Below are 51,056 nucleotides of genomic sequence, written 5' to 3'. Positions count from 1 at the left end.
CTAGCTGTTCAAGTCAGCTAGTTAAGTCAGCTGGCTAGACTGCTGGCTACGTAGGTAGCTATCTAGATAAGTGAGCTGGCTATTCAGCTTGCTAGCTCAAGTCAGCTAGGTAAGTCAGCTGGCTAGCCAACTGGCTAGATAGGTAGCCAGCTAGTTGGGTCACCTGGCAAGACAGCTGACTAGCTTCTAAGTCAGCTAGTTAAATTAGCTGGCAACCAGCTGGTTAACTAGTTAGGTCAACTCATTAAGTCAGTCCAGCTGGTTAGCTAGTTAAAAATCTAGTTAAGTTGGATGGTTATTCATCTGGCTAGCTAGTTATTTCAGTTTGTTAAATTAGATGGCTAGTTAGGAAGCTAGCTATATAAGTCAGCAAGTTACGTCAGCTAGCTAGCTAGTTGTCAGCTTGTTAAGTCAGCTGGCCAGCTAGGTAGCTAGCTAGATATCTAGCTAAATAGGCCAGCTAGTTAAGCCAGCTGGCTAGCGAGGTAGCTAGCTGGTAAATCATCTAGTTAAGTCAGCCTGATAAGTAGTCAAGACAGCGAGTTAAGTCAGCTAGCTAGCCAGCTGCATAGAAGAAATAGTTAGGTAGATAAGTCAGTGGGCAATCCAAATGCTAGCTAGTTAAATCACATCTTAAGTCAGGTCACTAGCCAGCCGCTTAACTAGGTAGTTGAGAAATTAAGTCAGCTGGCAAGCCACAGAACTATGTAGCTATTTAGTTATCTAAGAAAGCCGGATATCCACCTGGCGGGGTAGGTAGGTTGGCAGGTATGTCAGCGTGCTACCCAGTAGGATAGCCAGTGAATTCGGAGGGTTCACTCAGGTAGCAAGAAAGGTGGGTCTCTATGTAGATATATAGCAAAATCAAAAGTCTAGCCCGTGGGGTAGAGTAGTCAGTCCATTTACATACTATCCCTACCCCCCCCCCCCACTTTTTTACACACTGGAGTCACAGTTATAAATGTCAACGTATTTATAGAAATGATAATGATGATGAAAGTAACTAAGATGTATGAGGGTGAGGTTAAGAGCACCCTTTGATGACACGTTCAAAGAAGGTTCCTCTAAGAGAACTGAGACTTGGCCAAAGAGAAGAAACCAGTGATGAATAAGGTTGAGAGAAAAGTACACCAGGAAGAAGAAATAGCCCAGGCAAAGGCCTTGAATTATTATTGGAATGATGTGGCTCACAAAAGAAGACCAGTGGGACTGGAGCCTAGAAAGTTAGGAGTGGTGTGACTGAGGATGAGGAAGGAGAGGTAGGAGAGACCAGGTCATGCAGGGCCTGGAAGGTCACAATAGGGAGGTCTGGGCTTTGTATTTAATCCCATGGCATCCATGAAAGAACTTTAAGGACAAGTATAATGTCATTTAATTCATGTTTTTAAGTGATCAGTGTGCCCTATTGAGTAGAAAATAGAAACAAGGAGAAAGAGGTTATTGCAGTGAGTAATAGGTGGATTTAAGGGGGTGGATTCAGGATACAATTTGGAGTTAAAACTACCAGAACTTAACAGATTGACTCTGAGAAAGAGGGAAAATGAAAAATTGGTGATACTTCCAAATGTTTTGACTTGAAAAAAATCAGTGGTGGTGGTTGGGAGAGTGGGGGTGATGATAAAGGTAGAAAGGCTTGGGCAGAAAAGTCTGGTTTGGGTTGGGATTGCCAATTCCATTGCTAATGCATAGTTACTTACTGATCTCCCGATTGATTAGAAAGAACATGGATCTGCCAAACAGTAGCTCCCTTTCAAACATTGAAAATGATAATGCATACAATATAGCTGATATAAAGTCATGTTCAAGGCTATGTGCTTCCAGTATAATGTGTGTATTTAGTTGGTAATTTATTAATGGCACTGTTTACATTTGCACTTGGTTGCCTTGCTATAATTAAAATAACTCCTGAATTTATCAACTAAGTCCAAATTAAAAACCCTCAAAAGACTCTACATGGTAGAAAAAATCTTCATATTCTGTTCTTTTAGATATAGACAACCATATGCAATTTTTTTGCCACATGTAATGTTTGACATCAGTCAAAAAATTACAACAGAAATATTCCATGTTTAAAGCAGAGCTGGAAAAAAAAGTTCCCGAAATTTCATATTGCATAAAAGAAAGATTAAGACTGTCACCAAAGTGAAAGGAAATCAATAGGACGACTTTGGAGACCTGTTTCAATCTGTTGTTGACATTGTTTTCTGGTAGTAATTTTCTCAAAATGTTAACAGTATTGAGTTTGCTTATTGATTCTATTATTTTTGACCTTGCATTAGTGTGGGCTAATCTTTCATGCCATAATTTTTTTTTCATAGCAAAAATTATTGTATGACTCTGGAGGGAACCTCCAATCGGGTCAGACACCCTCCTCAGGGTTTTGATGAGTGTACAAGTGGCAATTATGAGTTATCTTGACTTCCAATACACTTTTGTGTTGTTTACATTTTATTAAATGGTTTAAGCAGGGTCATCATACAAATGATCAACATATTGACCGAAGCATTCAAGCCTGGGAGAATTGAAGGCCACAGACAGCCAACCAGATTGGTCAGCTTGAATTTGAGTCAATAGCATAAATATATATTTGGCTACAGAATCGAAGTCAACTTCATTATTCTGAAAACCCTGTTATATAAACAGCTCCAAAGTGTCCCATTGGAAGACGTCCATTCAACTTACTTAGTAACCCCTCAGCTATGCCCCTTCCAAAAGCATATAATCCAAGCTGAATAAATTCAGTAAAATTGAGGGAAGTTGATGAGGACAAAGTGAATGAGAAACCAAAAGCTCTTGATTTCCTGGGAACAGATTTATGGCTGGCTCTAGGTAGGGGAAATTTGGCAGCTGTATTTTCAAAGCATGTATCAGATACAATCACAACATACCATTAGCATCTCAACTGTTCCCCACCCTAACGCCTGATATATCTCCATAGTAGGTCAAATCACCTGTGCACCACACTCCCCCCATCTCACCCCCCCCACACGTGATGCTATAGTTAGTCTGCATGCAAAGGAATTTCAGAATTTACTGGCACAATGCTAATGGGTTTGCCCACAAATACTTAGAAGAGTATTGCTAGAGGAGTTAATTTGCCTCTTAATGATTTAATTATATGCTACAGCTCTGCTGTACAAGAATAACAATGTTCCTTGCTTTCCTGCTGCTGCTGGGGCTGCTGATTTTGGAGACTGGAAAAGAATGCCGTTTGCGCTCTTGTAGTGAGCGGGGAATTGAGTAATGGGGAAGTAAGGAGCATTTCCCCCATGCCACAAATAACCATCCCCACTTCTCTATAATGGAGTGAGGAAATCTGTCGGGATGACAGTGATGAGCATTATAAAATGCTCTGTAATTTTTATTTGCATTGTCTTGGTTGGTTCCAAGAAGTAATATTAGTCCTAATGTTCATATAAAGTTCAGTGAGGTTATCTGGATTGCTCAAACAGAGATGGAAAGTGGATGAACTCGGAGTTCAATCGAGGTCTTTTGATTCCAAAACCCAGCTTTTGTTTGTCACCAACTGCTGTTGACTTAAAAGGTCTGAACTCCCTGGGACCATTGAATGGGAGTGATTGTAGTTTTAAGATCAGAAAGGGTCTGTGCCTCACTTTGTAGCATAGTTTGAGTTCTTTGGAAGCAGACCCTTCTTTGGAGACAGAATTGGGGGTTTAATATATTTATTGGGATTAACGTCTATATAAAGGGGGGCAGGAAGAAAGCAAGACTGGGAAAGGCAGAAGATAAACTGATGTGCAGCCCTGATAGAGCCCCTACCAACTCTTCATGCTCTGCATCTGATATTGTCCATTTGAGTGTCCTACACTGGGAAGAGATGGCTGGACCTTTATGCCCCTGCCTCACTCTGCCATTATGGGAGCTGTCTGAGGATGTAACCTGGGCCCAGTTGGCAGTTCCTGCATTCAAGAGTGTACAGGAGTGTTGTATGCTCTTGACCATACACCCTCAGCTGGGCAGCAAGGCCTTCCCTGGAGGGAGATCTGAGCTGAACAGCACATCTCTGAGTCTACAACCCACTGTTTTCAGGTATCTATAGAAACACTAATCACTCATGAAAGACACAGAGGGGAGAGTGAAAAGATTATAGGGTTCAGAACCAGGATGTCTGTATCTATATTCTAAATCCAACTCTTCCCAGGTAGGACACTGTGGTCAATGAACCTTGAGATCAACCCAATCTGTAGAATGGGGATTAATGGCACCATTTGATTGACTTATGATGAGGACTAGGAATAACTTTTTTTTTTCTTCTTTTCTGAATTTTGTTTTTTATTGGGGCGCAGGACATGGAATGAGAAATTGTCACCCTATGGTAAGCCCCCCTCCAAGGGAATGTTCATTTTAATCTTCCTGGGGTTGTTTGTGGAATTTTTCTTCTTCTTGGAGCTCTCTTGCTGGTAGCAGCCTCTTCTGGTTCACTGCTGACTGGCTCTTCCTTGGAAGAGAATTTCCTCTTTTTCTTGGAGACATTCCTGTTGCCTGCCTCTTCAGGATCACTAGCTATTTCCTCCTTGGGTGAGGATTTCTTCCTCTTGGGAAGTCTTGTGTTGCCATTGGTGTCTTCAAGATCATTATTAACCAATTCCCCCTTGGAAAAAGATTTCTTTTTCTTGTGTTTGGAGAAAGAGATAGATGGGTCTTCCATTCCATTCTCTTGAGAAGCCTCCTGGGGCTTTTGCTTTTTCTTCTTTTGGGGTTTTTCAGCAATCTCCTCACATTCCTGTGGAGTACTACTGCTGTTTTCTGGAGATGCAAGGGCAAGCACAGCCAGTTGTTTCTTTTCCTTCTTCAAGCATTTCTTCTCCTGTTTCTCCAGTTTCCTAGTAATCTAGCAGCAGCTTCCTCTGCCTGAACCATTGCTTCCTTCAGGACATCCAGATTCTTTTGTGGAATCTCCCCAGTCTCATAGAAGGACAGCCGCTCCTTGTTTTCAAAGGTTTTCCCCCAATACACTCATAGGCACCTCAGAGAAGCAGTCGATTCATGAGGCAATACTGCATTTCTTTGCCAGGTATTGGGAGATGTAACCTTTGTTCTTGGCAGCTGCTTGGCCAGTGAAGGTGAAATGGAAAATGAATCCATATTTTGGTGTGTTACTCCTTGTCTTCAGGGCTCTGGAGACTTGATCCCTTTGCTGGGACCTGGGAATCACTCAGGAAATAATTTCTTTAAAGCATCTTCTGTCAATAGGGAATATTTTTATGAACTTCTGAAGAAAGAGTCCATGTTCTAGGCCACCCATCAGGCTCCCTAATACCCACCTGTACATGCCTTCTCCTGATTATAAGCATTTTCTTTCTGCTCAGTGGAACACAAAGCACCATAAGAATCTGTGTACCCACAACTGGATCATTCTCTAGGCCCCTCATTCTCTAAGATCCCATCCCCAGAAGGACTGGGAATGAAAGCAGGCCCTCCCCTAACCTTGGGTCCTGTAGATGGTTGTATCACCAGCGCAAGAGTCTCCTCCCACCCCCTGAACTCAATACAGAGGTCAATTCACCTAATCAAGTTTTCTCCATTGCTATGGACTGTAAGAAAAGACAAAGACAAAGGCAGCTAGATAGTTCTTAAGGCCAGAGCTGTTTGTGTCACTTGCCCAGCACTCCCAGGGTCAGGTGAGGGCAAAAGGATATCATGGATATTTATCAAGTGCTAGTAATATACTGGTCACCACATCACAGTTTTAAAAATTAATTAATTAATTTTTAAATTGTATTATAAAGAAGTGGGGTATAATTCAGGGTTAGGTATACAAATGTTGATTGTGCGGGTACCCTTGTTGATGAAGTGTGCCCCTCTCACCCCTGGCAGTTTCCCTCAACAGCCAATCCCACCCCCCTACTCTGACAGTTTCCCACTCTGCCAATTCCTTTCTTATAGTATTATAATTGTTCAAGATCTGCTTATGAAAAAGAACATATGGTACTTTGTTCTTTGTTTCTGTGATAGATCAGAGTATGATTGAATCTATATCCATCCAAGTTGCTGTGAAATCCATATGTTTGTCCTTTTATCTGGCTGTATAATATTCCATTGTGTATATGTACCACTTTTTTTTAAAATCCAGGCCAGTTTTGAAGGGTAGCGTGGTTGGTTCCATGTTTTTGTTATTGTGAATAGAGCAGCAACAAACATATGTGTACAGGTATCTTTTTTGTAGAATAATTTGAGTTCCTCCGGGTATATTTCCAAAAGGGGAATTGCTGGGTCATATGGAGGGTGAATTTCTAGTTCTATCAGAAATCACCACACTGTCTTTCAAAGAAGCTGCACTAGTTTGCATTCCCACCAGCAGTGTAGAAGCATTCCTTTCTCTCTGTGTCTTTGCCAGCATCTGTTTTTGTTTGTTTTATTAATGATGGCCATTCTTACCAGGGTTAGGTGGTATCTCAATGTGGTTTTGTTTTGCATTTCTCTGATGATTAGTGAAGCTGAGCACTTTTTCATGTGTCCATTGGCTGCCCATATATCTTCTTTTGAGAAGTATCTATTCATGTCTTTTACCCACTTTCTAATGGAGCTGTTTGTTTTTTCTTTTCAGCGAGTTTGAGTCCTAGATGTTAGGCCTTTGTCAGATATTCAGTTGGCAAATATTTTTTCCCATTTTGTGGGCTGTCTCCCTGCTCTCTTGATGGTTCCTTTTGTTTTGCAGAAGCTTATCAGTTTGATGAGGTCCCACCCTAACCCTAACCCTAACCCTAGCACTAGCACTAACTTTAATAATAAGATATTATTTATATCTTAATAAGAATAACCCTAACTTTAAAGATATTGGTTACCAGTTCCAATTTCCATAAGTGTATCTCCTGCATTCTCTAAGATTTTTATAGTTTGAGGTTTTACATTTAGGTCTTTGGTCTATTTAGAGTTAATTTTTGTGTATGGTGATAGGTAGGGATCCTGTTTCAATCTTCTGTATGTGAGCAGCCAGTTTTCTCAGCATCATTTACTCAATAAGTTCTTCTCTCCCCAATGGTTGTTGTTGGAGGCTTTGTCAAAGAGGAGTTGGTTGAGAAATTTAGTCTTTGCTTCTGGAATCTCTATCTTGTTCCATTGGTCGCCATGCCTGTTCTTGTACCAATAATAGGCGGTTTTGATTACTGTAGACTTATAGTAAAGTTTGAAGTCTGGAAGTGTGATACCTCCTGCTTTGTTTCTTTTACTAAGGATTGTTTTGGCTATTCGTGGTCATTTATGTTTCCAGATAAATTTCTGTATTGTCATTTCCAGGTCTGAGAAGAATAATGCTAGTAACTTAATGGGTATTGTGTTGAACCTGTGGATTGTCTTTGGTAGGATGGACTTTTAAACAATATTGATTCTTCCTATTCGTGAGCATGGATATTTTTCCATTTGTTTGTGTCCTCTTGGATTTCTATGAGCAGTGTTTTGTAGTTTTCATTGTAAAGGTCTTTCACTTCTCTGGTTAGGAATATGCCGAGGTATTTCAATTTTTTTGTGGCTACTGTGAATGGGATTGTGCTTTTTATTTGGGTCTCTGCCTGCTTGTTGGTGTATAGGAATGCAACTGTCTTTTGCACATTTATTTTGTACCCTGAAACTTTGCCAAAGTGCAAGCAGGTTTTTGACAGATTCTTTGGGATTTTCAAGGTATAGGATCACATCATCAGTAAAGAGGGATAATTTGACTTCCTCTTTTCCTATTTGGATACCCCTGATTTCCTTCTCTTGTCTAATTGTCCTAGCGAGGACTTCCAACACAATGTTGAACAAGAGGGGTAAAAGTGGGCAGGGTTGCCTTGCTCTAGTTTTCAGGGGAAATGTTTCTAGTTTCTGTCCATTTAGCAGTATGTTAGCTGTGAGTTTATCATAAATGGCACTAACTATTTTGAAGTATGTTCCTTCTATACCTAGGTGTTTTAGGGTTTTTATCAAGAAGGGATGCTGGATTCTTTCAAAAGCTTTTTCTGCATCTAATGATACAACCATGTGGTTCTTATTTTCACATCTGTTGATGTTTTTAATTACATTTATGGTCTTGTGAATGTTGAACCAGCCCTGCATCCTGGGAATGAAGTGTACTTGGTCATGGTGGATGATTTTTGAGATGTGTTTTTGGATCCAATTTGCTAGAATCTTGTTGAGAAATTTGGTGTCTATGTTCCGAAAGGATATTGGTCTGTAGTTCTCTTTTTTTATTGGATCTATACCTGGTTTGGGTATCAGTGTGATGTTAGCTTCATAAAATGATTTGAGGAGAATTCCATCTTTCTCAATTGCCTGGAATACTTTCAACAGGATTGGTATCAGTCCTCTTTGTACATTTTGTGGAATTATGCTGGAAAGTCATCCGGTCAAGGACTTTTTTTTGTAGGTAGTTTTCTTATGACAGAGTCAATTTCCTGGGTTTTTATTGGTCTATTTAGTGTCTTAATGTCTTCTTGTTTCAACCTGAGAAGGTTGTGTGATGTCAGAAAGTCCTTCATTTCATTTAGGTTATCAACTTTGTTTCCATGTAGGTGTACGTAGTAACCTCTGATAATATTTTATATTTCTTTGGGGTCCGTTGTGATTTGATCTTTTGTATTTCTGATTGTGTTTATTTGGGCTTTCTCTCTCTTTTTCTTGGTCATTCTGGCTAGGGAAGGGGTCTATCAATCTTGTTAATTCTTTCAAAGAATCAGCCTTTTGTTTTCTGATGTTTTCTATGATATTTTTGTCTTCTGTGTCCCATATTTGGGCTCTTATTTTGGTGATTTGGATTCTTCTGCTAATGTTGGGGTTTTGGTGGTCTTTTCTTTCCGGCTCCCTTAGGTGATTGGTTAGGCTCTCAACTTGTGATCTTTCCATTTTCTTGGTGTGTGCCCATAGAGATATAAATTCTCCTCTTAGAACTGTTTTCATGACATTTCAGAGGTTTTGGTAAGATGTTTCTTCATTTTCATTTGTTTCCAGGAATCTTTTAATTTCTGTTTGATTTCAGTGTTGACCCAGTAATTGGTCAGAGTCATGCTGTTTAGTGTCCATGTCTTTACAGGCTTTGGGGAAATTTTGTTGGTGTGATATTTATTTTTATTACACTGTGGTATGAGAAAGTGCATGGCAATATTTCAACCTTATGGAATTTGTTTATTCTTGATTTATGGTCAAGATTGTGATCAATCTTGAAGTACGTTCCATGTAGTGATAAGTAGAAAGTATATTCTGTGGTTGTTGGGTAGAATGATCTGTAGATATCTATTAAGTCCATTTGGTTGAATGTCAAGTTTAGGTTCTGGATCCTTGTTGATTTTTGGCCTTGATGATCTATCTAGGGCTGTTAGTAGGGTATTCAGGTCCCATGCTATAATAGTTTTAGAGTCAATATCTTTTTTTAGTTTACATAGCAGTTGCTTTATATATACTGGTGCTTCTGTGTTGGGAGCATATATCTTTAGGATGGATATTTCTTGTTGATGGATTGAGGTTTTTACCATTATGTAGTGTCCATTTGCATCTTTTTAAATGTTTGATAGCTTAAAGGTTGTTTTGTCTGATATTAAGATCATGACTCTTGCCTTCTTTAGTGATCCATTTGCCTGGAAACTCATTTTCCATCCTTTAGCTTTGAGTCTGTGTACTTCCATTGTGTTGATATGAGTCCTGGATGCAGCAGATAATTGGGTCATGGTTTCTTATCCAGTGTGCCATTCTGTGTCTTTTCAGTGGTGCATTTAGTCCATTCATATTCAGGTTGATTATTGAAATGTGATTGTTTATCCCTGTCATGAGGTTCTTATAAAGTTTTTTCTTTATTTGTTTGTTTTCTTTCAGTTTTGGGGTTGATGTATATGAGTGTTTTCCAGTTTCTTGTTATACTGTATTCTCTGTTGATTCTGTGCCTGTTGTTTTCTTGGGAAGTGTGTGATCATTCTTTTTTTTGCTTCTGTGCTTAATAGTTTTTTAGTAGCTCTCGTAGAGCTAGTCTGAAAGCTGCAAAATCTCTTAGGGATTGGATGTCTGGGAAGGATTTTAATTCTCCATCACTGATGAAGCTGAGCTTGACTGGGTAAGAAATTGTTTATCTTTAAGGACTTTGAATATTGGACTTCAGTTCCTTGTAGCTCGTAGTGTTTCTGTCAGTGGGTCTACTGCTATTTGATTGGTTTTCCCTGGTAGGTAGTCTGACCTTTCTCTCTTGCTGCCTTTAGTATTTTTTCTTTTGTGCCTACTTTGTGTAGGTGAATTACTATGTGTCTAGGGGTTGGTCTTCTCATCTGATGTCTTGTGGGGGTTCTCTGTATCTCTTGTGCTTGACTGGTCACATTTCTGAGGAGATGGGGAAATTTTTCTTGGATTACCTCCTGGAATACTTGCTCTAAGTTGTTCTCCATTTCTCTTTCTTCTTCTGGGATACCAATCAGGCATAGGTTCGGCCTCTTGATATAATCACACATCTCTTGTAGGCTTTGTTCTTTCTTTCTGTGTCTTCTTTCTATGTTTTTTACAGATCGAGTTAATTCCATTTTCTGGTCTTCAAGTTCTGAGATTCTTTCTTCAGCTAGATTAATTCTGCTCTCCATGCTTGTCATCTTGCTATTTATTTCCTGGATGAAATTTTTATTGCCAAAATCTCTGTTATAAGTTCTTTCAGTTTTGCATCTTGTCTTTCTTGAGTCTTATTCACTCTTTCCATCCATTCCCTAATCCCAGGGAATCTGGCACCAGTTGTTGGTTACTTCCATTGTTTGGGCACCAAGGTCTAATTTTTCAGGAGTTTTCTCTGTTTTTTTTTTTTTGAGTTGGAGTCTCACTCTGTCGCCCAGACTGGAGTGCAGTGGCTGCTCCCGGCCACTGCAGCCTCGACCTGCTGGGCTCCAGCGATCCTTCCACCTCAGCCTTCCAAGTAGCTGGAATTATAGTCATGCGCTACCACGCCCGGCTGATTTTTTGATTTATTGTAGAGATGAGGTCTCGCTGCCCAGGTGGGTCTCGAACCCACAGGCTCAGGCAATCCACTCACCTCAGCCTCCCAAAGGCGCGGGATTACAGGCTGAGCCACCGAGCCTGGCTGAGTTTTCTCTTTGTTAAACTTAAAATTGCCTGTGGTCTTCCTTTGTTTCTGCCTCATTTGTGACAGATCTCTTGTTTTTCTCTTTAGTTCTGTTATTCATTGTCAGTGAGAGAGGCTCTCCCTTCTGATGTTCGCTCAGCCCTCTATTCTTTCCTGATCTGGGCTCTGGATTTTTTCTATTTTGAAATAAGATGATGGGTGGGAAGCTTTGTTGTCTCTTGTAGTTTTTAAAGTCAAATAAAGTCGAGGATGGGCTGCTAGGATTCAGAAACTACTTGCAAGTTGCAATGTTCTCTCATTGTGGTATGTGTTCCCTGAGACCCACTCCCCACCTCACTCTATATGATGATACAAAGCAGAAATCAATGCAAAAAACAATTGAACACACACACACAGACATACACACACTCCCCAAAACAAACTGGAATAACAACAAAGTTAAACAAAACAGTCAATGACAACAACAAAAAAAGAAGATTGAACACATACACACGCTTAGCCCAAAGTGAATGAAGAAGAAAAACAGAAAGAATGGGGGAAAAAAGTAATTCAGATTGAACCCTCCCACATATATTGACACACACCTTAAACTAGAAAAAATAAATATAAAAAACCAGAAGAACAAAAGAGCAAAAATAGACCAACAACAGCAACAAAATTGAAAGATGAACACTCAATTATTCACATATACACATAAACAGAAAACAACAAACAAAAGAAGAAAGAAATAGAAAAAGAAAGAGAAAAAGAAAAAAATTGGGGGGATGCAGATCAAACCCTCACATACACATTCATACACAAAGAAAAAATATTTTAAAAATAGATGAACTAACAAACAGGAAATTTTTTTTTAAAAATTAAAAAAATTAAAAAAAGCCTGCCCTGTTGTGGCAAGCTCCATAATTGTTCCTCTAATCTGGTCTCTTCTGCAGAGCTGCCACCTCTTCCATTCTCTTCCCAGTGTCCGGAGCAGGGAAGGAGGAGGGGCAGTGGAGGTAGGTGGGGCTTCAGTCCTCCCCTCACACTCTTGTATGGTCAGGGAGATCTCCAGTGGGGAGGTGTGGGATTGTCTCTTCTTCAGATATGTACTCTCAGGGGATGCCCCAGCCAGGCCTATCCTGAAGTGGAATTCTCCTACTGGGACTGATATCCAGGCTCCACCTGGGTTTGTCCCTCTCAATCTGGCCCAGCTGTGTAGGTCTGATGTTCAGAGGATTGCTGGGGAGGAGGGTGTTTGGGTCAGCCCTGGACTCATCACTGATCTCTTTGGAGTTCTTCCTTGTTCTTTTCTGGTTGCACCCTTGTCCTGTGTCTGGATCAGGGTTGGGGGTGGGGCACCTGGGACTCAGCACTCATCAGGTCCCTCTGAAGCTTGTGGTTTCAGAATATTCCCTCTGGGTCACGATCAACCCCTGAGTAGGTGATCTGCCAGTCACAGAGATTTGGTCTGTTGCTCCATGGTTAGCAAGTCAGCGCACTTTCCTGCCCCACCTTCAAGATGGTGGTGGGGTGTCCCTCTTCTCCTCTTCCATGAGACTCTGCCTGTGGACTCCCTCCATAGCTCCTGCTGCCAGTGCACAGTCAGGCGCCGAAGTGGTGAGGCAAAGCCTGGGGCCAGCAGTCTCTTCTGCTGCAGTGGTGAGGCAGAGCCTGGGGCAGTCACTCCCTGCTGCTTCTTCACAGGAAAGCTTTTGTCCATTAAAAAAATGGCACTCAGCTTCTATGACCTGGGAAGAGTCAGGGACCAAGCAGAAAATCTTGGTACCAGCTGTTGTACCAGGGTCCTGGCCACTAGCTCATGAGCCCCACTTAGTCAATCCCTCCCAACATTTTCTTCCCAGAAAGGGTTTTGCTGATTTAAAAAAAAAATGGTGCTCGGCCTTGGCATCCTGGGAATCACTAGGTTCCAAGCCCAGCAGCTGTGGCACCAGCCGCTGCACCAGGGCTCTCCCTGGCTGTAAGCTCCCTAGCTCTCACTCAGTCAGCCACTCACATGCCCACTCACTCACCAGCACCTGCACAAAATTTGCCATACACTCACTCATTCACATAGGGACTTGTATAGTTTGACTGACTCAGCTGCCATCTTCCCCACATCACACTTTTTGCATGCATTCCTCACTTAATCTTCACAAAACTCTTTGAGGAAGGTATCCCTGACCATATTCTAGGGAGAAAACAGAGGCTCACAAAAGATGAGGGAATTTCTCATATCCTTAAAGCTATCGAGTGTTGGAGCTCAGAGTTGAGCCAGGGCAGTCTGACACCAGGCTCAAGAGTGTGAGGCAGACAAGGAATGTGAGGAGAGTTTAACACATTCACTTCTGAGGAAGCTGGGAGGTTTTATATTTGTACTGGTTTCAGTGTAGTGGGACATGGGTCTCTTTTCCTCACTTTCTTTAGTGAGGGTAAATTCATCTCCAAGTTTCCTTTCTCTGATAATTAAATTACTTCTGGCTTTAACTTTTATTTTTCTATGAATTTGATTCTTCAGCAACTGTGTTATCATTGCATGCACATTTGACATACATATAAGAAATAAAGTTTATGATGATTACAGAATCTTAGATGGAAGGCTTCACTAGCAATCTGCAACAATGATTCCCTATTCATTGGATTTTTCCCTCTGATGACTGTCAATTTTTATATGTTCCTTGTCTCCAAGCCTGATATCTAGTGGAATGATGATCAGCTTTATTCAGATGATGTTTATTAGTTAAATTGTACTCAAGTTTTGCATAAGTTAATCACTGAGCATAGACTTCTGAAGTCATACTCTCCTGGGTTAAAAATATCAGCTCTATTATTCATGAGCTACATGACATGACTTTGGTCGGTTTTTTGAGCTTTGCCTCTCAAACTCTTCATCTGTAAAATGGACATGTTACTTATCTTATGGAAGTTTTTAAGTGAGGCAATACATTTAAATACCTTGTACACAGTTCAATGTTTTGAATGTTCCCTCCAAAACTCATGTTGAAACTGAATCCTCAATATGACAGTATTGAGAGGTGAGCCTTTAAGAGGTGACTGGGTAATGAGGGCTCTGCCCTTATCCCATTCATAAGGGATTAATGGTTTATCATGGGAGTGGAACTGGTGGCTTTATACCCTCAACTGCCTCACCATATCATGTCGTGTACTACCTCAGGACCCTTCAGAGAGTCTCTACCAGCAAGAAGGTTCTCACCAGATGTACCCCCTTTGACCTTGGACTTCTCAGCTTACATACTGGTAAGAAATAAATTTATTTTCTTTATAAATTACTATGTTTCAGGTATTCTGTTGTAAGCATCAGAAAACAGACTAAGACACATCGTAAATGCTCAATACATTCTTAGTAATATTATTGCACAGTTTTTCATGATGGATAAGGGGACATATTTGAGGTTATATTTTAATTACACAGCAAGATGAGTTCTTGTTATTTGTTGATTTATTTTTTTTCTTCAGGTCAAGACAAATAGTGCTGATTTCTAATATCCTGTTTGCTTTCAACTCTCAAAAGATTATTTTCAGGATGAAATGATCTGTGGTTTTTAAGGGGTGGGGGTGAGGGTAGCTCAAAAATAGTTGAACCTTCAAAGAGGTATGAATGGACCTGATTTCTCAATGGAAACAAAATGACTTCCTTCCTCAGTGGGAAAGAGACACCAAGTGATAAACCAAGAACGCTCTTTGAAGATTTCCCGGTATATTTGTCCCTAGAGGAGTGCGCCTCAGGGAGATTTATTGTTGGAAGCTTTTAGCCTCAAGCGTAATTTTTTAAAGTATGTATTTCCTTAGAAACAGAGTAGTTCCATTTAAAAGTCACAGGTGCCCCCAAGCTCTGCTCGGAAGATTACCTCAAGTTTCATTTAATACCAGAGACAAATTATTTATTTCATCACTCCGAGAATGAATTTTCTTTCTTCAACTTCCCATCTCAGCTCTTGCCATCATGTGAACAGGGACGTGCTTCCCAAGAGATGAGAAATGAGAAGAGGAGAAGCCTGAGTACAAGTACTCTTAGAGGGCGATGTCTTGCCTCCCATCCATAAGCAAGAATTAAATCAGGGATATCATCTTCCCAGAAAACTCGGTCCATTCTACTCTTGGAGTGCTGTGCTAGTTGCAGTTTCCCCAGGAGCCAACTCGGAGACCAGGATCAGGGTATAGTGGGTGATGTGGGAGGCGAAGCCAAAAACCTCTGATGGAGGGTACAAAAGTGAGACAAAGATGGGAAGACAACCAAAAGGTCACGTGTATCAAGCAAGGTATCGCCCTGGGCAACTGGAGCTTACACCTGCTGGGGAAGCTTAAAAGATAGTGTAGAACAAGAGCCTCAGAGTGATGCATCCAAGGGATGAGGGAGCCAAGGTGTTTATACACCTGTTTTCATCAATTACTGGTTGAAGGATGCTTCCTGGGAGATTGATTCCCTGGTACTTAAGGCCTGCTGTGCTGTGTATGGGGTGGACTTGGAGGTCAAAGAAAGTCCTCCACAAAAAGAACATCAGACCACAGTGCCCCAAGTGTCAAAGGCTGAGCAGATATGGGCAATCACCAGCGATTATGGCAACAGTTGAAACTTTGGCTTCTAATTTGTTCTAAGTATATTTAGGCTGTGTGATCGGTGCTGAGGTGACACAGATAATTAAGATTCAGTGTTGCTTTTAGGATGCTCAAAACTTAGTGAGGAAGTTGAGGGACTTAGACAAGTAAGCAAATATTTTTGAGTCAGTAAGGTTAGTATTCTAGGATAATATATTTAACAATATGTGCATCATTTGTGATATACCTCTTATGTGTCAGGCTGTACTTAATTAAGCTGATCTCCACAAGAGCCCAAAAAGGTAGGTGCATTTGTTATCTACCATAGATATAAGGAAATGAAGGTAAAGAAACATCAAGGTAATCAACTAGTTCATAGTGAAGCCAGGATATGAACACATGATATCTACTTCCAGAGTCCTGTTTTTTTCTTCTATATTACATATCAGTTTTTCTCAATATCATCACTATTGCCATGAACTGAATAATTCTTTGTTATGGGGGCTACCCTGCATGATAGGGTGCAGTGCATGGTACTGCATGGTTCTTTGTTATGAGGGTTACACTGCATGGTAGGATGCAGTGTCCCCTCTACCACTAGAAGCCAGTAGTGCCTGCCTACCTCCTGATGACAACCAAAAATGTCTCTAGACATTGCCAAATGTCCACTGGGGTGCAAATATCCCCACTTGAGAACCACGGCTGTCTATTATTAGACAGTTTTTCCTGAGGAAGTGAAGGCAGATGAAGTTTCTTTTTCTTTTTTGCTTGGTCTTCCTGCTTACAAAATAAGGAGAAAAGTAATATTTTGGAGCTGATCACATCTGTGAATCAACAACCCCAAATTCTGCAGTATAGACAAAATGGCAGTAGAAAAGTAGAAATCAAGCTACTGAAAAAATCAAATCAAGTTTTTTTGTTGTTGTTGTTGTTGAATCTACTTTGTGAACGGTGCATTCTTGCCTACTGTGCTCTGTTGCAAGCTCTTCAAATGGGCTATTTCCATGATCATTTGTTTAAAAGTTGTCTTGAAACTTGACTAACTGAGAAATTAGTGAAAAGACTATTAAGTGAGAATGTTAAGTGTGTTCATATGGAATTTTTGTTTGTTGCTTTCATTTTCCTTGGGCGATTTTATTTGTGGTTTTTCAGAGTTCTGTTTTAAACCCCTTTTACCCACACAAATAAATCCTTCTTTTCTGTCACAAGTTGGGGAATTCCCAGCTTTATTTTCCAAATCCTTCAAACCCCACTTAATCCATGTGGCTTCTTGGAGCCGGTCAAGTTTGAAAACTGATCCTTGAGATTTTGGGGGTATTCTGTTAAGAACAATAGCCATAACTTTGGCATTAAAGTGTCCTTATTTGTCTCCTTTCTTTCTTTTTCCAAAATACTCTTTAATTCAGTTGTCTCCAAATGTGACTTTATAGCTAATCTGTGTGAAGCTTCATTTTAGTGTTGAATGCCTAAATAATTCACTTTTTCAATTGGTCATGAAAGTAAAGTCCCATGATGGTTAAGCATTCTTTATAACAAAGCATTCTCATGAGCCTTTGAATACTGTATTGAGCAGTACTTTGTTAGTCTGCTTACTTTTCTGTGACCAATGCTTTTGATGGTCCCTGCCCACAATCATGAAATAGTCACTCAGACTATTTAAATTCTGCTTGTGTGCTTGTTGTGAGAAGTGAAATGCTACCATGTTTAAGAGTAGACTCTGGGATCAGATGGAACTGGGTTTCAATACTGGCTTCACCACTACTAGATGTGTGAGTGAATAAGTGTGGCAGGCAGAGTATGGTTCCCCAAAGGTGATTGTGTCCTAATCCTTGAAACCTGTGAATACTTCACTTTACCTGGCAGAAGGGACTTTGAAGAAATGATTCAGTTAAGAATCTTGAGATAGAAAGTTGTACTGAATTACCTGAGTAGACTCAGTGTCATCACAAGGAGGAGGACAGGGTCAGAGAGATTAGAAGATGCTACAATATTAACTTTGAAAATGGATGGAAGAAGGAACAAACAGCCCCATTAAAAAGTAGGCAAAAGAGAAGTCCATCTTCTGTCCCGACAAGCCTTCAGTAATTTTAAGGAACTCATAACATATATGAAAAATATTGAGATTTCTGGCAAGATGGAGATGGAACAGGTTGGACTGTGAGAGTCTCTGCAAAAGTGAGTATCCATAAAGATTCTCTGCATGAGTGGATGTGTGCCGGTGGGTGAGTCAAAGTCTGCCTGATGGGAGACTCGCGTTCATGCACTTGGAGTTTTCTTCTGGAGGTGACTGCAACCCCTCACTGCCCTGAGATTGGAGCCCCTGGTGCGCAGGATCATCTGCTATTCTTTGGGCTCTCCTGAGAAGAGGCAGTGGAAAGCTGCTGATCCTCACCACCTGGTGCCTGCCCCACACCATCACCTGTGACAGCAGAGCAGCACAAGCCCCAGGATCCATGGAGAGGGCAGGGGAAACCTGGAAAGGAGCCACACCACTAGTGAGAAAATGCCAACTGGTGCCATTTTCTCTGTCCCAGGACCAGGCAGAGACCTACAATGCCCTGCCTAGCTCTGCCCAGCCTCCAAACTGGGACCTACTCATCTCCTCATCAAACTCAGAGAGACTGACACCCCTCCCCCATGCTGGAACAGGTACAGACACACCAGATCTAAGTGGTAGACTTGACAGCAGCAGCAGCAAGTCAGGTGTGTCCAGATCTGATTCACCCTCCTTCCACAGTAGTCCATGGGGCATCTGACCCAGCTGAGAGCAGCCCTATCAGCCTGAACTGAGAGCAGAGGGGAGGGACTGGAGGCCAGAGCTGAAAGGAAGTTGGAGTTCCAGGAATGACCTCAGAGCAAGTTTTGTTTTTTGGTTTGTCTGTTTTGCTTGGTTTTTGTTGTTGTTGTTATTTTTTGTTTGTTTGTTTGTTTTAGTTTTTTTCCTCTTCTCTCTGTTTTTTATTATGTTTTCATAGTTACTTTGTTTCTGTTATTTTAATGCTTTTTTAAAGACGTTCTGTTTGTGTATGGGTATTTTTGAGGGAGAGTACATCAATAAGGGGGATTTTGTTGATTTGTGTGCTTGTATGATTGTATGTTTTTTTAAAAAAAACTTTTCTGTCTTTGTTTGTTTCATTTGTTAGTTGGTACACTTGTCAGTTTTCCCTCTTCTCTCTCTCTCTCTCTCCACCTTCCTCTCCTCCTCCTCCTTCCTTTTTCCATTCTTTTCCTTTTTCTTACCTCATTTTGCTTTCGGGGGCAAACCTACACCCTCACTGCATGGACAGATTGTAAGACAGTGGGAAGTGGGTTCCAGGGGGTCCACACACCTGTCAGTGGGTACAGGGATCTGAGGATAGTTTCTGAATCACAGTTCCCTCCTCAATTAAATCTCAAAACTGCAAAATGTACAGACTCCCATCTACAGTCCAGCTTCAGAATTGAGCAAAGTCAGAGGATCTACATAAGGAAGAATAGGAGATTAGGCAAATATAAGTAAAAGCAATCCCCCCTCCCTGAACAGCATAATTAAAGAAGAGGTGTAAAAAGGAGGGGGGAGGAAAATCTACACAAATGAAGAAAAAACAAAGAAAGAATATGTGTCTCACACAGACCCCTGGGAGGTCAACCACTGAGAATACAGACTTCAGAACACAAACAATGAAGAGCCCCGGAATGACTGGTCTCAAACCACAAATCCAGAAATCAAGATATTAATAGAGAGACTAAATAGAAATGAGGAGACACAAGAGGAAAGAATAAGAGAGTTGATAACCAAGATAGCAGCAATAAAGAATACAGTGAATGACCAGCCTGGGCAACTTGGTGAGACTTCATCTCTACAATACATACAAAAAGTTAGCCAGGCATCATAACACACACCTGTAGTTCTGTCTACTTGGAAGGCTGAGGCAGAAAGTTCTCCAGAGTCAAGAAGGTTGGTGCTGGGGTGGCGTGCATGCTCATGCCACTGTACTCCAGCCTGGGTGATGGAGTGAGACTTCAACTCAAAAAATAAAAAAGAATACAATGAGTGAAATAAATAACGAATTGATAAGCATGAAAAGCAGATTAATCAAGCAGAAGAATCTCAGAGCTTGAGGATCAAAATATGGAACTAGCCCAAACTGTTAAAAACAGAAAAGAAACTTAAAAAGACAGAACAAAACCTCCAAGAGATGAGCAATTATTTCAAGAGGCTGAACCTAAGATTAATTAGAATTTTTCAGGTAGATAGAGAGGCAGAGACCACCCTGGAACAAGCATTCCATGAAATTATCCAAGAAAACTTCCCTCATCTCATCAGCAATGTGAACATTCAAATACAAGAGATTCAGAGAACCCCTGCAAGACAACAAATGAGAGGACCTACTCCTAGACACATAGTAATTTGCCTACACAAAGTAGGTATAATAGAAAAAATCCTAAAGACAGCAAGAGAAAAGTCAGACTACATACCGGGGAAGAACAATTAGAATAGCAGCAGACTTATCTACAGAAACACTTCAGGCTAAGAGAACTTAGAGCCTAATCTTCAAAGTTCTCAAAGATAAACAATTTCAGCCAAGAATTACCTACCCAGCTAGGCTAAGCTTCATTAGTGATGAAGAATTAAAATCCTTCCCAGACCTTCAATCCCTGAGAGTTTATGCTGCCTCCAGACCAGCTGTACAAGAAACACTTAAGAAAGTATTAAACAAAGAAGAAAGGAAAAAAAGAACAACAACATCCTTCACAAGAATACAGGAACAAGATTGAAATCATACATGAATCAACCCAAAAGTCAAAAGAAAGACAACAAACAAATAAACAAACAGCAGTAACAACAACAAACTCTATAAGAACCTCATGACAGGGATAAGCTCACACATCTCAATAATTAGCCTGAATGTGAAGGATTAAATGCACCACTGAAAAGACATAGAATGGCAAAATGGGTAAAATATCATGAGGAAACAATATATTGTCTCCAAGAGACTCATCTCACCAGAAAGGACACTCACAGACTCAAAGTAAGAGGATGAAAAACAAAATTTCAGGTGATCAGAACACAAAAGAAAGCAGATGTCACAACCTTAATATCAGACAAAATACCCTTTAAGCTATCAAAAATTTAAAAAGATATGGAAGATCACTACATAATGAAAAAATATTCAATCCATCAACAAGAAATATCCATCCTAAACATATATGCACCCAACATAGGAGCACCAACTTTCATAAAGCAACTTCTAGGTAAACTTAAAAAAGATATTGACCCTAACACTATCATAGCTGGGGACTTAAATACCCCACTCACAAATCTAAACAGATCATCAAGACAAAAAATCAACAAGGAGATACAGAACCTCAATGTGACTCTTGACCAAACTCTTGATACCTACAGAATGCTCCACCCAGCAACCACAGAATATACATTCTACTCATCACCACATGGAACATACTCTAAGATCTACCACATCCTCAGCCATAAATTAAGCATAAACAAATTTCACAAGACTGAAATACTGCCATGCACCTTCTCAGAACACAGTGGATAAAAATAAATATCAACACCAACAAAGTTCCCCCCAAACCACAAACACATGGACACTAAATAGCATGAAACTAAACAACTTCTGGGTCAACAAGGAAATCAAAACACAGATTAAAAGATGCCTGGTAACAAATGAAAATGAGGACGCATCTTGCCAAAACCTCTGGGATGCCATGAAATTGATACTAAGTGGGGAATTTATATCTCTGTGAACACACATGAAGAAAATGGAAAGATCACAAGTTAAAAGAATAACAAATCACCTAAGAAATCTAGAAATGCATGACCACCAAAGTCCTAACTTCAGCGGAAGAATCCAGACCACCAAAGTAAAAGCCCAAATTTGGGACATAGAAGACAAAAATGTAATACAATAAATAAATAAATAAATGGAACAAAAAACTGGTTCTTTGAAAGGACAAACAAGATTGATGGACCCCTAGCTGGACTGACCAAGAAAAAGAGAAAAAACCCAAATAAATACAATCAGAAATGCAAAAGATCAAGTCACAACTGACCCTTAAGAAATACAAAAGATTATCACAGGCTACTATGTACACTTATATGGAAACAAACTTGAAAACCTAATGGAAATGGAGGACTTTCTGATATCACATAACCTCCCCAGGTTGAAACAAGAAGAAATCGAGACCCTAAATAGACCAATAAAAATCCAGAAAATTGTCTATGTCATAAGAAAACTACCTAAAAATAAAAGTCCTGGACCAGATGGCTTTCCAGCAGAATTCTATAAAACATACGAGGAACTGATACCAATTCTATTGAAAGTAATCCAGGCAACTGAGAAAGATGGAACTCTCCCCAAATAATTTTTTGAAGCTAACATCACATTGATACACAAACCAGGCAAAGATTCAACAAAGAAAGAGAACTACAGGCCAATGTCTTTGATGAACATAGATGCTATAATTCTCAACAAGATCCTAGCAAACTGGATTCAACAACACATCTCAAAAATCACCCACCATGACCAAGTAGGCTTCATCCCTGCGATGCAGGACTGATTCAACATTTGCAACACCGTAAATTTAATTAAATACATCAAAGATGTAAAAACAAAACCACATGATTATATCACTAGATGTGGAAATAGTTTTTGATAAAATCTAACACCCCTTCTTGATAAAAACCCTTGAACATCTAAGCATAGATAGAACATACCTCAAAATAGTAAGAGTCATCTATGAGAAACTCACAGTCAGCGTACTACTAAACAGAGAGAAATTGGAACCATTTCCCCTGAAAACTGGAACAAGACAAGGAGGCGCACTCTCACTCCTCCTTTTCAACATAGTTTTGGAAGTCCTAGCTAGAGCAATCAGACAAAAGAAGAAGATCAAGTATCCAAATGGGAAAAGAGGAAGTCAAGTTATCCCTCTTTGAAGATGACATGATTCTATACCTCAAAAACCCCAGAAAATCTGTCATAAGCCTCCTTGCACTGATAAAGGACTTTGGCAAAGTCTCAGGGTATAAAATAAATGTGTAAAAGACAGTTGCATTTCTATATACCAATAATAAACAAACAGAAATCCAAATGAAAAGCACAATTCCATACACAATAGACACACACACACACACACACACACACACAATGAAATACCTTGGCATCTTCCTAACCAGAGACGTGAAAGACCTTTACAATGAAAACTTTAAAATGCTGCTCAAAAAAATCAAAGATGACACAAACAAATGGAAAAATATTCCATGCTCATGGATTGGAAGAATCAACATTGTTAAGATGTCTAGTCTACTCAAGGCACTCTACAGATTTAACGCAATACCCATTAAATTACCAGCCGCATTCTTCTCAGACCTGGAAATGATAATACAGAAATTCATAGGAAACATAAATGACCATGAATAGCCAAAACAATTCTCAGCAAAAAAGAAAAAAAAAAGCAGGAGATATCATACTCCCAGACTTTAAACTTTATTATAAAGTTTATTTATAAAGCTACAATATTCAAAACAGCCTGGTACTGGTACAAGAACAGGCATATAGACCAATGGAACAGGATAGAGTTCTAGAAGCAAAACCTCAATTTCTCAACCAACTCCTCTTTAAGAAAACCTCCACCACCAACCACTAGGGAGAGGAGAACCTATTCAGTAAATGGTGCTGGGAAAACTGGCTGACCACATGCAGAAGATTAAAACAAGACACCCTACCTTACACAAAAAAATCAACTCCAAATGGATCAAAGACCTAAATGTAAAACCTCACACTGTAAGAACCTTAGAAAATGCAAGAGACACTCTTATGGAAATTGGAACTGACAACCAATTCCTGATCAAAACCCCAAGTGCCCAGTCATAAAAGATAAGGTAGATAAGTGGGACCTGATCAAACTGACAAACTTCTACAAAGCAAAATAAACCATTAAGAGAGCAGGGAGACAGCCCACAGACTGGGAAAAAATAATTGCCAACTGTATGTCTGACAAAGGTCTAATATCTAGGATCTACAAGGAACTCAAACGTGCTGAAAAGAAAAAAAAACAGTCCCATTAAAATTGTGCAAAATATATGATTAGACACTTGCCAAAAGAAGACATATGAGCAGCCAACAGATACATGAAAAAGTGTTCAGCCTCACTAGTCATCAAAGAAATGCAAATTAAAACCACACTGAGATACCACCTAACTCCAGTCAGGATGGTCATCAGTAACTCAAAAAACAACAGATGCTGGAAAGGATGTGGGGAAAAGGAAACACCTCTACACTGTTGGTGGGAGTGTAATTTAATACAACCTCTGTGGAAAACAGTTCAGCGATTCCTAAAAGATCTAAAAAATGACCTTCTGTACAACCCCATGATCCCCCTACTGGGAATATACCCAGAGGAACTCAAATCACTCTATGAAAAAGATACCTGCACACGAATGCTTATTGCAGCATTGTTCACGATAGAAAAAACATAAAGCCAACCGTGCTGCCCATCGAAAGAGGACTGGATTTTTAAAAATATGGCACATATACATGATGGAATATTATGCAACCATAAACAAGGACAGAATTATGAAATTTACAGCAATTTGGATGGACTTAGAGTCTGTAATACTGATTGACCTATCACTGAAACAAAGAACTGAACATCACAGATTCTCACTCATAAGCAGACCTTGAACAATTATTATAATATATAAGAAAGGGCTGGCAGTAGTGAGAATCTGCTGGGGGGTTGGCACACCTTATCAACAAGGGTACCTGCATAATGAATATTTGTATACCAACCCTGAATTGTACCCCACATCTTTAAAATAAAACATTTAAAAAAGACAAAGTAGGCAAAAGTCATGAACAGACACTTCTCAGAAGATGGCATGCAAGCAGCCACCAGGCACATGAAGAACTGCTCAGCCTCACTAATCATCAGAAAAATGCAAATCAAAACCACAATGAGATACTATCCAATTCTGGTAAAGATGACTGTCATTAATAAGTCAAAAAACAACTGAGGCTGGTGCGGGCGCAGAGAAAATGGTGCTTCTATACTTTTGGTGGGATTGCAAGCTAGTTGAGCCTCTATGGAAAGCAGTGTGGTGATTCCTAAAAGAACTAAAAATTGACCTTCCATATGATTCAGCAATCCCTCTCCTGGGAATATACCCAGAGGAACATAAATCGTTCTACAAAAAAGACACCTGCACACACATGTTTATTGCTGCACTGTTCACAATAGCAAAAACATGGAACCAACTCTGCTGCCCATTGAAGGTGAACTGTATGGAAAAAATGTGGTATATATACAAGATAGAGTATTATGCAGCCATAAAGAAAATCAAAATCATGGACTTTGCAGCAAATTGGATGGAGTTGAAGACCATTATACTAAGTGAACTATCACAGAACTAAAGATCGGAATACCCAATGTTCTCTCTTATAAGTGGGTCTTGAACATTAGTCTCATGAGCACAAGGGAGGGATCAGCAGTCACTGGGCACTACTAGGGGAGGGAGGGAAGAAGGAGAGTAAGGAGCACATGACAACACAAAGAGTACCTGGTCCACTACCGGGGGAGTGAGGGCCAGTTAGAAGCGCAAGCTTCACCTGCATGCAGCCTACTTATGTAGTTAATCCTCACTTGTACCCCACATTCCTACAATAAAATAAAATAATTAAAATTAAAAAGAAAATGGAGGAAGAGACTACAAACCAAATAATATAAGCTGCCTCTGGGCAAAGTAAGAAAATAGACTCTCCCCTAGAGCTTCCAGAAGGAATGTAGCCATGCTGAAACGTTGATTCTAGCTCAGTGTGACTCATTTTTTACTTTTTATCTCCAGAAGCATAAGATAATGAATTTGTGTTGTTTTAAGCCACTAAGTGTGTGCTAATTTGTGATAGCAACATAGGAAACTAATACAGCAAATAATGCAATCTCTGTACACTATTGTTTGGTTGTATACTAAGAGGAATAATAACAATATTTATTCCCTTGGGCTATTGTGAGTTGCAAAAGAGAGAGAGGTGCTTGGCACTGGGCCTGGCAGGCAGCACATGCTTAAAGGTGCTGAATCAGTCATGGGTTTTTTATTTTGCTGTAGAGTAACAGTTCCATCACTGTGCCTACTTGATTAGGCTGTGAAGCTCAACGATTTGATCAAGTATTAGTTTTTTACTGTAAAAGTATTTGTGTATGTAACTGACAGTTGATTTTAAGTAAAGCAGATTACCCTCGGTAACGTGGTTGGTCCTCATTGAATCAGTTGAAGGTTTTAAGAGCAAAGTCTGAAGTTTCCAGAAGACACCATTCTATCTCAAGACTAGACCATAGAAACCCTGCCAGAGTATTCTGCCTGCTGACCTAGCCTACAGATTCAGACTCAAGACTGCAATATTGGCTCTTGAATTTCCAGCCTTCCAGATGGACTGCTGGAAGATTTGGGACTCTCCAGTGTCCACAACTGCATGAGAAAATTTTTGAAAACAAACCTCTTTCTCGCTCTCTCTAGATCCCATTGGTTCTCTTTCTCTGGTAAACCCTAATTATTCCACCATCCAAACCCAATGCAAATCTATCTCTCAGAACCCCATTCTTATCTACCATATTACATATCAGTTTTTCTCAGTCTCAGTACTCATTGCCATGAACTGGCTCATTCTTTATTGTGGGGGCTATCCTGTGCATGGTAGGATGCAGTGTCCCCTCCACCCCTAGAAGCCAGTTGTACCTGCCTATCCACCTCCTGTGGTGACAACTAAAAAAAAGTAAGAGCTTGAAAAAGTGGCAATAACAATTACATAATATTAAAACTTTCTCTTTTGCTAAGAACTTTACATTTCCTCATTGGCATTAAAAGGAATCACCCCTCAGTTTTCTTACCTTTGAATCAAAAGTGTGTAATTAGGATTACGGTAATAGCACAATTACTTACAACAAAATGTTATCACAGCAAAAGAATTGAGATGGGTCTGTGATGTCTTTTATAATGAGGTTTGACCTTGAAGGTAAAATAAGAGTTGATATTCAGCAGGGATGATGGGTGATTGCTATACTAGTTTGTCACTTCTTCTCTAGTTCCCTCTGAATGCCCCCTATCTTGTCCTGACTGCCTAAGGCCCTGCCCTAGGACTCCTCAGGGGTCAAGCAGTTAGAGAGTCAATGCCTGCTCAAGGGAGTGTCTGTTAGGACTGGTTGATGCCTTGCAGGGCCTAGGTAGGTTGTTGATTATTTTGGTATTGCTCCTACCTAAAAGTAAAAGTTAAAGAACAAAATGCAATAAAGAATTGCCTTAATTGTCCATTGTAAATGGCTATAAATGTGTCATTTCAACACATTGTCATTTTAAAGTTAAGCCAGTAAAAAGGAATTTCATTCCTTTTCTTGTGTAAAATTTTAAATCCGCTGTGCTCGGTGGCTCAGCCTGTAATCCTGCGCTTTGGGAGGCTGAGGTGAATGGATTGCCTGAGCCCTGGGGTTCGAGACTCACCTGGGCAACTTGGCGAGACCTCATCTTTACAATAAATCAAAAAATTAGCCAGGCGTGGTAGCGCGCACCTGTAGTTCCAGCTACTTGGAAGGCTGAGGCGGAAGGATCACAAGAGCCCAGCAGGTCAAGGCTGCAGTGGCCAGGAGCGGTCACTGCACTCCAGTCTGGGCTGCAGAGTAAGACTCCAACTCAAAAAAAACCCAAAACCAAAAAAACCCAAAATTTTAAATCCTCATTTTCTAGTCATTCTTCTTAGGATTAATAGACAGTATTTTCTGTTTACTTTTTTTGCTTTATCAGACAGGAGGCAAGTGTGACTATTTTCAATTGGACAGATAGTTAGATTTTCTCCTCTGAAAACAAGTACCATTGTTTCAATTACTGATTCACATGTAATTCTTCTTTATAAATTATTTTGTTATTGACCTTGGAAGAGAAGACCAAGTCATTCATACTGTTGTACTTTCTTTCTCTAATTTCATAGAGGAATTCATTTGCCAAACATGGGGATTTGATCAATAAACAACTTGCAATCCCTAGGAGGACTTTAAAGGGATTTAGATTGTCAAACACTGAGTCAAGATTTGTTCTGGTAGTTGTTAAAAATTGCATAAACACTGGGTTTGTTTTTTTTTTTAATCTCAATCAACCAAATAGTCAGTAGTAGGAGAAGAGAAGACTTGGACTTGTTATTGATTAGTTGTTGTACATGCTCTTCCAAGGAAAGTTAATCAACCAATTGTTGGCAATATCAACAATGTCTTACATCTCTCTTGGAAATTATTGCTTACAATTGCAGAGTTGCTGCTAGATCATTCCTTTCCACCAGGAAACAATAGAGGTGAGCTTGTTTGCTATACATTAATTAAACATTCTAAGAGCCTGTGGACCATTTCTGTCTCCAAGCTAAGTGCTGCAGTTTAGATAGGCAGAACTTCTAGAATAGGTGAGGGAACTCATTCTCTAAAGCACTTTATATAATAGACTTCCTAATGGTAAAGGCCAGGTCCATCTGGTGAACCCAAATTTTGATCACTTAGAACATTACTGGCCCAGAGTACTCTGTAAATATAGAAGATTTCAATATACGCCAGGGTTATGTCCTAGAAAAATACGTAAGGAGTGGTTTAGTCTCTCCTATATGTTAATGTTACATTATAGGAAAGTGCAAATTAGAGTAAAGAAAAAAATCATCTATTAATGGGAATTATTTAGTCCTTGATAAATGTCGAGGGTACCTAAGAAGAAATCACAACTTATAGACAAAGAATTTATACATGTGATTTATTTTCGAGGGAATTTAATGTAAAGTAAAAAAGTCACATTCCCAGATTTTGAACATGTGACATTAAATCCACTAATATTGCCCTATACATATTGAATAATACATAAGATAAATTGCATAAATAATACAAATATTTTCTATAATCTTTTCTCCTTTAAAAAGTGAACTTCTGAATGGGGGGATCAAAGGAGCCATTAAGCTCTACTATCAAAGGCAGGAGCCATGCACGAGAATTCCCAAGAAGAGAGTTATGCAGTTGAACTGTTTTTACTCACTTGCTTCTGACATCAAATGAGAGGTTTCTTCTCATATCAACTAATTCTCCAATTCTCTAGACATCAGCTGGGTATCCAATAATTCAGTTGAATTCTGACACCATCTACCTAGAATTAGCATCAGATCTCACAAGTTAAAGGGGTCAATCCCACAAGACTGCCCTCATTTCAGACACCAGTTGCAAGCCAGGTCATCCATACTTCTGACCAACCAGCTATATTGGTTGGGGATTTCCACAACTCCCTCTTCAGTCTTGATAATTTGCTAGGATGGCTCACAGAATTCAGGAAGCCACTCTAGTTACTTTTACTGGTATATTAGACAGGCTAAAAATGAGCAGTCAAAGAGGTACCTAGGGCAAAGTTTAGATGAATCCTGAGTGCAGGAGCATGTCTCTCTGTAGAGTTTGGGTTCATCACCCTCCTTGCACGTGGAGGTATTTGTCAACCCTGAAGCTCTTTGAATCTGTTTGACTTGAGATTTTTAGTAAGGTTTCATTTTGTAGACGTAATTTATTAAATCATTGACCATTGGCAATTGACTTCAGCCCCTTTCCCCTCCCTGGATGTTGAGATTAGAGGATTAAATTTCCAAGCTTCTAATCAAGACTTGATCTTTCTGGCAATCATCCCTCATCTTGAAGCTATTTTGGGATCCACCAAGAGTTCATTACACAGCAAAAGATCCTTCTATCATCCCCATTACTCAAAAAATTACAAAGAATTTACAAGAAATTACAAGAGACACATGTCAGAAGCCAGGACTAAGACCAACTATCTTTCTATGACAGCACAGTAGTGAAGAAGGGAGAGAAGAAGAGACGCTCACAGCCAGCTATGTCAAATCCATGTTCACATTTGGGAGGCTAGGCAGGTGCAGAAGGAATGAGCAGTTGCAATTCATTGGAGGTCTGGGAATTATTATTCTTCAAGTCAATAAAGACGGAATAAACTGTTGACTACATTCCACTATGAATATTGACTTTTGGTATTTCAAGACACCGTGGCCTCACTTCTTTTAGTCAAAGATATCACATACCAAAAATGAGAAATACCATTTAAATAAGTTCTGTATGCACAATATAATATAATAATAAGCAATATCTAATGTGATTCTTTAGTATCCCTTGCATTCATTAACAAGTAAATGACAATTTTCCAGTTCATCCTCACAATCCCACCTTTTTGAAGTTTCCTATTTTATTTCTGATACTAGTTCATCGTCTTTCTTATTTTTTTCTAGCATTCCCCCCTTTGTAAACTTCTGTCATTCTTTGGACTTTTGGTGTCATGTTACATCCTAAACATACGAATTAGTTCATTACTATATAATCCTTCCATCTGTCCATTGTTGTCCTAGGTACTTTCCTTCCTTCACCCCAGTCCAGGCACTGGTTTATACTGTGCTGACACAAGAAGGAAGGATGACAAGTAAAGACAACATGACTTTTTATAATGAAATGCTAAGATGAGTATTTTAACCTGATGGTCTTCTCTTTCCAAGGATAAAATACTAACTTTATCCACTAAAAATTAAAAACAATTTTAAATTAAGAACTAACAGCAATATAAAAAAAAAGTGGTTGAAATCACAAAGGAAACATCAAGTTAAATTATCTTTCTATGCTTTGAAAAGCAACATAAACCATACTAAGAAGCACACTACAAACATGGATATATATGTGCAACATATCTGGTACCTAAGGTGTAATGGAATTTACTACTGAAGAGTTCATGCAAACCAATATTTAAAAACTCAGATCTATGGGGAGAAAGTGGGCAAATACATCATTCATATAAGAGAAAATGCAAATGACTAATAAATAGTTAAAAGTGTTTAACCCTAGTAAGAAAGAAATTGATACTAAAAAGATATGTTCCTACTTATTGTATTAAAAAATACAAACTTAAAAAAGTACCAATGCTGGGAAATATCTGGCGAATCTTCAAGAGGGTCAGATATGGACAATTTCTATTTCTCATCATGTTCCCAAGATGAAATTACTATTTGTTTTCTCTCTCTCCTGATCTGGCTTCTATAAGGACTAGTTTACTAATATCAATTTCTAGGACACTCATGTTAAGTTTAATTTTTGGATCTTTTTTTTTTTGAGTTGGAGTCTCACTCTGTCACCCAGACTGGAGTGCAGTAGCCGCTCCTGGCCACCGCAGCCTCGACCTGCTGGGCTCCGGCGATCCTTCCGCCTCAGCCTTCCAAGTAGCCAGAATTATAGGCATGTGCTACCATGCCTGGCTGATTTTTTGATTTATTGCAGAAATGAGGTCTCGCTGCTCAGGCAGGTCTCGAACCCGCGGGCTCAGGCAATCCACTCACCTCAGCCTCCCAAAGGTGCGGGATTACAGGCTGAGCCACTGAGCCCGGCTAATTTTTGGATCTTTTTACCTTTACTCATTCCTATATATTTTGGTTGAGTACACCATGTCTTAACCTGACAGTTCACCCTAACTTTACTTTCAAAAGACGAATTTTATGCAAGTTGGTTTATTTCCGCCCTGGAGCTCTGCCTACGAAAGGAAGACACTGACATAGAAGGTGACCAATTCATTCTCAACTTGCCTGAGACTTTCTGTTTTAGCACAAAAATCCCAGGCACACTGGGACATTGATCACCTTACTGCCATGTGAAATTAGAAGATCCTGGTGCACCCTTTCTTCGGTGTATTAGTTTCTTAGGGCTGCTATAACAAAGTATCATAACTGGGTGGCTTCAAACAACAGAAATTCATTCTATCACAGTTCTGAAAGCTGTGAAATCAAAGTGTCAGCAGAGTCATGCTCTCTCTAATGCCTCTAGGAGAGACTTCTTCCTGGACTCTTCTAGCTTCTGATGCCAAGGCCAGCAATCCTTAGTGTTCTTTGGCTTGGTAGACACAGAACTCCCATCTTTATCTCAATCATCACATGGCTATCTTCTTTCTGTTTCCTTGCATACTATTCCCTCTGTGCTGTGCCTGTGTCCAAATGTTTCTTTTTTATAAGGATACTGGTCATATTGGTTTAGAACCTATCCTAACGACCTCATGTTAACTTGGTTAAACTTGCAAAGACCTTATTTCCAAACAAAGCCATGTTCTGAGGTATTGGGGGTTAGAAATTTAATGTACCTTTTTTGGGGAACACAAGTCAACTCATAACACCCAGACTTGCCTTCTTTGGTTCTTGTACAATAAACTCTTTATTGTAAATCATGGCAAGTTGTAAATGCAGGATTTAGACATTTATACTTCATCCCTTAGACATCAATGAGTCATTGATGGCTTTGAACAAAGGAGTGACATGCTGTTAGTGTCATCTTAATAACATTAACATGGAAATAGTGTACATGATGAATTGGTTCATGATGGAAGCTGATTATTAGGACCATGAGAAATCTCTTGGGCCTAGTGCCCAACTACAATCACTATATCCTGCTGAGCTCAGTCTTTTGTTCAGGATATAGAACACATTTTCTCACACCAGAAAGACTTGCAATACTAAGGAAGTATGAAGACATCCTCTTCCATGAGCAGAGTTCACTCCTATGTGAGTTGCTGCTAAGGGAACTTGTTCTGCCTACCTTCTTGTGAAAGACTTTCTTATCAAATAATAGGTAAAAATTCCATTTCTTACCTATTTTCTCATTCTCAGTCCATATATTAGTTCATTTTGTGCTGTTATAAGAGAATACCATAGGCAAGGTATTTTATAATGAACAGAAATTTATTTGGCTCATGGTTCTGGAGACTGGGAAGTACAAGAGCATGGTGCTGGCATCTGATGAGACCTTTCTTGCTGCATCATAACATAGTGGAAGTCATCACATGGGCAAAAGAAAGAACTGGAGAAAGCAAAAGGGGATTGAACTTGCTTATATAACACAAACACTCTTGTGATACCTAGTCTACTTCCCTGCTAATGACATAAATTCATTTATGACGGGAGTGCCCTCATGACTTAATCAACTCTTAAAGATCCCTCTCAACACAGTCACATGGTGAATTAAATTTACAACAGATGAATGTTGGAGTATATATTCCAACTATGACAATCCACATGCTTATTTCTTCCTGCCAATCTTCAATCTTTGTGTATCAGTGGTCATTTTTCTCCCCTACAACTTATTCCCATGAATATATTCAATCATATCTGGTTTTGAATTGCTACATGCTTTCTTCTCACTTTCATGGTCTTTGAGACTATATTTTACTTCTTAATCAGACTCTTTTGACTTTGATCTTGTCATCTTGCTTTGATCTCAAGATGAAAACTACTAGTAGTGAGCCAATCTTAGAGGAGGGATTAGCACCTATTTGCCTTAGTCTCTGATCTATGTATTACCTTAGCCATTCCTACCTGACAACATAACTCTGAGTTTTGACACTGTGAAGGAACTTAGTTTCTCAACTCCCCAAAAAATTCAGTCAAGAAACTCTTAGAGTAATTACAATGGGAGGTTGAAATAGCTAATACCTAACATTCCAGCATCTTAGCCCATTCTATATCTTTTTCTTAGAGTTTATCCTATTGATGGCTTAGAAGATTTAGCTCTAGAAACATGATCTCTTTTGCCATGTAGTTGGATAAGGAGTGGGCACCCAGCCAAGACTGCTTATATAGGATGGTTTCTTCCCTCAGAGTTAGAGACTGGATTGGTTAACTGGAGTGGAGCTCAAACTCAAGATTCTCATAGACTCAGTGGTTAAGGCTGCCCATTTTGGAGTACTTGTGATGAGATAACTTCAAGTGTGTTCTATCATCATAGAATGAGATGTGTATTCATTCACTTGGTAGATATTGACTGAAAACCTCCTAAAATGCCAACTTCAGTTTTAGGCTTTGGGATTATGACAATGAAATGGCCTCACTTTCCATAATTTGCTTAGTAGAGGTAGGAGAAAGACAACACTAACTTATATTATAGAGTTAAAGGCTATGAAGAAAGGATAAGAGAACATAGAGATAGAGAATGTTGGGGATGGACATTGCTGTTTTAGATAGAGTAGCTACAGAAGGCATCTTAAAAAGGTACTATGTGAGTATGGACATGAATAAAGTGTGGGAGAGCATAAGACACATTGTTATGGGGAAAAAGACATTTCAGGCAGAGGAGCAAAGGCAAGCCTGGATGTGTAAAGTGGCAAGAAGGCTTATATGGCTAGAGGAGAGACAAAGAAAAATGTATAAAGTCTGAGACATATGAGCTCTGACAATTAAATTCATGAACTTATCCTAGAAAAAGTGCCACATACCTCATTGCTGAATATCACTATGGTCACCTTCAAATATGCACCTATGCCAGCACCTAGTCTGCCTGTCAAAGCAATTTTAAAAACTCTTTTGCTGGAATGACCATTACAGCTGACATCATATTACCTTTAATGTCCTAAATGTTATCAAAATGTCTTCCTTTCAATATTTCAATATTTCCTTTATCTTTGGGTAAAGAAACAAGTCATTGGGTCTCAGATCAGGTGAGTAGGAGGGTGTTCCAATACAGTTATTTGTAAAAACTCCCTCAGAGATTGTGCTGTGTGAGCTGATGCATTGTCATGATACAAGAGCTCCTTCAGGACCATTTTTGCACACAAATTTCTCATGACAAGATTTTCATTTAAGATTTTCCTAATTGTCTCTCTATGATCTTTATTTGGTCTGCTATGCTTCTCACAGTCAGCCAATGATTTTGACTCAAAATTCAACACATTTTTGCAGTGTTTCCATCAGTTCTGCTGGTTGCTGGCCATCCTGACCTCTCTTTGATGGTGATGCTTTCTCTCCCATCAGAAAAATGTTTAATCTTTTTGTATACTGCCATTTTCTTCATAGTATTATCTCCATAAACTTGGGGTAAGGTGTCCCTGACTTCACTTCCACTCTTGCCAAGTTTAACAAGAAATTTAATGTTTGTTTGTTGCTCTAATTCAAGCTCTAACATTCTCGTGACAGCACACAAAACATGCAACAACAATAATGAATGTCACTCAGCAAGACACTGCCACACATTGATAGCTATGAGACACTGATAAATCAAGGCTATGAAACCTTACTGAGTTGTTTGTACAATGCTGCCAGTGTAAGCGCACAGTGGCAAGTTCGTAAACTTAATTGTCAGACCTCTTAGGCAGTGACCAGATCAGTAGGCCCCTTTGATCATGGTGTGGGCTTGAGATCTCACTATCAGCATGGGAAATATGGAATAATATGCTTATATTTTAGTTTTAAAGGAATCACTTTTCCTATTTTGCAGAGGACAGGTGGTGGGGTGGAGTATAAGGGAGGGGGGAGGGAGAGATATGAACGAGATCAACCACTTGTCCTCTCTGTAAGTTTTGTAAGTCCTCACTCTGTTTCCTTTGGTCTGAGAAGTTCTTGTGCATACTTAGGACATTTACTTCTTTACTTGGTTAAATTGAGTAAATTTCTAAGGTTTGCATCCAAATTGCCCTCTGATAAGAATAGCTTCAAAAGCTTGAATTATGGTGGAAATAATACATAAAGAGAAGAAGGAGTGGCTATAATACACCATGGTGATATATCTTTTTAACTGTGGTTTGTGAAACTGTAATTCAATTCATGGAAAGACTTGTTCTACAAGAGTAGATCTCAACTGAGGACAATTTTGCCCTCCAGGGAGTCCTCCAGGCAATGACTAGAGACATTTTTTATTGGGAAAGGCATGCTACTGGCATCTAGTGGGTAGAAGCCAAAGATGCTACTAAAACATCCTGCAGTGCCCAGGAAAGCCTCCCACAACAAAGAATTTTTCAGCCCCAAATGTCAACAGTGCTGAGGTTGGGAAACACTACTCTAGAGTTTTGTGGAAACAAGCAGAGTGTGTTCTCAGACACAAGCATGATTATTTATCAGGAGGGCTTCTTGGGCTTTCAAGATATCACCTCTAAGTTGAAGGAAGGAGAAACAATAATAATGAAAAACATACTAACCAATTTTTGTGTCTGGCTGCCTAGGTAAATCAGTTGATGTGGCCCCTCTCTGGCCCATGTGCCTGTCGTGAAGCAATGACCTTCCTTCCAAGAGGATCAGTTTCCCAAGTAAAGGAGGAGAACTCACTCAGCTATAGATAACGGATTTGGGGAATGGACATCTTACAAATGCACCACTTCCTATTTCTTAACCTTGGCTGTAGTTTTGCAGATATACATCAAATATTGCCAAATTACCTGTCGATAGTTTTTATAGAAGACATGAGCAAATAAAAAGCAATCGGATCAGTATCCAATATTTATCATTAATCTTCACAAATGAGTGGAAGAAAAACTCCTTGTAAGACCAACTAACTTAATTTCCCTTTATGTCACATCGAAGCCTTAATGCACTTGCAAATTCAATTCAGTAAATAAATGTTTGTTGAATTGAATTGCAAATCAATTCATTTTGATTTCTGATAAAGAAGGGAGAGAGAGAAAGAGACTGGCTGGTGATTTCAGGCTAGGATTCACTATGTAATTACTTGAAAGGAGGAAAAAAGGGTCAGGGTATCACCACTGCGGGCAGAACACACAACTCTAGTAGGTCCTGAACCTTCATTGCATCTGTTTCCTTGGGTGAAGATTGACATTGTCTCAGCACATTTACAAATCTTCTTGGCAGGGATTTGGGCTGTTATCGGGGCATATTGCAGGCAAATGTAACAAATCATTTTAACATGTTGTTATCATCATTCTTTTCCTGCTCATCTCTGAATGCTAGTCATGCACTAGGCACACATATATTGAGCACCTACTATATCCCAGGCACATTTCTGTGTCTTGGAGATGCAACAAAGAACAAAATAGGCAAAAATTCCAGTTTCCTGTAGTTTGCAGTCCAACAGGTGAGGCAAACAATAAACCAGATGCTTGACTAAAATATTGGTATTTGAGATAGCGATATGTTAAGGAGAAAAGTAATGGAGGGCAGAGAGTAGGAAGTGCATGTGGGTGGGATGAGATGAAGGTTATAATTTCAGATGTTGTGAGACATGACCTTCAAGGGGCACTGGAAGGAAGTGAGGGGACAAGTTCTGAGGTTACCTAAAAAGGCCGATTCCAAGGCCCTGGAAGAGTACTGATTAGTGCTCTGAGAAAGAGCCATGGCTGGTACTCCAGAAACATTGTGTTTCTGGTTGGTGTAAGGGGGAAACCAGGAGAAAATGGGGGACCCAGTCATGCAGGTTTCATACTTCATTGCGGGGATGCTGACTTTTACAATGAGTGACAGAAGCCAGCAGAGGATTCTGAGTAGAGTGTTGCCTTGATGTGACTTGCATTCTAATAGGATTATTTTGGATGCTGTGAGGGTGGTATGCTGTGGAGGGCAGGCAGGTGAGGAGTGCCTTTTCATTATACAAGAGAGAAACATTGGTGGCTCAAACGAGGGAGATAGGAGTGGACGGGGCTCTTTCCTGATAGGATATTTTTCTTTTGCCTGCCTTCTCTTGTTTCTCCACTTCTAGCAAGTTACTAATTCATGATTACCATTGACATTTCCTGCACTTTCCTAAGTTTCTTGAGCCCTGTCTGCTCCCCCAGTTTCATTATTATCAAACAGCTCAACTGTGATAGACTGCTGATCTTCATCTTCATATTGATTAATTTCATTTTCACATGCATCACCCGCATTTCCAACATCTTCAGTACAGTTTTCAGATGATGAGTCATTTGCAAACGACAGATTTTCATTATAGGAGTCATCTTCGGAGCAGGATCTGTTGGACTAGACTCAGGTAAAATGTTTGCTCAATTCTGCTTAGCGCTCTCTCTCATGAAATGGGATTTGATGGGTTTCTTTGAGTCCAACCACTGTCGAAATAATTACAAAGCTGTTTTCTCTTATTTATTTGCCGATCAGCTGGGAATTGTGTTATTGTTTTACATGGGAAATGTAATTCCAGCAGTCACTACTTTTAAATGAAACGATAATGGTTCTGCATTGTGATTGTATAACGTGTCCATTATGAACTAAAGACCTTGGTCCCTTTGAGCTTGGGTTCTGGATTGGGTAGGGAGGAGAAACTCAGGTTAGCCCCAAATTGGCTACCAGAGGTCTCTCATTTATGCCAGAGGTTGCAAATTGAAATGCCTCCTGGAGTCAGTTAGCTAATGGAACTGGGTGAATCAGGTAGGTGTAAGCAAACAGAGAGCAGAGGGCACTATGCCTTATTGAACGCTACAGTGACCGGGAAAGCCAGCATCATTTGCTTGTTGTCCTGTTTGAATCCGTTTTGACACAATTTTTTTTTTTTCTGAGTTGGAGTCTCACTCGGTTGCCCAGACTGGAGTGCAGTGGCCGCTCCCAGCCACCGCAGCCTCGCCTGCTGTGCTCCGGCGATCCTTCCGCCTCAGCCTTCCGAGTAGCCGGAATTACAGGCATGTGCTACGACGCCCAGCTAATTTTTTGATTTATTGTAGAGATGAGGTCTCGCTGCCCAGGCAGGTCTCGAACCCACGGGCTCAGGCAATCCACTCACCTCAGCCTCCCAAAGGCGCGGGATTACAGGCTGAGCCACCGAGCCCGGTTTGACACAATTTTTTATAAAGAAGCCAGAAGTCTGTTATTATGAATACTGGTGTTTAATTTTTTTTTCTACTTTCAGAGCAACAAAATAGGTCTTTGAACCAGACTCAATTCAGGTTGTCTAGTTTGCAACTCCTGATTCACAAGGATAACTTTATGCTTCCCGTAGTGACAAACCTGCTCTCAGTGAGGACAACCATGTGGGATTCTGAATCACTGAGGCTCATCATAACTAATAGCAAGAAATTTTACTTAGGAAATGTCTTGGCCACTATAATAAAATACCTAGACTAGGTAGTTTAGAGACAGCAGAAATTTATTTCTGTTCCAAGATCAAGGCACTGGCAGATTCTGAGTCTGGTCCTTAGATGGTGCCTTATTGCGTTGTTCTCACAAGGTAGAAGGGCAAATGAGCTCCCTTGGAGCAAATGAGCTCCCTTGGATCTATTTTATAAGGACACAGATTCCCTGAAGGCCTCTAAAGTCCCCTCCTTCTAATACCATCACCTCAGGGGTTAGGATTTCAACATATAAATTTTGGGGAGATACAAACATACAGACCATAGCAGGGATGTTTCTAACCTACCCATTTAAAAATGGGATTTAGGAGCTACATGTGATGTTTGTTACATGGGTATATTGCATAATGATAGGGATTGGGCATCTAGTATACTCATCACCCAAATACTGAACACTGTATCCAGCAGGTAATCTTTCAACTATCACCCTCCTCCTACCCTGTCCCCTTTTGGAGTCCCCAGTCACTATTATTTCCATCTTGATGTCCATGTGTACCCATTGTTTAGCTCTCACTTATACATGAAAACATGCAATATTTGGTTTTCTGTTTCTCAGTTAGTTCACTTAGAAAAATCGCTTCTAAACAGAAGTTCATCCATGTTGCTGCAAAAAACATAATTTCATTCTTTTTTTGTGGACACATAGTATTCCATGCAACCTACCCATTTTTGAACAGTAGCTTCTGGGAGAACTGGGTATTGAATGTTGGTTTGAACTGTCTCTTGAGTTCTTGATTCTGGGTTACACTACCACCAGCTAGCAAATGGTGTTAGCAGAATTTGAACTTAGGCCTCTGACTCCAAATCCTTTGTTTTTTCCCATTGTACCCCAATATCCCCATGTAGAGGATTCTTTATAAGCAGAGAATATATATGAGTCTAGACTTGAGCCCTAGACTGACCAATGTTCACTTACTCTCTGAATCAGTTTAGACAAGTTATTTAGCTTCTATAAGCTCTAATTCCTTATTTATATAATGAGGTTAATAGTAAGACCTACCTCTGTGGGTTTCTGATCTAGAGGATTAATTGAGATACTATATATGCAAAGTGCCTAAGACTGTTCCTGGCATACAATTAGTGCTCGTGAGTTCATCTGTTGTCCTTAGCAATGAAGAGTCTTATAGGAAAAACACAGTTATGTGTTAGCCTTGAGAGCTTCGTGGACATAATTTGCCTCTATAATTAGACTCTATGACAAGAGTCATCTGCCTTGAATTCTCCTTATCAGTGAGACCTGCAGGCAAAACTGACTCAAGGATTTAAAGACGAGAGTCCTAGTTTTCCTTTTATTCAAAATCCAGTGAAAGTAATCCATCTGAGTCAGTCCTGGAGCATCACCCAGCTCAGAAGGAGTCATCCTTTTTGGATTATTATTTTTTTGCCATATGAAAATTGCCATCATTAGAAGAAAGAACACAGGATCTGGATAGAACCTGGTCCAAATCTCAGCCCCCAGTCAATCTGCTGTGCAACCAGGGTCTGAGGCACAGTAGCCTCTGAGACCTGTGTTCTAGTGATTCAGGAAAGTTTGTCTCCATGTGTTTGTCTCTGTCTCTGTTCCTCTTTTTCCTTAGCACCATTGCCTTTGTTTTAATTTTATTTTTGATTTTTTAACTCCTTCATTATTGCTCATAAGTATAAAGTAGTGCTAAATGAGAGGTGGATTTGGAAGAAGGCAGCCCAGATTTTCCAAAGTAAAAACTGACTTCATGAAGAGCCAGCACCTCCAGCTTTAAGCCCTGCACCATGCTCCAAAGTGTGCAATTTAAAGTGGGTACGCATGACCTGGGATGGTTTCAAATGCAGATTCGGATTAAGTAGCACTGGGGTGAGGCCTGGAATGACACTTTTCTTACAAGCTTCTGAGTGATGTTGATGGTCTGGTTCATGGACCACACTGGGTGCAAGGCCGTATACAACTGTTATATTATCTCTCCCTTCCTGTCTCTCTTCATCCTCAAATTATATCTGTTTTTCCTTCAAACATCAACTGAGAAATATATTACTCAACATATTCATTTTTTTGTTTTGCTTAAAAATGACCACATTTTTCAGATATATTATGATTTGAAAAGGCTTTTTTGTGTATATATAAGGAGAGGTAGTTTTTCAGGAACCAAACTACCATTGAGAATATTATTTTTAGATTCTTAGCCCTACATGGCCAAAATAAATAATAATTGTAATGGTATTATTATAATAATGATAATGTTTATTGAGTATATTCATTGCTAAGCACCATGTTAACACTAACTTAGTATATCTCTTTGCTCACAATAACCAAATAGATTGGACACTACTGCATTGATCTCAGATTTATATAACAGAGGGTAAGAGACTCTAAGGAATTGATCTGAGGTAATAGAGAAGGGACATGGTGGAGGAAGGATTGAACCGAGGCCAGGGATCCTTCAAAACTTACAATCTTGTAGGATTTGGGGTTATGCCTGCCATGCAGACTGTATATACAATGTCTAAATGAAAATGATGGGGGAAGAGTTTTGTTAGTGTCAGTCCTAAGGCTTGTGATCTTTTCTTGTTGCTGGGTTTTCTGGAGGGATTTCAGAAGGTTCCATTTCAACCAATTCTCTGAAGTACAAGGGTAGATATCTGGAGACCAAAAGCGACTACAGCAGAATATAGTGGGAGAAGCTTAGCTTCAGCCAGGAAGGAGACTGAACTGTTGAAAAGAGGTTTTCAAAAGGCATGGATGATCACTATCATTGCTTTTATTTAATACTGATTTTTCCTTGAGACAAATGTTCTAGCTGTGAGACTGCCAGGGTGAGAGGACTTTCCTCTAAACTTGTACCTCTTTGAGCCAACCTTGATCTCCATTCTTGAGATAGTCTGAGTTTTTGGAAAGAGAACTATTCTTAATGGGAGTTGTCTGTGGAAATTGGGAAGGACTACATTGGCTGAGCAGAAATCATATGTTTTTTAAAAATTATTTCATATTTGTTTTATTTTATTATTTGAAATTTTTATTTTAAAGATGTGGGGTAAAATTCAGGGTTAGTATACAAATGCTCATTATGCAGGTACCCTTGCTGATGAGGTGTGCCTCCCCTCCCCTGGTAGATTCTCACTACTGCCAATCTTCCCCCCACCACCCATAGCAATTTCCTGCTACTGCCAATCCTTTTCTTATAGTACTATGACATTGTTCAAGGTCCGCTTATGAATGAGCACAGGTGATACTCAGTTTTTTTTTTCTGTTAATGAGAATAGGTGATACTCAGTTCTTTGTTTCTGTTAAAGATCACTCAGTATTATAGACTCTAAGTCCATCCAAGTTGCTGTGAAGTTCATAATTTTGTCCTTGTTTATGGCTGCATAATATTTCATTGTGTATATGTACTACATGTTTTTATCCAGTCCTCTTTTGATGGGCAGCAAAGTTGGTTCCATGTTTTTGCTGTTGTGAACAATGCTGCAATAAACATTCATGTGCAGGTATCTTTTTCATAGAGTGATTTGAGTTCCTCCTGGTATATTCACAGTAGGGAGATTGTGAGGTCATGTGGAAGGTCAATTTTTAGATCTTTTAGGAATTGCCACACTGTTTTCCACAGAGGTTGTATTAGTTTACACTCCCACCAGCAGTGTAGGAGTGTTTCCTTTTTCCCCGCATCCTCTCTAGCATCTGTTGTTTTTTGAGTTATTGATGATGGTCATCCTGACTGGAGTTAGGCAGTATCTCAGTGTGGTTTTAATTTGCATTTCTTTGATGACTGAAATGCAAATTAAAAGTGAGGCTGAACACTTTTTCATGTATCTGTTGGCTGCTCATATGTCGTCTTTCGACAAGTGTCTAATCATATATTTTGCCCACTTTGTAATGGGACTGTTTGTTTTTTTCTTTTCAGGGCATTTTGAGCTCCTTGTAGATCCTAGATGTTAGGCCTTTGTGAGACATATAGTTGGCAACTATTTTTTCCCAGTCTGTGAGCTGTCTCCCTGCTCTCTTAGTGGTTTCTTTGTCTTTGCCAATTTCTAGCCAGTTTCATGAGGTCCCACTTGTCTTTCTTATCTCTTAGGGCATGCTCACTTGGGGTTTTGAAGAGGAATTGGTTGCCAGTTCCAATTTCCATGAGGGTGTCTCCTGTATTTTCTAAGGTTTTTATAGTTTGAGGTTTTATGTTTAGCTCTTTGCTCTATTTCGAGTTGATTTTTGCGTATGATGATAGGTAGGGTCTTGTTTTAATCTTCTGCATGTGGTCAGCCAGTTTTCCCAGTGGTTGATAATGGAGACTTTGTAGAAGATGAGTTGGTTGAGAAATTGAAGATTTGCTTCTGGAATCTCTATCCTGTTCCATTGGTCTATATGCCTGTTCTTGTACCAATACCAGGCTGTTTTGATTATTGTAGCTTTATAATAACGTTTAAAGTCTGGGAGCGTAATACCTCCTGTTTTGTTTTGTTTTGTTTTGCTGAGGATTGTTTTGGCTATTCATGGTCGTTTATGTTTTCATATGAATTCCTGTATTGTCATTTACAGGTCTGAGAAGAATGCTGCTGGTAATTTAATGCATATTGTGTTAAATCTGTAGATTGCCTTGGGTAGAATGGACAATGTTGATTCTTCCAATCCATGAACCACCTATGAGAAACTACAGTCAGCATACTGCTAAACAGACAGAAATTGGAACCATTTCCCCTAAAAACCAGATCAAGACAAGAATGCCCACTCTCACCCCTCCTTTTCAACATAGAGCAATCAGACTAGAGAAGGAGATCAGGGCTATCCAAATAGGAAAAGAGGAAGTCAAGTTATCCCTCTTCGCAGATGACATGATTCTATATCTCGAAAACCCAAGAGAATTTGTCAAAAACCTCCTTGCACTGATAAAGGACTTTGGCAAAGTCTCAGGGTATAACATAAATGTGCAAAAGAGAGTCACATTTCTATATATCAACAATAAACATACAGAAACCCAAATAAAAAGCATAATCCCATTCATAGTAGCCACCAAAAAAAGAGAAATACCTTGGCATCTTCCTAACCAGAGTCGTCAAAGACCTTTACAATGAAAATTACAAAATGGTACTCAAAGAAATCAAAGATGACACAAACAAATGGAACACTTCATTTGATTTTAAAGATTTGGGGTACAATTCAAGATTAGGTATACAAGTGGTTATCATATAGGTAAAGTTTGGGCCTTCTTTTGGTCCTCACTTTGGCTGGTTTGAGATCAGGTACCCTTATGGATACTGTGTGCTCTCCACTCCCACCCCGGCAGTATCCTGCTACAGCCAATCCCTTTCTTATAGTATTATGGTAAATGTTCAGGGTCTGCTTGTGAGTGAGAACATGTGGTACTCAGTTCTTTTTTTCTGTGATAGATCACTGAGTATTCTAGACTCTAAATCTAGCCAAGTTGCTGTGAATTCCATGTTTGTCCTTCTTTATGGTCATGTAATATTCCATCATGTATATGTACATTTTTTTTTTGTACCACAGTTTTTAATCCCGTCCAGCTTCGATGGGCATCACCGTTGGTTCCATGTTTTTGCTATTGTAAAGAGTGCTATAATAAACGTGTGTGCAGGTATCTTTATTGTAGAGTGATTGAAGTGCGTCTGTGTATATTCCCAGGAGGAGGATTGCTAGATTGTATGGAAGGCCAATTTCTTGTTATTTTAGGAATTGCCACACTGTTTTCCATAGAGGTTGTACTAGTTTGCTTTCCCACCAACCATGTAGAAGCGTTCCCCTTTCTCTGCAGCCTTGCCAGTGTCTGTTGTTGTTTTTATTAATGATGGCCAATCTTACTAGAGATAGGTGGTATCTCAATGTGGTTTTGATTTGCATTTCCTTGATGATTAGTGAGGCTGAGCATTTTTTTCGTTTATCTGTTGGCTGCTCATATGTCTTCTTTCGAGAAGTGTCTATTCATATCTTTTGTCCACTTCGTAATGGGGCTGTTTGTTTTTTTCTTTTTGGCACATTTGAGTTCCTTGTAGATCCTAGATGTTAGGTATTTGTCAGACATACAATTGACAAATATTTTTTCCCAGTCTGTGGGATGTCTTCCCACTCTCTTTTGCTTGGCAGAAGCTTATCAGTTTGATGAGGTCCCACTTGTCTTTCTTATATTCTATGGCATGGGCTTTTGGGGTTTTGATCAGGAATTAATTGCCTATTCCAATTTCTATAAGGGCATACCCGCATTTTCTAAGATTCTTAAAGTTTGAGGTTTCACATTTAGGTTTTTGATCCATTTGGAGTTGATTTTTGTGTATGGTGATAGGTAGGGGTCCTGGTTCGTTCTTCTGGATGTGTCAGTTTTCCCAGCACCGTTTACTGAGTAGATTCTCTTCTTCCCAGTGATTGTTGTTGGAGGTTTTCTCGAAGATAAGTTGGTTGAGAATTTAAGGGTTTGCTTCAGGAATCTCTATCCTGTTCCATTGGTCCACATGCCTGTTCTTGTACCAATACCAGGTTGTTTTGATTATTGTGGCCTTATAATAAACTTTAAAGTCTGGAAGTGTGATACTTCTCACTTTGTTCTTTTACTAAGAGTTGTTTTGACTATTCATGCTCGTTTATGCTTCCAAATAAATTTCTGTATTGTTGTTTCCAGGTCTGAGAAGAATGATGTTGTTAATTTAATGGGTATAGCATTGAATCTGTAGATTGCGTTTGGTAGGATGGACATCTTAACAATGTTGATTCTTCCACTCCATGAACATGGAATATTTTTCCATTTGTTGGTGTCATCTTTGACTTCTTTGAGCAGTGTTTTGTAGTTTTCATGTAAAGATCTTTCACTTTCCCGGTTAAGAAGATCGAGGTATTTCTTCTTTTTTTGTGTGTGGCTATTGTGACTATTTTTATTTTGTTCTCTGCCTGTTTGTTTTTGGTGTATAAGAATGTGACTATCTTTTGCACATTTATTTGTACCTTGTGACTTTGCTAAAGTTCTTCATCAGTGCAAGGAGGTTTTTGACAGATTCTCTTGGATTTTCGAGGTATAGAATCATATCATCAGCGAAGAGCAATAACTTGACTTCTCCCTTTCCTGTTTGGATACCCCTGATTTCCTACTCTTGTCTGATTGCTCTAGCTAGGACTACCAACACTATGTTGAACAGGAGAGGTGAGAGTGGGCAGCCTTGTCTTGTTCCAGTTTTCAGGGGAAATGCTTCTGATTTCTTTGAATTCAACAATAATTTGGCTGTATTTTTAGATATTTTATCATAGATGGCTCTTACTATTTTGAGGAATGTGCCCTCTATGCCTAGATGTTCCAGGTGTTTTGTTTTTTTTTAAATCAAGAAAGGATGCTGAATTTTATCAGAAACTTTTTTTGCCTCTAATGATAAAACTATGTGGTTCTCATTTTTACATCTGTTGATGTATTTAATTACATTTATGGTCTTGTGGATATTGAACCAGTCCTGCATCCTGGGGATAAAGACTACTTGGTCATGGTGGATGACTTTTGAGATGTGTTGTTGGATCTGATTTGCTAGAATCTTGTTGAGAATTTTTGCAACTATGTTCATCGGGGATATTGGCTTGTAGTTCTCTTTCTTTGCTGAATCTTCACCTGGTTTCAGTATCATTATGACGTTAGCATCATAAAATGATTTGGGGAGAGTTTCATCTTTCTTGATTGCCTGGAATTGGTATCAGCTTGTCCATGTATGTTTTAAAGAATTCCATTGTAAATCCATCTGGTCCAGGACCTTTTTTTGTAGGTAGTTTTTTTTTTTAATGACAGAGTCAATTTCCTAGGTTATTATTGGTCTATTTAGGATCTTATGTTCTTCCTATTTCAACCTAATGAGGCTATGTGATGTCAGAGTGTCCTCCATTTCATTTAGGTTATTGAGTTTGTTTCCATACAATTGTGAAATAGTAATCTCTGATCATCTTTTGTTTATCTTTGGGATCAGTTGTGACTTGATCTTTTGCATTTCTGATTGTGTTTATTTGAGCTTTTTCTCTCTTTTTCTTGGTCTTTCTGGCAAAGGGGTCTGTCAGTCTTGTTTATCCTTTCAAAGAACCAGCTTTGTGCTTTGTTGATTTTTTGTATGGCGTTTTTGTCTTCTCTGTTCTGTGTCTGACCTTCTACTTTGGTGATCTGTATTCTTCTGCTGAAGTTAGGGTTTTGGTGGTCTTGTCTTTCCAGCTCCCTTAAGTGATTTGTTAGGCTGTTAACTTGTTCTCATTCTATTTTCTTGATGTGTATTCATAGAGATATAAATTCCCCTCTTAGTACTGTTTTCATGGTACCCCAAAGGTTTTGGTAAGATGTCTTTTCGTTTTCATTTGTTTCCAAGAATCTTTTAATTTCTGTTTTGATTTCTGTGTTGACTCAGGAGTTGTTTACATCATACTTTTTAGTGTCCATGTCTTATGTAGGTTTTGGGGGAATTTTGTTGCTGGTGATATTTATTTTTATTCCACTGTGGTCTGAGAAGGTGCATGGCAGTATTTCAGTCTTGTGAAATTTATTTATGCTTAATTGATGGCTGAGGATGTGGTTGATGTTAGAGTATGGTCCATGTGGTGATGAGTAGAATGTACTTTCTGTGGTTGTTGGATGGAGTGTTCTATAGGTATCCACTGAGTTTATTTGGTCAAGTTTCAAGTTGAGGTTCTGTATCTCTTTATTGATTTTTTTGCCTCAATGATCTATCTAGGATTGTTAGTGGGGTATTTAAGTCCCCAGCTATGATAATGTTAGAGTCAGTATCTTTTTTTAGTTTACTTAGTAACTGCTTTATAAAAACTGGTGCTCCTGTGTTGGATGCATATATGTTTAGAGTAGATATTTCTTGTTGATGGATCAAACCTTTTATCATTATGTAGTGTCCTTTTGTATCTTTTAAAAATTTTTGATAGCTTAAAGGTTGATTTGTCTGATATAAAGTTTGTGACTCCTGTCTTATTTTGTGATCCATTTGCCTGAAAAATTTTCCATCCTCCAACTTTGAATCTGTGGTTGTCCTGTGTGGTGAGATGAGTTTCCTGGAGGCAGCAAATTATTGGGTCACATGTTTTTATCCATTTTGCCACTTTATGTATTTTCAGTGGTGCATTTAGTACATTCACATTCAGGTTGATTATTGAAATGTGAGCGTTTGTCCCTGACATAAAGCTCTTATATGGCTGTTTTGTTTTCATTTAGCTTTTGTGTTCATATATGTGTGTATGCTGTGTGGGTATGCAGTGTGTTTTGCTGCTTCTATGTTTGTGAAGTATATAGTCTTTCTTTTGTTTCTTTTTTCTTCTGTGCACAGCACCTTTATAAGTGCCTTCTATAGAGCTGGTCTTGAAGCAGCACTTTATCTTAGGGATTGGATGTCTGGGAAGGATTTTAATTCTCCGTTGCTGACGAAACTTGGCTTGACTGGGGTAGTTTGAATTTTTTCCTTTGCTGCTTTTAGGATTTTGCTTTTATACCTACTTTGTGTAGGCAAATTACTATGTATCTAGGGCTTAGTCTTCTCATAAGATGTCTTGCAAGGGTTTTCTGGATCTCTTGTGCTTGTGTGTCATCTCTCTGGTCAGATGAGAGAAGTTTTCTTGGATGACCTTATGGAATGTTTGTTCCAAGATGTTTTCTGTTTTATCTTTCTATTTCAGGTATTCCAAACAGATGTAGGTTTGGTTTCTTGATACAAATGCACATCTCTTGAAGAGTTTCCTCCTTCCTCTTAAGTTTTTTTTCTATATTTTTAATAGATTGGGTTAATTCCATATTTTGTTCTTCCAGCTCTGATATTCTTTCTCCTGCTTGATCAATACTGCTTTCCTTGCTTGTCAGTTTGCTATTTATTTCTTGGATGGAATTCTTTATTTCTGTTATTTCTAAGTACACTTTTTTGAACCTGTCTAGCTTTATTTCAATTCCATTTAGTTTTAGTCCTTGTATTTCTTGATTTTTATTCATTTCATTCAGTGATTCTGTAATCTCTGTAAGTACCTTCTGAGAGTACTGACATTCTGGGAGACAGTCATTGTTTGTGCGCCAGTAGCTGTTCTTTCTAGCACTGACTCTTTGCTGGGTGTTATCAGCACTTTTTCATTGTTTTTTCTTCATTTGTGGGAGTTCTTTACCTTTCTCTTTAATTCCATTGCTCAGTGGAAAATGGAGAAGCAGTCACTTCTGATATTTGCTCTACCTTTTGTCCTTCCTTGAGTTGGGGCTCTGGGTTTGTTCAATTATGAAGTTGGACTGGGGGTAGGGCATCGTGCTGCCTCTTTACAACTTTGAGCACTTACTTGGTGTTGAGGGATGGGCTACAAGGATTCTGAACCTATTGGCAGGTCATAATATTTGCTATCTAATAAATGGGCCAGCTAGGACTCACTGTTTCTGCTCAATATGACCTTAGTGGGTATGCCTCATAGCCCCTGAGTCCAAGACAAGGTATAAAAGTGAAAAGAGAAAAAAGAGACAAGAGGAGAAAGAGAGAGAAAGAGGGAAGAAAATAGAAAAATAAAACAAAATTAAAAAGGAGAAAGAACAAAGAAAGAAATAGAAGGAAAGAAAAGAGAAAACCAACCAAAAAACAAAACTACCAAGCAAGATAATCAAACAAACAAACAACTCCCCTCCAAAAACAATGACGACCAAAAAAAAAAAAAAAAATTGATAAAGAGTTTTCAGTTTTAGTATGTCTCTTTGAAATGGGGGGGGGGCACCTGCAAAGCTGTTACTGCAGGTTCCCTATTCACTGTTGGAACTTAAGATGTTAGAATCTTCACCCCCTGCTGCCCGCAACTGATAGCCATTGCACACCTGTGTGAAAGAAGGGGGTTTTAAATAACTTGATACAACGTCTCTTGGGATGTCATCCCCTTCCTTTCTTTCCCAACTTTGTCATAGCTCCGAGGGCATCCAGTTCAAGACAGAGGAATGGTATCTCCTGTCTCTGCTCTGCCCTCCAGATCTCTTTAACTTGTTGCTAGGGACAAGGTTGGAATGAGTCGGGGGGGAGGGGGGCATCAGTTAGGCAGTCACCATCCTCCATTTTGGGAGTTCTGCTGTCTGCGTCTATCACCCAGCAGCTGGTTCAGGGTGGAGGGAGGATCGTCTAGGGCTCTGCATCTGCCATTATCTGTCAGAGCTTGTGCTCCATGGGCAATGTTCTCTAAGGTCACAAAGAACAGCCTCAATGTAACACAGAGATAGCACCTGGTCTCAAGATACAGTTTTACTGTTCCACAGAGGCTGCCCTGGAGAACTTCTCTGCCCATGCATTAGAGAGTCTGTTCAGTTTCTCTGCTGGCTGCTGTTCCTGTCACCAACGGGATCGATAACTCCCTCTCCAGCAGTTACCACAGTCTCTGAATCCTGGGACCAGTGGCAAGACTCCAGAGCCCAGTCCACTCTTGGTGTGGTTTTTCCCCACTGCTTCCTCAGGACTCTGCCTCAGGCTCCCTTGCAGCACTCCCTCTGTGGCCCTCACTGCCAATATTCAGCCAGGTACTGTGGTGTTGGGGTTGACAATCACTCTAGCCGTTCTTCCCAGGAAAAGCTCTGCTGATTTTAGAAAATGGCACTCAGCTTCTGTGCTCTGGGAAGTGCTAGGTTCCAAGCAGAGCAGCTGTGGTACCAGCAGCTTCACCATGAGGGTTCTGGCCACTTGCTCTCAAGTCCCCACTCAGTCAGCCTCTCACACTCCCACTTACACATGGAAAGACACATAAAATTTTCCACACAATCACTCACTCACAAAGAGACTCCGACATTCTGACTGGATATGCCACCATCTTCCTGGAAATCATAGGAATTATACTTTTTTAATCAATATTTTTTATTATGATTTTGTGGGGTACAGTTAAGGGTTAGGTGTACAATTACGTTTCATTCAGGCACCCAGTTGATAAGAGGTGTTTCCCCATCCCCAGATAGATATTTGCGACTGTTAATCCCTCACTTTTCACCACACCCTCTCCAGCAGCTGTTATTTTTTGAGTTGTTGATAACGGCCATTCTGACTGGAGTTAGGTGGTATCTCAGTGTGGTTTTGATTTGCATCTCCCTGATGATTAGTGAGGTTGAGCATTTCTTCATGTGTTTGTTGGCTGCTCGGATGTCTTCTTTTGTGAAGTGTCTGTTCATATCTTTTGCCCATTTTATAATGGGGTTGTTTGTTTTTTCTTTTCAGCACGTTTGAGTTCCTTGTAGATCCAGGATGTTAAACCTTTGTCAGACCTGTAGTTGGCAAATACTTTTTCCCAGTCTGTGGACTGTCTCCCTGCTCTCTTGATGGTTTCTTTGACTTTGCAGAAGCTTGTCAGTTTAATAAGGTCCCACTTGTCTATCTTCTCTTTTATGACCTGTGGGTTTCGGGTTTTGTTCAGGAATTGGATGCCAGTTCTGATTTCCATGAAGGTATGTCCTTCCTTTTCTAAGGTTCTTATGGTTTGAGGTTTTACATTTAGGTCTCTGATCCATTTGGAGTTAACCTTTGTGCATAGGGATAGATAGGGGTCCTGTTTCAATCTTCTGCATGTGGTCAGCCAGTTTTCCCAGCACCATTTACTAAATAGGTTCTCCTCTCCCCAGTGGTAGGTGGTGGGGGCTTTGTCGAAAATGAGTTGGTTGATAAATTGAGGTTTTGCTTCTGGAATCACAATTC

The 51,056-nt window shown here is 39.6% G+C and overlaps 1 pseudogene; it reads right to left on the bottom strand.

Moving 5' to 3' along the window:
- Positions 1-4,365: 4,365 nt before the first annotated feature.
- On the bottom strand, positions 4,366-37,322 carry LOC103260603 (annotated as a pseudogene).
- Positions 37,323-51,056: the final 13,734 nt, after the last annotated feature.

The sequence above is a fragment of the Carlito syrichta genome, unplaced genomic scaffold, assembly GCF_000164805.1.
Source record: "Carlito syrichta isolate Samal-C Ts95f unplaced genomic scaffold, Tarsius_syrichta-2.0.1 Scaffold303263, whole genome shotgun sequence".
Taxonomy (NCBI): Eukaryota; Metazoa; Chordata; class Mammalia; order Primates; family Tarsiidae; genus Carlito; species Carlito syrichta.
Note: the sequence above shows the minus strand (reverse complement) of the source record. Positions and strands in the feature narration are given on the sequence as shown.